This window comes from Macaca fascicularis, chromosome X (assembly GCF_037993035.2).
Source record: "Macaca fascicularis isolate 582-1 chromosome X, T2T-MFA8v1.1".
NCBI classification, from domain to species: Eukaryota; Metazoa; Chordata; class Mammalia; order Primates; family Cercopithecidae; genus Macaca; species Macaca fascicularis.
Genome location: NC_088395.1, coordinates 127,219,105 through 127,291,193, shown reverse-complemented (window position 1 = coordinate 127,291,193; position 72,089 = coordinate 127,219,105). Strand labels below are relative to the sequence as shown.

Here is a 72,089-nt window from a genome sequence, read left to right as displayed (position 1 = left end):
CTCTGTCCTGGTCAGAGGAAGAATCAAGGCCTGAGTGGAATATACAGAAAGCAATGATTTGGGATGTGTATAGCATTGGAGATTCTGCCTAGTACTTCTGGAGAATTAATACAGATACATGATAGATGATAATGATAGGTAATAGAGATAGAAGAAGAGAGGCAGACGGTAACAGACAGAGGAAGATACATTCTGTGTGGCAATTAACTTGAAGATATATCAAATTGCCACACAGGTTTCATCTTGGCCAGGTTGTGAATTTGAACTTAACTTTCTGCCTACAGATGTTTGGATATCTAACTATCATTATCCCCTCCAGTGCAGACTAGAGAAGCTCAGAGCATGTAGCTTCTGACAGAATGCAGGCACCCAAGAACAGACAGCTTTTCTCCTGCTCAGCTTTTCCCCTGCTCAGCTTTTCCCCTGCTTGATCTCTTTTTCTTAATACTCTATCAATATGAGTCATACCATTGTCCCATCAAACTTAATATTGATACTTAGGCTGGGATCTCCCAATATTTAAAAAAAAAAAAAAAAAAAAAAAAAAAAAGGATATGTAAGTAAACACCAAAACGCATGCAGTTCATTTACAATAATTCATGGTCCCAGGTTCTACCATCCTGACTTTAACAGGCACAGTTGTGAAACAGCTCCCTACCTGCCCCTATTCTGTTCTCTCTCGCTTAGGCAAGGCTGGGTCCATTGAGGGCAGAAGGTAAGTTCCTTTATATCCTAGACAACCTCATAGCTGTCACTCAACAAGAGTCACATTACCTCACAGTGGGAAGTATCTGTAGAAAGGTTATCAGCTGGGAATATTTGCTTAGTTATTTCTGATTGAAAGTTGAACTCAAATGTCCCTCTCCTCAGGAAAGCCTCTCATACTAAATCTCCCGTTAAATAACTTTAAACAGCTTAAGTCCGCTTTTTCACTCAACACATTTGTTATTGTGTGAGTACTGTCTAATAGAATTTCCTGTGATAAAGTTAATGTTCTATATCTGTGCTTCCCAGTAGAGTGGCCACTAGTCACAGGTGGCTATTGAGCACTTGAAATGTGGCATAAGGAAAGGTCACAGAACATCATATTTTCTGTACTCAAATAGCCCTTAGAAACCATTTTATCCAGCCTTTCTGTTTTATACATAAGGAGGTGAAACTCACAGAGTGAACATGAGTTTTTCAAGGATCACTAGTAATAGAACTTTGGATCTCAGACTCTAGATTCAGAGGCATGTGTCAGTATAGGGAAAATTACATAAAGTTGGAAGTCAAAGAAATCTCAATTTAAATACTAAGGTTTCTTTTTAGTAGCTGAAGTCACTTAAACTCTCTGGTCCTCATTTTTCTCATCTGTAATATGGAGCTAATAATGACACACCTCACATGGTTATTGTGAGCACTAAATAAAGCAACATATATAAAATACCTAGCTTTGTTCTGGATATACAGGTCAAGTTCAATAAAACAGTCTTCTTCTCTTCGCCATCTGGTATTACATTCTTTTCACTTAGTCATGCCATATTCACATCTGCTTTATGACAGTAACAGCAATAATCACATTTTTATGAAATGAGTTGGAGACAAATTTGGTCACTAGAATTTCTCTCAAGAATAGCATTGTCTTGGATTGGAAGACTGCTTCAGTAACTGTTTAAAGTAGAAGGATAGAAAATGACCTTTCTCAACCGCCCCCTCCAAAAATATCTAGGTAACCAGGTGGCACTAAGTCTTAAGATGGTGATATAGTTTGGATTTTTGTCCCCACCAAATCTCTTGTCAAATTGGAAGTGATTGGATCATGGGAGTGAATTTCTCATTAATGATTTAGCACCATCACCTTGGTACTGTCCTTGTGATAGCGAGTGAGGCCTCATGAAATCTAGTTGTTTAAAAGTGTCTGACACCTCCCTGCTCCCTTTCTGTCTTGCTCCTGCTCCTGCTATGTAAGAACCCTGTTCCCCCTTTGCCTTCTGTCATAATTGGAAGCTCCCTGAGATCTTCCTAGAAGATGTTGCTATGCTTCTTGTACATCCTTCAGAACTGTAAGCCAATTAAACCTCTTTTCTTTATAAATTACCCAGTCTCAGGTATTTTTATAGCAATACAAGAATTGACTAATACATAAAATTAGTACCAGGAGTGAACCATTGGTTTAAAGATACCTGAAAATGTGGAAGCAACTTTGGAACTGAGTAAGGGGCAGAGGGTGGGAGAGTTTGGAGGGCTCAGAAGAGGACAGGAAGATGAGGGAAAGTTTGTAACTTCCTAGAGACTGGTTGAATAATTGTTAGCAAAATGCTGATAGTGATATGGACAGTGAAGGCCAGGCTGATCAGGTCTCTAATTGAAATGAGAAATTTGGGGGGAACTGGAGCAAAGGTCACTTTTGTTATGCCTTAACAAGAAATTGGTTATATTGTGCCCCTGCCCTAGGAATCTGGAACTTTGAACTTGATAGTGATGATTTAGGGTATCTGGCAGAAGAAATTTGTAAGTAGTAAAGCATTCAAGATGTGGTCTGGCTGCTTCTAAAAACCTATGCTCATATACATGAGCAAATAAATGACCTAAAGCTGGAACCTATATTAAAGGGGAAGCAGAGCATAAAAGTTTGGCAAATTTGTAGCCTGGCCATACAGTAAAAAAGAAAAGTCCATTTTCAGGGGAGGAAATTGAGCAGGCTGTAGAAATTTCTGTAGGTAAAAAGGAGCCAAGTGTTAATAGCCATGAAAATGGGGAAGAGACCTCAAAAGCATTTCAGATGTATTCACAGCAGCCCCTCTCATCATAGGCTGGGAGGCTTAGAAAGGAAGAATGGTTTACTGGACGAGGACCAGGGCCTGGTTGCCCTGCACAGCCTCTGGACACTCCTCACTGCATCCCAGTGATTCTAGCTCTAGCTGTGGCTCAAAGGGGCTCAGGCTGCTGCTTCAGAGGGTACAGCCCTAAGCATTGGCAGCTTCCACAAGGTATTAAGCATGCTGGTATACAGAGGGCAAGAGTTGAGGCTTGGGAGTCTCAACCTAGATATAAGAAGATATATGGAAAAGCCTTAATGTCCAGGCAGAAACCTTCTGCAGGGGCAGAGCCCTCATGGAGGACCTCTACTAGGGTAATCAGAGGGGAAATGTGGGGTGGGAGCCCCCACACAGAATCCCCACTGGGCCATTGCCTAGTGGAGCTGTAAGAAGAGGGCCACTATCCTTCAGACACCAGAATACTAGATTCACCAGCAGCTTGCACTCTCAGCCCAGAAAAGTCACAGGCACTCAACATCAACCCAAAAAAGCGGTTGTGGGGCCTCAACCCTGAAAAGCCACAGGGGCAGAGCTGCTCAAGGCCTTGGGAGCTCACTCCTTGCACCAGTGTGCCCTGGATATGGGACATAGCATCAAAGGAGATTATTTTGGAGTTGTAAGATTTAATGATTCCCCTGCTGGGTTTCAAACCCGAATGGGGCCTCCAATCCCTTTCTTTTCACCAATTTCTCTCTTTGGAATGGGAATTTTACCTAATACCTGCATCTTTTTTACCTTGGAAATAACTAACTTGTTTTTTATTTTATCAGGCTCATAGGTAGAGAGGCCTTGCCTTTTCTCACATGAGACTTTGGACTTCTGAGTTAACGCTGGAATGAGTTAAGACTTGGAGAGACTGTTAGAAAGGCATGGTTGTACTTTGCAATGTGAGAAGAATATGAGATTTGGGAGGATCCAGGGGTGGAATGATATAGTTTGGATATTTATCCCTGTCCAAATCATATGTCGAGTTATAATCCCCAGTGTTAGAGATGCAGCCTGCTGGGAAGTGATTGGATCATGGGGGTGGATTTCTTATGAGTAGTTTAGCACCATCCCCTTAGTACTGACCTTGTGATAGTAAGTGAGTTCTCTTAAATGACAAGGGAGATCTTTTTGTTTAAAAGTGTGTGGCACCTCCCCCCTCTCTCTTGCTCCTCCTCCTGCCATGTAAGATGGCTGCTCCCTTTTTATGCCATGACTGGAAGCTTCCTGAGGTCTCCCTAGAAGCAGATGTTCCTATGCTTCCTGTACAGCCTGCAGAAACATGAGCCAATTAATACTCATTTCTTTATAAATCACCCAGTCTCAGATATTTATTTATAGCAATGCGATAATGGACTAATACAGATGGGCAGTGGTTGCTGCGAATGAGATGAGGAAAAAAATTACTGTTTTGATCTTAAAATAGAAATGTGAAAGAATCAGCAAGACAGAAACTGGGTTTTGATGACAGGCTAGTGAAACTCCACATGGTTGTGGTAGCTAATAGATGGTTAAGAATGGTGATGCCTATAGTACATGTTGAAGTCATCTACATTGCTGCAATGTAAATTGTACTCCATATCCTCTGCAAAATTTCAGTAAAATATTTTTGCTTAGAAATACTTTATGCAGCCAGGAGCTGTGGCTCACACCTGTAATCCCAGCACTTTGGGAGGCCAAGGTGGGCAGATCACCTGAGGTCAGGAGTTCGAGACCAGCCTGACCAACATGGAGAAATAACGTCTCTACTAAAAGTACAAAATTAAGCCAAGTGCAGTGGCTCACGCCTGTAATCTCAGCACTTTGGGAGGCCGAGGTGGGTGGATCATGAGGTCAGGAGATCGAGACCATCCTGGCTAACATGGTGAAACCCTGTTACTACTAAAAATACAAAAAATTAGCTGAGTGTGGTGGCATGTGCCTGTAGTCCCAGCTACTTGGGAGGCTGAGGCAGGAGAATGACATCTAGTTTGCACCTAACTTCTGAGGCATGAACATCTCAAGCTTTATAGAATAAGATGCTTATCAATTGAGTTCACATCTCTTAGCTTTCCTGTGCCTAATCTAGCTCTTTTGAGATGGGACTAAATATCTAGGGACTAAGTGCATCTGTATTAGAGGTAGAAGGGTTAAATGTGTGATCAAGGGTGCTTCTCACAGAGGTGAAGACCTGAAAGCCAAAGTTTCTTAAGTGTCTCAAGGATAGAGGCAAAGTATTATTTCTAAGTATTGCTAATTATCTCCAGGAAATGAAGAAGGTATGAGGTGAGCAATGGTTAAACCCAGCTCTAATGACTTTCCTGATGACCTTTTTAAAGGGCCAATTATAGGTTACTCTTGATCCTAACTTTCCCCTAAAATGATATATTCTTCTCCCTTTTGATTCATCATACATATAGTCTCTATAGCCTCTAAGCTTTCTGGAATGTTTTATGACAACTCTAGGTATACCAAAAATAAGCAGGAATTTAATATTTCTACCTAGGTAAAAAGTCCCTAAAGAGATAAAGAGAGGCCGGGTGTGGTGGCTCACACCTGTAATCCCAGCACTTTGGGAGGCCAAGGCGGGTGGATCACTTGGGGTCAGGAGTTTGAGACCAGCCTGACCAACATGGAGAAACCCTGTCTCTACTAAAAATACAAAATTAGCTGGGCATGGTGGCACATGCCTGTAATCCCAGCTACTTGGGGGGCTGAAGCAGGAGAATTGCTTGAACCCGGGAGGTGGAGGTTGCAGTGAGCAGAGATCACACCATTGCACTCCAGCCTTAACAACAAGAGTGACACTCCATCTCAAAAAAAAAAAAAAAAAAAAAAAACAGAGAACAAAGATTTCACATAATGAACACATGGATTTAAAAAAATTTTTAGTGCCAAGGCCCTGTTTCAGTGGTTCTCAAGTTTAGTGTGCCTGAGAAAAACATTTGCTTCCTTGAGCCCTACCAGAGAAATTCTGAGTAAGTCTGGGATAGGGATAGCATTCAGGAAACTGCATTTTTAACAAGGTCTCTAACTGCTTCCTATAAAGATGGTGTATTAGTCTGCAAGGGCTGCAACAGCAAATTAATGCAGACTGGGTGATTTTAACAACAGAAATGTATTTATCACAATTCTTGAGGTTGGAAGTCCAAGATCAAGGTATTGGCAGTTTTGGTTTCTCTTAAGTCCTCTCTCCTTGATTTGCAGATAGTGTCATCTTGCTTTGTCCTAATAAGCAAGATTAAATTCCTGCTTATTTTTGAGATACCTGGAGTTGTCATTGAAAATTCTAGAAAGCTTAGAGGCTATAGAAACTACATGGTATTATCTCTGTTCCTATACATCCCAGGTAATTCACTCTCTTCTTAAAAGGGCACCAGTCCTGTTGGATTCCAGTCACCCTTATTATTTCATTTAACCTTCATTGCCTCCTTAAAGGGCCTATCTCCAAATACAGTCATATTGCAGATTAGGGCTTCAACATATAAATTTGATGAGGTTGGGGAGGGACACAATTCAGTCCATAGGGGTGGTCCACAAATTTTACTTGGAAAAATAATGATGGTTGAAATGTGAAATATGGAGTTACTCAGTCAGTAGTAGCCACCCAGAGGCCATGGCATGCAGATTCTAGGCTACTTACAGAAGCAAAAACTATAAAAAGTAATTAAAATTCCCCTGTTTTCATGAAAGTCAAAAGTAGAAAGGAAGTTTCATAAATACACTGCAGGCATTGATAAAAAAGTACCAAATAAATAAAGTGACCATATGATGTATGACCCAAACCAGGATATTTGAGAGTAAAATAAGGCGACAGGCATAAACTGGGACTATCTTAGGTAAACCAGGTCCTCTGGTCATCCTACATATACTTTCTTCTTAAATCGTCAGGGATGAAGCCAGCTTTGAGAGGTAGGCAGCAGCCTACTACAATTACTTGCATTGCACACCTAATAAAATGATTTCCTCCCAGGTGAATTTGTCCTACTAAAATATAAATGCTACTTGAGAAGGTAGATGTGTGTGCAGGTGGGAGGAAACGGAGTGGTGATAGATGAAACCATTACCACTTATTAATATCTTAGCTTGAATTAGCATTTTTCCAAATTAACTTCAGATTTTAGTTGAGGCTTGCTAGAAAGAATATAGAACAAGTATGCTTTGATAGAGGAGAGAGGAAAGGGTCATGGGTAAGGAGGATGAGGCTCTAGGAGTTTAAACGATTTGCCCAAGGTCACACAGCTCATAAGTGTAGAGGCTATTTTCCAATCAACATCTTCTGCCTCCTAGTCTCATGTTACTATCTATCCATTATATTACAAGACTTTTGTCCCCCCAAGACGAAGTCTTGCTCTGTCGCCCAAATGGAGTACAGTGGCGCGATCTCGGCTCACTGCAACCTCCGCCTCCCAAGTTGAAGAATTCTGCCTCAGCCTCCCGAGTAGCTGAGATTATAGGCACCCACCACCACACCGAGATCATTTTTGTATTTTCAGTAGAGATGAGGTTTCACCATGTTGGCCAGGTTGGTCTCGAACTTCTGACCTTGTGATCTGCCTGCCTCGGCCCCCCAAAGTGCTGGGATTACAGGTGTGAGCCACGGCGCCCAGCCTATGTTACGAGATTTTTTAAAAGTAACAATCCTAGATTAGTGTCAGGAATTCTGGGCAGTCAATGAGCACAATAAAAGTCTGGAACACTTGATGTATGTGGCAGCTGCATAAGCCCCAAAAACATACGTCTACATCCTAAACCCCAGAACCCATGACTATGATAGGCTCTACAGCAAAACGAAATTAAAGCTGCAGGTTGAATTAAGTTTGCTAATCAGTTGACAATAATATAGAGAGATTATCCTGGATCGTCTAATGTAATCACAAGGGCCCTTAAAAGTGAAAGAGGGAGTCAGAAGAGGGGGTCAGAGTGACACAACATGAAAAAGACTTGGCAGATCATTGCTGGCCTTGAAGATGGAAAAAGGGGCCATAAGCCAAAGAATGTGGGTGGCTTGTAGAAACCAGAAAGATAAGGAAACAGATTTTCCCCTAGAACCTCCATTAAGGAATACAACTCTGTCAACACCTTGATTTTAGCCCAATGAGATTCACTTTGGACTTCAGAACTCTGACCTCCAGAACTATAAGATAATACATTTGTATGGTGTAAGCCTCTAAGTCTGAGGTAATTTATTACAGCAGCATTAGAAAATTAATATAATGTAGCAGGAAAAGTTATGAGGGGGAAACGGGGGAGAGAGAAAGAGAGAAAACCAACAGAATTGAGGTAATTTATATGCTAAGGCAAACTTTGTCTATTTCACCATTTTGCCCAATAGGTAAAATTAGTAGACACTAATTTAATATTAAATAAATAAATAAATAAATAAATTTAATATTAGAATAGAATATTAAATACTATCTTCTCTCCTTTTATACAATTAGCCTTGGGTGAGTTTTGTAATATTCAAGATCCGCCTAAGTAAATCACTCATTTGATAATGCTGCAATAGCTCATCTGATCCCTAGGTTTAAAGTTCCCTCCTTCCCAGTACATCTCTCTGCAAAGGAGCAGAATTTGAAAAACAAAACTTCAAACTGAGAGTAAGAGAAGAGAGCCTAAAATAAAATGTCTTCCTTCCAGGCAATTTTCCCTTCCTGCATGACCCAAAGATAATCTTGCCAGTGACTTGCACAAGCATGAAATTCTATTTACTCTGCATTTATTTCTCTATTACTTGATTCCATGGAGAAAGAAGAGTGTCAACCAATTACAGAAGAAGCTGACTCTAAAAATGCTTCTCCCAGTCAACAATCAGATTTTCAGGATCACTGCTTCAACTGTAAATACATATTGTGCTATCTCAGAGAGAAACCCTGAGCTGGGCTCTGACATAGAATAGATCCTGACAATATCATAATTCTAATAGTACTACAATTTTCAGAATTTCTTTATCACTGTAGTAAGAGCAACGTCTTATCAATCTGTAAATCGACAGCCAAAAAAGGGGTTTCTCCTCAACCAAATGTTAAACAATTGAATGTTAAACAAATCTTAAGTGTTAAACAAATCTTAAGCTAATGAGGCTTAAGATTTTCATTAAACACATTGTCTCTCACCAAAATGAATTCAGTTCCTCTCAAGATCTCAGCAGCTAATGTCTACAGCAGGGAAGAACAATTCACCAATTCATAAAGTAAGAATCAGTTGACACTTACAATGGAAAGGGAAAATGTGTGTTAGTTTATATAAGAATCTATAAGTTAACTTCATGTAAGACCAACCTTATACAGAGTGTTCACCCTTAGATAAACATTCCTTTTGTCTCAGGGCATTGTGGTTCTATGACTACTCCACCCAGTGCCAATAGCACCATCAAAACAAGATTAAATGTGCGAAGTACACTTCTGTAGTAGATTGTGAAATCATCTGCCCAGCATAATAACCTTTCCCTTTTATTCCTGTAATCAAACCCTCTTTCTTATGGAAAATTCGTTTCGTGAAGATTAAGTGAAACCAACACATACTCCTCACTTCTTAGACCACTCAAGTTGGCATGTGACCAGTCCTACCCCATCTTGTCTATTTTCCACAGCAATTTAAAAATATTCCTTAAATGGGTGAACTCTTTCCTTCTGAAAAGTCTAAACATTGCTATTTCTTAAAAGCAGTATTTTCTACATTGTCTTGGAGAATGCCTTATTAAAAATTAAATGTTTACTTTCAGTTTTGCTGTGAACCTAAAACCACCTCAAAAAATAAAGTCTATTAAATTGTTTTTTAATAAAAAAGCAAACACCCTTGAGGGAAGGCATTAATAACTGAATGAAGGGGAGTTTGAAAGTAAATCGAACCACTTTTCAAAATTACAGCTAGCTGAAATCTGAGTCTCAAAGGCAGGAGACTCACAGTAGATACATTTTGACAGGAGGGTAAGTACAGGGAATGATCTAGACTCAAGAGCATAGAGGAGTAGGTCTCAAATCTGGCTGTACTAAAGTATCACCAAGTGCCAGGTGCCTACTAAACACACATATTTCTGAGCCCTACCACCAGAGATTGCAAATCAGTGGTTCTCAGATGAAACCCAAGTAACTGCATTGTTGAAAAAAAAAATTCTTGACAGGGCGCAGTGGCTCACGCCTGTAATCCAAGCACTTTGGGAGGCTGAGGCGGGTGGATCATGAGGTCAGGAGTTCCAGACCAGCCTGGCCAACATGCTGAAACCCCGTCTCTACTTACAATACAAAAAATTAGCTGGGTGTGACGGTGCATGCCTGTAATCCCAGCTACTCGGGAGGCTGGGGCAGGAGAATTGCTTGAACCCAGGAGGTAGAGGTTGCAGTGAGCCAAGATCGTGCCACTGCACTCCAGCTTTGGCAACAGGGAGAGACTCTATCTCAAAAAAAAGGAAAAAAAAGAGAAAAAACAATTCTCCCAGATGAAACAGAGACATAGCCATGTTTGAAGCCTCTGTCAAAGGACATCACCTAGAGAAGGTAGGAAGAAGTAGTGCCACATGCATTTAGGGGACAAAATGAAGATTCTGCTTGCAGGCTGTCCAAAAAGAGAGAGCAGGGTCTTCACAGACCCAAAGACAAATTATATATTTGGAATTTCACTGAACTCAGACCAGATTGCAGATGTCAGTGAATTAAAGTACGATGATTTATTCTTATGCACTAAATAAGTTCCCTGATTTAGCCAACTTCAATTCAATAGAAATTCATTTGGCACATACTATCTATAAGGCCTTGAGATAGATGCTATGATGAATATAAAGAGAAATAAGGCCTGCCTTCCGGGGAGTCACAATTCACTAAAGGAGATAGACATTTACTCGAGTAAATCAAAGCAGAGTTTGCTAAGTGCTTTAATACAAGTATAACCAATTTGCTATGATAAAATAAGGAGCAAAGGGATTTATTCCAATTGGAGACTTCCAATTGAATCATTATGAGAAGCAAAAATGATATAGAAAGAAAGAAAGCTGGTTTCTTTCTTTTTCTGTCATTCACATTAAGGTCAGACTGGCTTTCAAAAAACAAAAACAAAACTGATCTGGTGGTGGGGTTTATAATAATCCAGACCAAAGGCCAGCCTGAAGTATGGCACTAAGAAAGAGAAAATTATAAGAGACATCAATAAGGAAAACGTCAGAAAATTTGTCTACTAAATTAATTGTGGTATTGGGGAAGAGTGGCTGATGGTAAAAATATGACCCTAGCCATTTTTTCTCATGACTTCTATTTCTTTGTAGGTTACAATAATTATTAGAGTAGAAGAGGGGAGGGTGGAGGGAGGCCACTGAAATTCATCTTTAAAAATTATAATGCTAGGCCGAGTGCATTGGCTCATGCCTGTAATCCCAGCACTTTGGGAGGCCAAGGAGGGTGGATTACTTGAGGTCAGGAGTTGGAGACCAGCGTGGCCAAAATGGTGAAACCCCATCTCTCCTAAAAATTAAAAAAAAAAAAAAATTAGCCAGGCATGATGGCGGGTGCTTGTAATCCCAGCTACTCAGGAGGCCGAGACAGGAGAATCACTTGAACCTGAGAGGCAGAGGTTGCAGCGAGCCGAGATCGCGCCACTGCACTCCAGCCTGGGTGACAGAGTGAGACCCTGTCTCAAATAAATAAATAAATAAATATTATAATTCTAAGCCACAGAAATTTGAAACCACGGGAAAAAGTAGGTTGGTTACTTTGCTACCACATTGTTTTGGGGGAAAGGGAGTATGAGACATTAACCAGCTTGATGGCCAACATTATTAATTTGAGTTACCCCTTTCCACAGGTTGTTTCCAAATATGAAATCCACTTTCAAAAGACAGATTCAACTTCTACTTCTGGCAAAGACGGAGTAACAGGGACCAAATTCTCTTTTCACCTAAAAGTATTCCAAAAATAGACACAATAACAGAGCTTTCAAGACACAGGTCATCAAGCATCAAAGAATAGCGATCCTTGAAACAAATTATCGTGCTAGCTTACTGCCTGAAAAGAGTTTTCAGAATGTAATACAGGGAGATAGAATAGGTGAGAGGCCTCTAGGATTCCCTGAGTCAAGGAGAAGGAGCTGAGAGTGTAGGGAGAACAAGGAGACTTGAGTTCGCAGGACAGAGTACTGAAAAAAAAAAAAAAAAAAGAGCAACACAGAGAACTCTGGAGGGCTGCAAAAGGTTCCCCTAGAGTAGCCAGACTCACACAGGGCTAGGAATAGAGGCTTTTCCCACTGAAGAACCTTAGGTACGGTATTTGTCAAGAACTGTGAAGGGTCTGGGATTTGCCCTACTTGCAAACTAAAAAGATAGATCATGCTGTTTCATGGATGCCAACAGAAGACGAGAGATTCCTGAGTCAGAAAAAAAGGACTTTAGTGCTCACAGCACAGCAAGCAGCATACAAAAATCATATTTGTTTGCATTGGTTCGCCTTGTCCAAAAATTCTAGGAAGGTGATTTGATATGGGCAAACATAATTGTTGGATATACAGTGGATTTTCATCATAGTTGAGGAAAAACAAGCTTCAGTAAGTCCATAAATTTATAGTGAGCAGTAAGCCTGTGGGTCTCTTAAGAAAGTGCTAACAAGCTGGAAAGGTAACACAGGAAATCATTAGCACCCATCAAGCATGTAGCAAGATGATGGAATCACCTGAAACATAGGTCTGGGAAGTTATAATGAGAATAGGGAAGGAAGGGAAAAAGCATAGCTCAAAGGTGCCCAGGCCAGGAGCAATAGGTGACTCTAAGAACAAGGAGAGTCAGTATAGCAAAATGGAAAATTATCTCATCTGTAAAACCAGGATACTAATATTTATCTTTCAGGGCCATTGTGAGTTTTAATGAAAATATATGGCAAGCACAGTACCTGGATATAGAAAATGTTCAAACAATAGCCACTTGAGGAAGAGAAACAGAAAAAGGAAGCATATATAATATCACTAAGAAACCAAAATCCATGAAAATGATTGAGGCACAGTGGAAAGACAGAATTCTGCATTCAGAGAGACCTGGATTTGAACCATTTGCTATGTAACCTGAGACAAATATCTCCATTCTCTGTGTCTCGGTTTCCTTATATAGAGAGTAGAGACAATAATATTAATGTTACAAAATTTAGGAATAATCAATACAATATTAACTGTCACCTAGTATGAACTGATAACTAATACCCTATTATTTTTATTATTAATACCATTGTTCCATTTGTCTTGAATTCGCCTCAGGCAAAATGCCACAGTGTGGAAGATAGCTCTATAAACTCTTCAGCTTTTTGGCTGAAAGCACAAAAACAGCATTAATGCTGATATCCATTTGTCTTCCATATGTATCAGGAGTAACAAGAGGCCAGCAAGCTCCATCAAGAGTTGCAAGGCATTTAAATGAATTACAAGAAAGAAGTGTCACTAGCCCCATTAATAATGAAATAGAACATTCTACTGTAAGGCTTTTTCTCAGCCTTCATAGTAAATATTAGCAGAATGCCTATACTCATACATACTCCAAGTTCCTAACAATGGTTACCCGAGCCTTCTTTCTTCTCTTGTTATTTACTTTCTCATCAAAATATATATATATATGCAAATCAGGGCCAGGCATGGTAGATGACACCTGTAATCCCAGCACTTTGGGAGACCAAGGCAGGTGGACAGGAGTTCAAGACAAACCTAACCAACATGGTGAAACTGTATCTCTACTAAAAATAAAAAAATTAGCCGGGCATGGTGGTGCATGCCTGTAATCCCAGCTACTCAGGAGGCTGAGGCAGGAGACCTGCTTGAACCTGGGAGGCAGAGGTTACAGTGAGCCAAGATCGCGCCACTGCACTCTAGCCTAGGGAACAGAGTGAGACTCCGCCTCAAAAAAAAAAAAAATGCCAATCAGTTCTTCATTAAAAGCACCAACAAAATGCAATCTCTCTCTCTGTCTCTCTCTCTCTCTCTCTCTCTCTCTCTCTCTCTCACACACACACACACACACACACACACACAAACTTATCAGAGGCCATATATAATTTATCTTCTTTCCATTAAAGTTAAGTTGAATACTCCTAGCAAAATTTCCCGATAAATCAAACAAATCAATAACAAGGAAAAGCACAGTGAACACCAGCTCTCATCAAAGGTCCATGAGAAAAATAAATTGATTCAGAAAGTCCCACCTGACTCATTCACCAAGGTGATCCATAGGTACCATATTTTTCTAAACTGAAAGTCAGGACATACAGTCTGGGAAATATGAAAATACTTACTGGGGCAAAAGCTAAAATACCTAAAGTCATTGCTATCGATTCACTTTTCTGTCCAGACACTGGACAAATCACAAACCACAGACTAAGAAAGACTACTTGATTATCTCTGGTTACTGATTTGGCACACTATGTAATTGCCTGGGCTAACAGGAAGTAAATAAAATGTGTCTTCTACTCACAGAAAAAAAAAATGAGCCAGAAGAGATTCATGGAGAGAACTCTAGGTAGAGTAATGCATCAGGAGAGGATAGGAAACAGTGTCCAAGATCAAAATGAATGCCTGCACATTCTCATCCCTCACTGAGAAAAAAAAAAGTGTACTTTATAAAGCAACAACTCAGAGGAGAAGGTGGGAGGCAAAGAGCATTTTGCAACAGAGACAACCAAATGGACTGACTTCATGACAAGTATGGAAAGTATCCTCATATCCTCAAGCCATGTGTTGTGAGAATGAGGGTGAGTAGAGTGACACCAGCAAAATGACCAACTAGAAGAACTTGGCACTTAGCCCCTCCCCAACAAAAAAGGACCCAAACAACAAACAACTACATTTCAACTGGAATAACCGAGGAAGTATACATAGGCACACCAGAAGAACAGCAAAATCCCTATGGAGCAAAAAAGCCCAGGATAGCACCATAGAGAGGGGAGTGAGGCATCCTGCCTTTACCACACCATCTCTGCCACTGGGATCAGCTCAGAGCCAGAAGGAACTTCTTAAAGGGAAAACATAAAATGAAGACCTTTGGCAGTCTCTATCTTTGCCACAGATGCCAACAGTCATTGCTACAGAAGGGTCTGTCAGTCCTCAAAGTTACTATGGAGAGTTGCTGAGAATTCACACTACTACATGGCCCCAGAGCAGGAACTCCCTTGGCATCCCAAACCCCAACAACCTAAGCTGCTATAACATGGTGCCATCCTGAAACTAGACCCACAGCTAGAGTGCATCTTGCCCTGGGGACCAATAACCACTAACCCCTTCCGTCCCTGAGGCTCCATCATCATTCCACTATGTTCACATGGGTGCCTGCAACACCAGTACCCTGGCTTCCCAGAGCCTGGGACTGGTGAAATGAACAAGACTCCAACATCTGAATTCATGAGATGCTCTGCTCCCCAGGAAAACAGGTGGACCTACACAGCTGAGAAGCCCTGCATAACCACTCAGCTCACATACTATCACACCCAATCAGGAAGTATCCCCATTTCACTGAAGAGAGCCTTATACAGCCCCCTGGCCCACCTTTTGCCAAATAGCTTGCCCAGAGGTTTGTCTTTAAGAAATCGGTCCATATTTCCAGTGTGGATTTCTGGTACCAAAGGGAGCCGAGTGAATCATGTTCTCAAAAAATTGTGTTCTCAAGAGAACACTTCGATAAGAAACAGGTGACTGAAAGCTGAAAAGAAAGCTTTGTGACAGTTTAAATTATCCCTGCCCCATCCCTGACTCATAAGCTTAGTGAGGGTCTTGAAGACATCAGTCCATGTTCCCATTGTGGATTCCTTGTGCCAGGGTAGTAGCATAGACCATGTTTTTAAAAGTTTTTACCTAGCTAGTGGCTCCCTGAAGTACTAACATAAATAGCTAGCATTTGTTTGCCTAACCTACAGCTCTCTGAGGGTACAGAAATAAGTACGTGGAGGATGGGCATTCATCAAAAACATTTAAAGGTAAACTAACTAACAGCTTCTGCCTGAGACAATGTACATCAGTTGGGCGAACAATAGACACAATGGAAAGTCAGGAGTAAGATGCTTTTGGGGAATAAAGGCTTTGAAAAGTTCCCACACATTCCTGGAAATTTAGAAGTCCATGCATATATCCAGGGTTGCAAGCACACCCAGATGACCTGAGAGTCTGTAAGCTCTCACTTGTGGGTGACATTCAATCTCTGCATAGGCAGGATGGGAAGGTAAAGGAAAAGTTGTAAACTGTTGATTTGATTGCTAAAAGCTTACTCCAACACACACAAAAAGCCCAGCTGCAAACACTAAAAGATTGCTTTTGGCTCTAATAATTTAAGAAAACATCTGTCAAATCACTAAACATTAAGCTAACATAACAGAGAGTTCAGTGACCACATATGACAAATATACTTTTTTTACAAAGATACATTGGAAAAGTCACTAAACAAAAACTATAACTTATGATAAAGAGAAACAACAAACCCCAGGAAGAGGAAATGTTGCAGGAATCAAAGGGACAGGAGAGACCAATGGGTGGGACAGGAGGATTTTATTAGGTGTGCACCAGCCCAGTGGATTAACATCCAAAGGCTGAGCCCTGAACAAAGACAGGGCTTGACTTTTATACATGCATCAGAAAGAGGGTTGACCAGTGTGATGGTGAGAAATCTGTAGGGTGGGCAAGCAAGCTTACAGAAGCAGAACAAAGGCAGTTTGTCAAACAGTGACAGGTTTTACAACTTAAACATATCTTGTGACATTGCTGTGCTGCACAGAAGGAAAAACAGGAACTTACAAAAGTTGTAAACATAATTATGAGACTAGGAAGGGAGAAGGGGGGAGGGGGAAGCTGAAAGAGGAAAAACATGTTTTTCTCATCCCTGCTCCAAGATGGGAGGCAGAGGCTCTGGAGCCCATCCCTTCTGGGCCCTGGCTCTGCACATAGTGCTATCAAAGGCCCTGACAGAGCCCTGCCCATCGCTGGGCCTTAGAGTGAGTCAGTCTAGTACAGGAAAACTTGTTTTTCTTTGTTATATCTTCTGCTTCAGGAGGAATTTGATATTCAGCTAACACATTATAATGTTCAAAATGTCCAGTTTTTAACAACAAAATTACAAGACAGGCAAATGCATAGAATGTATGGACAATTAACAGGAAAAAAAGATATTAAATCATCTTTGAGGAAGCCTAAACATTGGACTTGCTAGACAAATACTTTAAATCAACTGTCTTGGTGACATAAGCAAGATAGCAGAATAGGAGGCTCCTGACTTTCACCCCCACTCCACCATGGACACACTGAATAAATATCTACACATGAATCAATTCCCTCTGAGAGAAAGCCAGAACCTAGTTGAGAGACTCCTACACACTGGATAACTTAAAACATATCCACATCAAAATGGATAGAAAAAGCTGAAGCACACTTGTTCACAAACCTCACCCTAGACACCAATACTGAGGCAGGAAAATAGGGTCTGGAGGCAGGGAACATAAGGCCAATTCAAATTTCAGCTATGACAGGAAATATCCTTTCCGTAAGGCGTATGCCATAAATTGAGGTATTGCTCCTCACACTTGAGGGCATTAGCTGCGGGGCTCTGCCCACAGACCCTGACCCAAACGACGGATGAATAAAACATACACTGACATGCAGATATTCTGTTTTGCCAGTCCAGCTGAGTGTCCAACCACCTGCACACCAAGAGAGGTTTGTCACTGCGGCTGGCCCTGAGCAGCTTGCACTCCAGGCATTTATTTGGTATACAATTAACAACAGAAGCTTTGAGTAAACACACTTGTGGATAATTAAGATGGTTAAGAGAGTAAGTAGATCTAGGAATGATTAAAGCTCAGGCACCCAGGTCTAAGGTAAATACCATTAGGGGCAATATCCCTAGTTGACCTCCCCCCAAGAGGGCCATCTGGCTCAAAGGTTAGTTAAGGGAGGTAGGGTAAACAGACTTAACTGGGGAAGCCTCTATTGTCCTTAATATTTGCCCTATGACCTAATGCTCTAAGGGAAGAACTGGCTGCCTTCAGCCTGTTCAGTTATTACAAGCTATGTAACCTTTCGGCCTTCTAAAAGGTTTGTGACTATTTCCTATAACTTTCCCTAATATTTCCCTTTAATATTTCTGCCACCATCCTGAGTGAATCCCAACAGCAAATGAGTTTGTAACTTTACTTAGTTTACATAGGGCATACTCGATGTAACCGATGGAATCCTTTAGGGGGTATTTAAACTCCCAAAGATTCTATAACGGGGCCCTTGAGTACCTATGCTCAGGCCCACTCCCACACTGTGGAGTGTACTTTCATTTTCAATAAATCCCTTCATTCCTTCCTTGCTTTGTTTGTGCATTTTGTCCAATTCTTTATTTAAGATGCCAAGAACCCGGACACTCTCCACCAGCATATTTTTGGTGACCCAGCCAGGAGGAAGAGATAACCCTGAAGTTTGGGATTCATTTTTCTCCCTCTTCTTTCTGCTCCACACAGGGGCTTTCCCTCTCTTTTCTTTTCCAACCTGGGACCCTTAGTGTGCAGCATCTAAACATGGAAACAACTGCAGGTTTCTGGCCATAGACAGTGAAACTAAGAGGTTTCCATGCAGGGAAGCCTTACCACCACTGCCTGGCTGGCTTAAGGGAGCAGGGTCTTTTTCTTTTTTTTTTTCCTCTCTTTCCTTTTCAGTCTGTCAGTGGCCGTTTCCCAGTAGATCCTTGGAAATTGACAGCAATTGGCTGAGATCACTCAGTGCTGCCTGAAGGCCTAGGAATGAATGGGAATAATTGTTCTGCCTCGAAGGGGGAAGGAATTTTATTTTTTTGTCTTTTCTGCACATGGTTCCTGATCCCTACCAGCAGTGAAGCTTGGAGCACACTTGCACATGTTTCAGGGGACTTAAACCCTCTTCTCTTATGCTGAATTCTTCCCTTATCATACTCAACTGGCTAAGGGACAAAAAGGCCCACCCAGCATCTAGATCTTATTACAGTTCATGGCTTTTCTTATAAAGCTCACGGTATGCTCTGGAGGGAAAAACCTGCATGTGACACCCACCTAAGGCTAGAAACATCTGGAACACTAAGATTGGACTCCACAGGAAGATACTCCATAGGTTCTGCAGACCCCAACCACTCCAAAGAGGATGCTCTTGGCAGAGGTTCTGAGGTCTAGTAGTAAAAGCCCTCCTTAGAATTTTCTCTCACAGTTGCAATGCTGTTTGGCCACAACATTGTTTGGAATCTCAAGTTTACTGTTGAATGGGAAAGTAGAATAGCATTGAATGTAACCAGGCTTTTGTGCTTCGGTCCTAAGCCTGGTTAACATGTGACACCCTCCTTTGGTACAGTTTTGCCCCAGTACCCTTTGGAATCTGGGGAGGTTTGGCCTTTAAAAATCAAACTGCCATGGAGACTACTTTACCCCAAATTTTGGTTCATAGCCTTCACTGAATTATCTATTGGGGCAAAGTAAAACTGGCAAGCTTATGTTACTATCTCATGGATAAGGTTCCAGGTTATTGGATCTTCATTTACTTGTGTGTATACAGGTCTAGATGTGTTTATTTGTATGTACACTTACTGTTATAGGTTGTGTCTACCAAAATTGGCTTACAAGTAAAAGAGCCTCATAAGTAAATAAGTCTAAGCAATTTTCAAGTTCACGTGACTTAAAGTATAACTTTACTAAACATGCTAGCTTTAAAATTATTTGGTGGAATAAAAATAGAAATGCCTTCAGAATTGTCAGCCTACATTTTGTCTGAATTTTATGTTTGTCTTTGTTAGATATTTTTAAATGTCACTGTTAATTCGAGCTGGGAGCTGCTTGGGGCGAGCCTGCCTCCCATTTTATTCAAAGTCTCACTGAGATAAATGCATATCTGATTGCTTCCTTTGGAAAGGCTAATCAGAAACTCAAAAGAATGCAACCGTTTGTCTCCCACCTGTGATCTGAAAACCTCCAAACGCCCTACCTACTTACAGTTGTCCTGCCTTTCCAGACCAAACCAACGTTCATTTTAAATATGTTTATTGATGTCTCATGTCCCCTGTGTTAAAAGTAAAAAGTATGTACAGTGAATGAGATAAATGTTTTAGGTAACCTTTTCGTGTAAATTAAAATATTAAAGCTGTTTGTTTTTTTTGTTTTTTTTTTTTTTTTTTTTGAGACGGAGTCTTGCTCGTCGCCCAGGCTGGAGTGCAGTGGCGTGATCTCGGCTCACTGCAAGCTCCGCCTCCCAGGTTGACGCCATTCTCCTGCCTCAGCCTCCCGAATAGCTGGGACTACAGGCGCCCGCCACCACGCCCGGCTAATTTTTTGTATTTTTATAGAGACGGGGTTTCACCGTGTTAGCCAGGATGGTCTGGATCTCCTGACCTTGTGATCCGCCCGCCTCGGCCTCCCAGAGTGCTGGGATTACAGGCGTGAGCCACCGCACCCGGCCTTAAAGCTATTTTTGATGCTCATTTAATATCTGAATCATTTCCAATTAAGAAGGGGTTGTGATATGGGGCAATATGTTTCTAAAATTGTGGAACTGTTCTTATCTATAAATGCCTATATCTGATAGTTCAGGATTTCTTGCTTTTTAGGGCTTCACTGAAGTTTTAGGTTACTAAGGATAAAATTCTAGTTAACACATAATTCGGTATATGAAATGTGCCAAAAAGGTTATGTTACTAGTGAAAAATAGTAATTTTGTCTAATTCAGAAGTTATCTAAAAGGTAGTTCAAATTACAGATTTGAAAAGGTTATTTATGAAACAGTGTAGTAAGGAACCATTAAGTAGGGGGAAAGATGTGGAAAAAGTTTAAATAATAAAATATTCTTTAAAAGCTGATACAGAACTGGCACATTTGACTAACATTTTCGTAGTTAAAGCTCATAGTCTTGAGTAAAATAAGAAATATTGTAAAGAAATGCATTGGCAGTTTGGCAATTTTTTTTTGCAATATAGTTAAGCATGAAACTGGATTTAGTGTGGAGCCAAATTTCACATACATGCTTGCACTGCTTCACACTATGTTTACTGTTTTGCATGGATATTGTTAGAGTACTTATTGGTGATGTGCCTAAAGTGAATTTCTTAATTGCACAGGAGGTATAATATTGATGACCTTAAGGACATTGAATTGTATATCAGGAATAAAATATTCATTATGTGGGTTTTTGGAGCCCTAGGCAACACTGTAGCCTGCAGGGTAAATTGATTAGGAAAATTTAAGGTTGGTTTCCTGTTTATTTGTTTTTGCTTCTAGTTTTCACTTTTTGCTGTTTATTCTCTTCTGGCTTTGCTGTGTATCCATATATATAGAACCATGCTAGCAGAAGCCTTTTATTTGGTTCTGTGAATAGTTACTTTGTTTCGTATGCATTTCTTGCCACTCACCATTTGTTCCATTTATCTGGAATTCCTAAGCTACCTTTGTCAGGCTGCAGGAATTATTGGAGCACACCAACTTTTTATCCTTAAACTAACTTTTTGGATTTTAGGCTTCCTGATACTTTAAGTGTGTCGAGTATACTCTCACAAATAGAATTTGGGTCATATTTCTCTCTCTGCCCAGGTTCTCCAAAATTTGTCAACTATTACGAATATTCTTAACTCATGGCAATGTGTTTGTGAACAGTCAAGCAGGGTCCCCAGGGCCACTCAGGGAGAGAGAAACCAGAAACCTGGCCGGTCACCAAAAGGGTAAGAATTTCTTACCAGTCTTTCGCCTCTTTCTCTCTGCAAACTGGTTAATCACCTCCGTTAAGTTCTAAATTAATTAGTTTAATGATAAGAAGAACTTAAATATTTTGTCAGAAAAGTAGAAAGTGTAATGCCCTTTAGTTCATGGGACTTTAGCAATCTTTGGGAAATAAAGATGGTTTTAAAGATTATTGGTAAAATATAATTGTCTTCAAAATGTAAACATGTGGTCTAAATTATGTTCAAATATTAGGTTTGCTAAATGCTTTAAGGTCATAAACTGCTTCTTTGGCTTTTGAAAATTGTTTAACTTGCCTGCTTTCCAGCTAGGCAGGGCCTGGGGATATGTGCAGTTGACCACACCCCTAGCTGTGCTGAAAACAGTCAAACCTTATCAGAACATAACTTACCAGATTTTATATTAAAGTTAAAATTGCTAAGAGTCACCATTGTAACATGCAATTAAAACTACTGGAAACAGTTTTACATGCAAGGTGTTTAAAGGCAGTAGAATGTGGGGTTTTTTTTTCTTTTTTTTGGTAAAAGGTTTTTGCTTCTTTAAAATTTCTGAAACATCATTTTAGCAAAATAAATAATTTATGGTAATATAGAACTCCAAAATCACACTTCAGTTTCAAAATTGTCTTTCCTAATGCCTGGCTTTCTGGATGGATCAAAGGGCCCTTGGAAGCATCCAGAAAGAGGTAAACAGGATTATTTGACGTGTTTACGTACATGGGATTGCCAAAATGATGTTCAATCTTCTTTAGGTTATACTTTTGTGAATAATACTAATATATGTTCCAAAATTGTATGGGATTTCTAAAATACTATATGCTATCAATTGTAATTATGGTTATTATGTTAAGTTATTGTAAACCACAGAAATAACCAAATTTCCTTGTATAAAGCTACTAACCCATGTAGAACAAAAATTAATTGAATATCAAGAAAATGCTTTGTCATGTTTTCATGTTAAACCTGCTGATACTGAAATTGTTTAAAATAGTTAATAACCAATGCTTGGTCCCATATTCCTGGGAAGACAATTAAAGCTTCATGTACATTTGTGTCAGGCCTCTGAGCCTAAGCCAAGCCATTGCATCCCCTGTGACTTGCAGGTATATACACCCAGATGGCCTGAAGTAACTGAAGAATCACAAAAGAAGTGAAAACGCCCTGCCCCGCCTTAACTGATGACATTCCACCACAAAAGAAGTGAAAATGGCTGGTCCTTGCCTTAAGTGATGACATTACCTTGTGAAAGTCCTTTTCCTGGCTCATCCTGGCTCAAAAACTCCCCCACTGAGCACCTTGTGACCCCCACTACTGCCCGCCAGAGAACACCCCCCCTTTGACTGTAATTTTCCTTTACCTACCCAAATCTATAAAACGGCCCCACCCTTATCTCCCTTCCCTGACTCTCTTTTCAGACTCAGCCTGCCTGCACCCAGGTGATTAAAAAGCTTTATTGCTCACACAAAGCCTGTTTGGTGGTCTCTTCACATGGACGCGCATGACATTTTGGTGCCATGACTCGGATCGGGGGACCTCCCTTAGGAGATCAATCCCCTGTCCTCCTGCTCTTTGCTCCGTGAGAAAGATCCACCTACGACCTCTGGTCCTCAGACCCACCAGCCCAAGTAACATCTGGCGAACATCCCACCAATTTTAAATCGGGTAAGTGGCCTCTTTTTACTCTCTTCTCCAACCTCTCTCACTATCCCTCAACCTCTTTCTCCTTTCAATCTTGGTGCCACCCTTCAATCTCTCCCTTCTCTTAATTTTAATTCCTTTCATTTTCTGGTAGAGATAAGGAGACACATTTTATCCATGGACCCAAAACTCCGGTGCCGGTCATGGACTCAGGAAGGCAGCCTTCCCTTGGTGTTTGATCATTGCAGGGATGCCTCTCTGATTATTCACCCACGTTTCAGAGGTGTCTGACCACGCCACAAGGACGCCTGCCTTGGTCCTTCACCCTTAGCAGCAAGTCCCGCTTTTCTAGGGGAGGGGCAAGAACCCTGACTCCTTCTCTCCCTGTCTCTGCCCCTTCTCTGCTTTTCTGGAGGAGGGGCAAGAACCCCAACCCCTTCTCTCCCTGTCTCTACCCCTTCTCTGCTTTTCTGGGGGGCAAGAACCTCCCAACCCCTTATTTCCACACCCCAACCTCTTATTTTTGTGCCCCAACCCCTTATTTCTGTGCCACAACCTCTTATTATTGTGCTCCAACCCCTTATTTCCATGCCCCCACCTCTTATTTTTGCACCCCAACCCCTTATTTCTGCACCCCAATCTCTTATCTTTGCATCCCAACCCCTTATTTCCACACCCCAACCTCTTATCTCTGCGCCCCAACCCCTTATTTCACTCCCTGACCCCTTTCCCACTTTTCTGGAAAGTAAGAACCCCCGAACTCCTTCTCTCCGTGTCTCTACTCTCTCTTTTCTCTGGCTTGCCTCCTTCACTATAGGCACATTCCACCCTCTATTCCTCCTTCTCCCTTAGCCTGTGTTCTCAAGAACTTAAAACCTCTTCAACTCACACCTGACGTAAAACCTAAACACCTTATCTTCTTCTGCAACACCACTTGGCCCCAATACAAACTTGACAATGGCTCTAAATGGCCAGAAAACAGCACTGTCAATTTTTCCATCCTACAAGATCTAAATAATTCTTGTCATAAAATAGGCAAACGGTCTGAAGGACCTGATGTCCAGGCATTCTTTTACACATCGGTCCCTCCCTAGTGTCTGTTCCCAATGCAACTCATCCCAAATCTTCCTTCTTTCCCTCCTGCCTGTCCCCTCAGTCCCAATCCCAAGCGTCACTAAGTCTTTCCAATCTTCCTGTTCTACAGACCTATCTGACCTGTCCCCTCCTTGCCAGGCTGAGCTAGGTCCCAATTTTCCTCAGTCTCTGCTCCCCCACCATATAATCCTTTTAATACCTCCCCTCCTCACACCTGGTCTGGCTTACAGTTTCATTCTGTGACTAGCCCTCCCCCACCTGCCCAGCAATTTCCTCTTAAAAAAGTGGCTAGAGCTAAAGGCATAGTCAAGGTTAATGCTACTTTTTCTTTATCCGACCTCTTCCAAATCAGTTAGCGTTTAGGCTCTTTTTCATCAAATATGAAAAGCCCAGCCCAATTCATGGCCCGTTTAGCAGCAACCCTGAGACGCTTTACAGCCCTAGACCCTAAAAGATCAAAAGGTTGTCTTATTCTCAGTATATATTTTATTACCCAATCTGCTCCTGACATTAAATAAAACCCCAAAAATGAAATTCCAGCCCTCAAACCCCACAACAGGACTTAATGAACCTCGCCTTCAAGGTGTACAATAATAGAGTAGCGGCAGCCAAGTAGCAACTTATTTCTGAGTTGCAATTCCTTACCTCCACTGTGAGACAAACCCCAGCCACATCTCCAGCACACAGCTCCAAACGCCTGAACCGCAGCTGCCAAAGGTTCCTCCAGAACCTCCTCCCCCAGGAGCTTGCTACAAGTGCCGGAAATCTGGCCACTAGGCCAAGGAATGCCCACAGCCCAGGATTCCTCCTAAGCCATGTCCCATCTGTGCAGGACCCCACTAGAAATCGTACTGTCCAACTTGCCTGGCAGTCACTCCCAGAGCCCCTGGAGCTTTGGCCCAAGGCTCTCTGACACTCCTTTCCAGACCTTCTCAGCTTAGCGGCTGAAGATTGACGCTGCCCCCATCGCCTCAGAAGCCTCATGGACCATCACAGATGCTTTAATCTTAATCAATACGGAGGCTACCCACTCCACATTACCTTCTTTTCAAAGGCTTGTTTCCCTTGCCTCCATAACTGTTGTAGGTATTGATGGCCAGGCTTCTAAACCTCTTAAAACTCCCCAACTCTGGTGCCAACTTAGACAAGATTCTTTTATGCACTCTTTTTTAGTTATCCCCAACTGCCCAGTTCCCTTATTAGGCCAAGACATTTTAACTAAATTATCTGCTTCCCTGACTATTCCTAGGCTACAGTCACACCTCATTGCTGCCTTTTCCCCCAGTTCAAAGCCTCCTTCACATCCCCCCTTGTATCACCCAACCTTAACCCACAAGTATAAGATACCTCTATTCCCTCCTTGGCGACTGATCATGCACCCCTTACCATCTCATTAAACCTAATCACCCTTACCCCACTCAACGCCAATATCCCATCCCACAGCATGCTTTAAAAGAATTAAGGCCTGTTATCACTCGCCTGCTACAGCATGAGCTCCTAAAACCTACAAACTCTCCTTACAATTCCCCCATTTTACCTGTCCTAAAACCAGACAAGGTTTGCAAGTTAGTTCAGGATCTGCGCCTTATCAACCAAATTGTCTTGCCTCTCCACCCCGTGGTGCCAAAGCCATATACTCTCCTATCCTCAATACCTCCCTCCACAACCCATTATTCTGTTCTAGATTTCAAACATACTCTCTTTACTATTCCTTTGCACCCTTCATCCCAGCCTCTCTTTGCTTCCACTTGGACTGACCCTGACACCCATCAGGCTCAGCAAATTACCTAGGTTGTACTGCTGCAAGGCTTCACGGGCAGCCCCCATTACTTCAGTCAAGCCCAAATTTCTTCCTCATCTATTACCTATCTCAACATAATTCTCATAAATACACACTTACTCTCCCTGCTGATAGTGTCTGGCTAATCTCCCAAACCCCAATCTCTTCTACAAAACAACAACTCCTTTCCTTCCTAGGTATGGTTAGTGTGGTCAGAATTCTTACACAAGAGCCAGGACCACGTCCTGTAGCCTTTCTGTCCAAACAACCTGACCTTACTGTTTTAGCCTGGCCCTCATTTCTGCATGCAGCAGCTGCCACTGCTTTAATACTGTTAGAGGCCCTAAAAATCACAAACTATGCTCAACTCACTCTACAGTTCTCATAACTTCCAAAATCTATTTTCTTCCCCCCACCATCGCTCAAGACAATGCTTATGCCGATAAGTTAGCTAAAAAAGCAGCTAGCATTCCAACTTCTATCCCTCATGGCAGTTTTCCTCCTTCACATCGGTCACTCCCACCTACTCCCCCGCTGAAACTTCCACTTATCAATCTCTTCCCACAGAAGGCAAATAGTTCTTAGACCAAGGAAAATATCTCCTTCCAACCTCACAGGCCCATTCTATTCTGTTGTCATTTCATAACCTCTTCCATCTATGTTACAAGCCATTAGCCTATCTCTTAGAACCTCTCATTTCCTTTCCATCCTAGACATCTGTCCTCAAGAAAATCACTTCTCAGTGTTCCGTCTGCTATTCTACTACTCCTCAGGAATTTCTCAGGCCCCCTCCCTTCCCTACACATCAAGCTCAAAGATTTGCCCCTGCCCAGGACTGGCAAATTGACTTTACTCACATGCCCCGAGTCAGAAAACTAAAATATCTCTTAGTCTAGGTAGACACTTTCACTGGATAAGTACAGAGGCCTTTCCCAGAGGGTCTGAGAAGGCCACCGCGGTCATTTCTTCCCTTCTGTCAGACATAATTCCTCAGTTTGGCCTTCACACCTCTATACAGTCTGATAACGGACCAGCCTTTAATAGTCAAATCACCCAAACAGTTTCTCAGGCTCTTGGTATTCAGTGAAACCTTTATATCCTTTACTGTCCTCAATCTTCAGGAAGGGTAGAACAGACTAATGGTCGTTTAAAAACACACCTCACCAGCTCAGTCACCAACTTAAAATAGACTAGACAATACTTTTACCACTTTCCCTTCTCAGAATTCAGGCCTGTCCTCAGAATGCTAGAGGGTACAGTCCATTTAAACCCCTGTATAGGCACTCCTTTTTATTAGGTCCCAGTTTCATTGCAGACACCAGCCCACCTTGAACTGCACCCCAAAAACTTAGAGCCTAAAAATTCACCAACCAAGTAATTATGCTGAACCCCCTTAGGCACTCTCTAATTAGATGTCCTAGGTCCTCCCAATTCTTAGTCCTTTAATACCTCGTTTTTTCTCCTTCTCTTATACAGACCTTGTGTCTTCCATTTAGTTTCTCAATTCATACAAAACCGCATCCAGGCCATCACCAATCATTCTATGCAACAAATGCTCCTTCTAACAACCCCACAATATCACCTCCTACCACAAGATCTCCCTTCAGCTTAATCTCTCCCACTCTAGGTTCCCATGCTGCCCCTAATCCCGCTTAAAGCAGCCCTGAGAAACATCGCCCATTCTCTCTCTCCATACCACCCCCCAAAAATTTTTGCCACCCCAACACTTCGACACTATTTTGTTTTATTTTTCTTATTAATATAAGAAGGCAGGAATGTCAGGCCTCTGAGCCCAAGCCAAGCCATCGCATCCCCTGTGACTTGCACATATATATGCCCAGATGGCCTGAAGTAACTGAAGAATCACAAAAGAAGTGAAAATGCCCTGCCCTGCCTTAACTGATAACATTCCACCACAAAAGAAGTGAAAATTGCTGGTCCTTGCCTTAAGTGATGACATTACCTTGTGAAAGTCCTTTTCCTGGCTCATTCTAGCTCAAAAAGCTCCCCCACTGAGCACCTTGTGACCCCCACTCCTGCCCACCAGAGAACAACCGCCCTTTGACTGTAATTTTCCTTTACCTACCCAAATCTATAAAACGGCCCCACCCTTATCTCCCTTCACTGACTCTCTTTTGAGACTCAGCCCGCCTGCACCCAGGTGATTAAACAGCTTTATTGCTCACACAAAGCCTGTTTGGTGCTCTCTTCACACGGACGCGCATGACAATTTGGTCACCTGATGGGCCATGTAAACCTTTTAAAAAGGGATTTCATTTGATTTTCTTTTTTTTTTTCTTTTTTTTTTTTTTTTTAGTTTTTTGAGGTGGAGTCTCTCTCTGTTGCCCAGTGTGGAGTGCAGTGGCACAATCTCAGCTCACTGCAACCTCTGTCTCCCAGGTTTAAGCAATTCTCTTGCCTCAGCCTCCCAAGTAGCTGGGATTATAGGTGTCCACCACCATGCCCAGCTCATTTTTGTACTTTTTAGTAGAGATGAGGTTTCACCATGTTGGCCATGCTGGTCTCAAAAATCTGACCTCAGGCGATCCACCCGCCTCAGCTTCCCAAAGTGCTGGGATTATGTCATGAGCCACCGCGCCTGGCCCATTTGTTATTTTCAATGCATGTTTCCTGGTTGTATAGAAGCTTTCCCATGCAAGAGGACTGATGTTATAACACTAGATTATTAGTCTACAGTGTATTTTCACCAGGTAAAAATGCTTTTTATGGTTTGGATCTTCTGAGAACATCAGAGCAAAACTGTCCTTGCCATCTACACTACAACAAAACCTCAGGACCTTGGGCTTTGGGTTTGTAATCTCACAACTGAGAAGGATTCCTCCACACTCTTGGAGGTATGCACCCATTGGAACCCTCAAGGTAAAACTAACCAGAGAAATTTCTCCCAAGAAGAAGATGGCATCCTTGATGTGAACAGCTCTTCCCAAGTTCACAGACTAAGACTTCTATTACATGAAACTCTTATCTTTGAATATTTTTTCTTGCTTATGCCTCTACAAAAAATAGAAGTGGAAAGGGGGTCTGTTATGTGCACTTATGGGGTATTCTTTTATTTGTGCAGAAGTTTAAAGCCAGCCTTATACATGGATAACCTTATACTTTGATAAATAAAAGATGAAGGCACAATGTAGGTAAGAAACTTTAATGCTGCATATGTTGCTTCATAATCAATCAAAAACAAAACATTGGTTCACTCCTCTTAACCCACATCATGGGTTAAAGAGAACATTGCAAAAAGGCCTTCACTCTTCTAAAAGTGCATCATTTGTTAGGTCCTTTCTCCATGGTTTAAAGTAAAAGAAGCAATGATTAGAAATGTATCCCTCATGATAGGTTCTATAGCAAATTCTACTGTAAAGGCTACAGTTACATAACAGACTTTAGACTATCTTGTGAAAGTTATGCTAAATAATAGAATTAGCTAAACAGAAAAGTACCTGTGCAGCTGCTAGCACTTGTGACTATGGGGAAATACATCAAATGAAGATTATAGAAATTCAGTAGTAGGGGACTGATGAAGAAGTTGCTTAGTCAAGTGAGTAAACTATTCATCTAGCTCATTCTTTGATCTATTCAGTTTCAAGAGGTTTGGTTTATGGGGACCTTGGGTAGACAGTATACTCCAAACTCTTGGTATCATCCTTCCAATAGTCATAATAATAGTCTCCTTGGTGCACTGTAGTCTCTCAAAGGTTTTAAATGCTTGCATCCAGCCATCTCCAGAATGCCATATGGTCTCTCTTCAACTGGAATAACAGGAGCTGAAAGAAATATGCAACCATGAGGACACTGTAACCTATAAATGATGCACTGAGACCAGAAACCCAAAATGATAGTAACTAAGAGTGGTGCTAAGTAAGGTCCTAAGTTTTGGTCATACTCTCGCCTAAGTGAGAACCTGACCAAAAAGGGGGAGTTTTTTAAACAAAATTCTGGGAGGCCATTGTTTTGGACTGAGCTCATGCACTAGGCCCCAGCGCACCAAACCAAACCAAACCAAAATGGAGTCATTTGTGCTAAGACTTTAAGGAAACACATAGATTCTAGAACAGATCAGGTTTTGTTTTTTCTCCTGCAAATCTCTGTAGCAAACATTTTTGACAGTATAGCTATCTACCCCCTGAAGTTCCCATTAAATATTTTAACCAAATTCATTTCCTCTTGCTTAGGAACCATCAAGCTTCAGATGATCATGCAAAAAAGGTTCCAGCCAGTTCTAGGTGAAGACACCACTCCTGGCCATCAAGAAGCTACCCTGCCTTCACTAGAGCAGGGTGAGCTTCATAATCCCCAACAGATAGGAACTACACCCCAAGCCAGAATGAAGCAGTTACAGAAAGATCTTTGGTTCTTCTGCCTCCCATAAAGATTTATGGGGATCACATCTCTTGGAGGGGGAGATGAGGCAGGAAAATATGCTGTGGAGGCAGGGAACATAAAGCCAATCAACACTTCAGCTATAACAGGAAATATCCTCTCCATAGAGCGTTGGCCAAGTAAATGACTTTGTTACTTTACTTCATCCTCTCCATTTACATAGGGCAGACTTGAAGTAACCAACGGAATCCTCCAGAGGATATTTAAACGCCCAAAAATTCTGTAACACGGTCTTTGAGCCCCTATGCTCAAGCCTACTCCCGCACTGTGGAGTGTACTTTCATTTTCAATAAATCCCTTCATTCCTTCCTTGTTTTGTTTGTGTGTTTTGTCCAATTCTTTGTTCAAGATGCCAAGAACCTGGACACCCTCCACCAGTGACAATACCATATAAACAGGAAGGAATCTCCAATACCCCACTTCTCACTGAGGAGTAAAGGGTTTGAACCACATATATAGTGCCCTAACTTTTATGGTTTCCCCAGAGGCTTTTGCTCTCAAATCAGCCCTGAAAATGAAAGGGACTCAGCATTCTCAAGTTTCCCTAGGCCGCACACAACAATGAGGTGGTTTTGAATGAGTACAAAGGAATGTCCAGTAGCTGTAGTGCCTAAGTCCACAGGGAATGAGCTAAAATGTCCAGCTCCCTATATCTCCCTGGAAGTGGGCTGTCTGCACACTTTTACATCTTTTGCCACAGAGTCAGCCTTCTGGCTAGCCTATATCTGGGAGCAGATGAGGCAAATAAACTACAGACTTCCATGAGCCTGAAGGGAAGTATAGGTACTTCCCAGGCTTATTTCTCAGACAGTGGCAGACATAAATCCATGTGTATAGATTCTTTCCAGAAGCAGTTTATGCATGCATCAAACACCCTATATTAGTCCTTTCTCATGCTGCTATAAAAGAACTGCCCAGGACTGGGTAATTTATGAAGGAAAGAGGTTTAATTGACTCACAGTTCTGTATGGCTGGGGAGGCCTCAGGAAACTTATGATCATGGTAGAAGGGGAAGCAAATATGTCCTCCTTCACATGGCAGCAGGAAGGAGAGGTGCTAAGCAAAGGGGGAAAAGCCCCTTATAGAACCATCAGATCTCCTAAGAACTTACTATCATGAGAACAGCATAAAGGTAACCACTCCCATGTTTAAATTACCTCCCACTGGGTCCCTCCCATGACATGTGGGGATTATGGGAACTACAATTAAAGGTGAGATTTGGGTGGGGACACAGAGCCAAACACCCCTACTTTTGCAGCTCCCACCTCAGAGTCTGGCTCCTAAATCACCTAGCTCTGAGAATTGGCAAGGCTCTGAATTTATGAGACTCCCTAGACCACAAAGAACAAAAAGGTAGTTTATTAAGAGAGTGTTAAACTCTAGCTTTTAGTTTCTCCCTGAGGATAGAATGAACTGGAATACTCATCTAACACCCCCAATCTTTTCAGCTGCATCTTGAGGAAATGGTTTCTATTTCACCTATCTGAAGGCAATAACAGGACTTGGCACACCCTAATCTGCTTGGGGCCATTATGAACACAGACTGTGGTTCAGACAAGCAAGAGGATTTGAGAGGGACCTGGAATCTCTGACCAGGCTGATTGGTGAGATTCATCTCTTACACAAAGCCAGCCTGACAAGACGAGGTGCAGCAGTTATCTAATGCACAATAACTATCAGAGTCAAAGAAGAAATAAAAAAGAATTTAAAAATACTTTGAGATGAATGAAAACTAAAACACAGCATAACAAAACTTATGGTCTGCAGTAAAAGCAGTAATAAGAGAAAAAGCTTATAACAACAAACATCTACATTAAGAAATAAGAAAAATTTCAAATAAATAACCTAACCACATACCTCAAGAAACTAGAAAAAGAAAAACTGACTAAACACAAAGTTAGCGGAATAAAGGATATAACAAGGATCAGAGCAAAAATAAATCAAATACAAAATAATCAATACTAAGAATTGGTTTTTGGAAAAACTAAGATCAACAAATCCTTAGCTAGACTAAGAAAAAAAGAGAGAAGACTCAAATAAAATACAAATGAAAGAGGAGATATTACAACGGATGCCTCAGAAAAAAAAAGGAACATTAAGGGACTATTATGAACAGTTATATGCCAGCAAATTGGAAAAATGGGAAAATTCCTAGAAATATACAACCTGCTAAGACTTAATCAAGAAGAAATATAAAGTCTGAATAGGCCAATTACAAACAAAGCGATTGGAGGTAATAATCAAAAACCTCCTAACAAAGAAAAGTTCAGGACCATATGGTTTCACTAGTGAATGCTACCAACACTTAAGTAAAAATTACATAAATCCATTTCAATCTCTTCCAAATATCTGCAAAAGTAGGGACACTTCCCAACTCATTCTATGAGACAGCATTTACCTAAAATTGAAGCCACAGAAAGACATCACACAAAAAGAGAAAACTACAGCCCAATATCTTTTATGAATATACATAAAAAATCTTCAACAAAATATTACCAAATTGAATTAAGCAGGATATTAAAAAGATTATATACCAAGACAAAGTGAAATTTATCCCAGGTATGGAAGGGTGGTTCAACTTACAAAAAGTAATCATCGTAATATATTATAATATAGGAATTAAGGACAAAACTCACATATCATCATCTCAAATATATTCAGAAAAAGCATTTGACATAATTCACCATACTTTCATGATAAAGACTGTCATCAAATTAAGTATAGAAAAAATGTGCCTCAACATAATAAAGGCCATATATGATAAGCTAACAGCTAAAATGATAATACTGGAAAAAGCAGAAAGCTTTCCCTCTAAGATCAGGAAGAAGACAAGAAATGCTAACTTTACCTCTTCTATTGAATATAATACCAGAAGTTCTAACCAGAGTAATTAAGAAGAAATTAAAAGTATCCAAATTGGAAATAAAGAAATAAAATTCACAGATGATGTGATCTTATGTGTAGAATTCCCTAAATGTTCCAAAGAAAACTATTAGAGCTAATAAATAAATTTACTGAAGTTTCTATATACAATTTCAACATGCAAAAAATCGGTTGCATTTCTATACAATATTGATAAATATTCTGAAAGGGAAATTAACAATTCAACTTATGAAAAAGAATATAATATTTAGGAATAAACTTAAGAAGGAACAAGATTTGTAGGCTTAAAACTACGAAATATTGCTGAAAGAAATTAAAGAGACTAAAGTAAATGAAAAGATACCCTATGTTTATGGATATAAAGATTTAATATTGTTAAGATGGCAATATCCCATAGCACATGGATAATTCTTAAGGATAGACCATATGATAAGTAACAAAAAAGCCTTAAAACATTCAAAAAATTTAAATAACATCAAGCATCTCCTCTGACCACAATGGAATAAAACTAGAAATTAATAAAAAGAGGAATTTTGGAAACTGTTATACATGGAAAAAATGCTTGGAAATTAAATAATATGCTCCTAAATGACCAGTGGATTAATAAAGAAATTAAGAAAGAAATTAAAAATTTTCTTGAGATAAATGATAATGAAAACACAACATACCAAAACCTATGGGATACAGCAAAAGCAGTACTAAGAGTGAAGTTTATAGTTATAAGTGCCTACATTAAAAAAAAATCTTCAAATAAACAATCTAAGGATGCATCTTAAAGAGCTAGAAAAGCAAGACCAAATGAAACCAAAACTAGTAGAAGAAAATAAATAATAAATATCAGAGCAGAAATCAATCAAATTGAAATTTTAAAATAAAACAAAAGATCAATAAAACAAAAAATTGGTTTTCTGAAAAGTTAAACAAAATTGACAAACCTTCAGCCAGGCTAACTAAAAAAGAAAAAAGACCCAAATAAATAAAATCATAAATGAAATGGGAGAGATTAAAACTAACACCACAGAAATTCAAAGAATCATGAGTGCCTACTATGAGCAACTATACACCAATAAATTGGAAGATCTAGAGGAAACTGACAAATTCCTAGATACATACAACCTACCAAGAGTGAACTAGGAAGAAATCCAAAACCTGAACAGACTAATAACAAGCAATGAGATCAAAGCCATAATAAAATGTCTCCCAGTAATAAAAAGCCTGGGACCTGAATAATTCATTGTTAAATTCTAGCAAACATTTAAAGAGCTAATACCAATCCTACTCAAGTATTCCAAAAAATAGAGGATGAGGGAATACTTCCAAACTCACTGTATGACGCCAGTGTTACCCTGATAACAAAACAAGGCAAAGACACACCAAAAAAAGAAAACTACAGGCCAATATCTCTGATGAATATTGACGCAAAATCCCTCAACAAAATACTAGCAAACCAACTTCAACAATACATTAGAAAGATTTATTCATCATGACTAAGTGGGACTTATCTCTGGGATGCAAGAGATGGTTCAACATATACAAATTAATCAATATGATACATCATATCAACAGAATGAAGAATAAAAACAATAATTTCAATTGATGCTGAAAACAAATTTGATAAAATTCAACATCCCATCATGATAAAACCTCTCAAAAACTGGGAATAGAAGGAACATACCTCAACATAATAAAAGCCATAAATGACAGACCCACAGTTAGTATCATACTGAATGGGGAAAAACTGAAAGCCTTTCCTCTAAGATCTGGCACATGACAAGGATGCCCACTGACACTACTGTTATTCAACATAGTACTGAAAGTCCTAGCTAAAGCAATCAAACAAGACATAGATATTAAGGCATCCAAATTGGAAAGGAAGAAGTCACATTATCTTTGCTTGCAGATGATATAATCTTATATTTGGAAAAACCTAAAGACTCCACAAGAAAAATATCAGAACTGATCAACAAATTCAGTGAAGTTGTAGGATACAAAATCAACATACAAAAATCAGGAGCATTTCTATATGCCAACAGAAAACAATGTAAATAAGAAATTTAAAAAGTAATACCATTTACAACAGACACACATTAAATTAAATACCTAAGAATTAACCAAAGAAGTAAAATATTTCTATAAGGAAAACTATAAAACACTGATGAAAGAAATTGAAGAGGACACCAAAACAGGAAAAGATATTCCATGTTCATGGATTAAAAGAATCAATATTGTTAAAAATGTCCACATTACACAAAGCAATCTACAGATTCAATGTAATCCTTATGAAAATACCAATGACATTCTTCATAGAAATAGAAAAAAAAATCCTAAAACATAGATGCAACCACAAAATACCCCATATAGCAAAAGCTATCCTAAGCAAAAAGAATATAACTGGAGAAATCACATTGCCTGACTTCAAATTATACTACAGAGCTATAGTAACCAAAACAGCATGATATTGACATAAAAATAGACACATAGTCCAATGGAACAGAATAGAGAACTGAGAAACAAATCCACACACCTACAGTGAACTCATTTTTGACAAAGGTGCCAAGAACATACACTGGGGAAAAGACAGTCTCTTCAACAAACGGTGCTGGAAAAACTGGATATCCATATGCAGAAGAATGAAACTTGACCCCTATTTTCCCCCATATACAAAAATCATATCAAAATGGATTAAAGACAAATCTAGCACCTCACACTATGAAACTACTACAAGAAAACATTGGGAAAAATCTCCAGGACATTGGTCTAGGCAAAAATTTCTGGAGTGGGCTGGGCACGGTGGCTCAAGCCTGTAATCCAGCACTTTGGGAGGCCGAGACGGGCGGATCACGAGGTCAGGAGATAGAGACCATCCTGGCTAACACGGTGAAACCACGTCTCTATTAAAAAAATACAAAAAAATAGCCGGGCGAGGTGGCGGCGCCTGTAGTCCCAGCTACTCGGGAGGCTGAGGCAGGAGAATGGCGGGAAGCCGGGAGGCGGAGCTTGCAGTGAGCTGAGATCCGGCCACTGCACTCCAGCCCGGGCGGCAGAGCGAGACTCCGTCTCAAAAAAAAAAAAAAAAAAAAAAAAATTTCTGGAGTGATACCCCACAAGCACAGGCAACCAAAGCAAAAATGGACAAACGTTATCACATCAAGTTAAAAAGCTAATGCACTGCAAAGAAAACAATCAATACAATGAAGAACAACCCACAGAATGGGAGAAAATATTTGCAAAGTACTCATCTGACAAGAGATTAATAACCAGAATATATAAGGAGCTTTAACAACTGTATTTTAAAAATCTAATAATCTGATCAAAAGTTGGGCAAAATATTTGAATAGACATTTCTCAAAAAGAAAACCTATAAGTGACAAACAGGCATATGAAAAGGTGTTCAACTGATCATCAGAGAAATTCAAATAAAAAATACAATATCATCTCACCCCAGTTAAAATGGCTTATATCCAAATATCAGGGGAAACCCCACCCCCAATATTCAACGTGAGTTCTTTTCTATTTCCCTAAGTGTTGGCTGGTCTGAGAAATAAAGGGAAAGAGTATAAAAGAGAATTTTTAAAGCTGGGTGTCTGGGCGAGACATCACATGTCGGCAGGTTCTGTGATGCCCCTGAGCCGTAAAACCAGCAAGTTTTTATTAGCGATTTTCAAAAGGGGAGGGAGTGTACGAATAGGGTGTGGGTCACAGAAATCACCTGCTTCACAAGGTAATAAAATATCACAAAGCAAATGGAGGCAGGGTGAGATCACAGGACCACAGGACAGGGTGAGATTAAAATTGCTAATGAAGTTTTGGGCACACATTGTAATTGATAGCATCTTATCAGGAGACAGGGTTTGAGAGCAGACAACCAGTCTGACCAAAATTTATTAGGCAGGAATTTCCTCACCCTAACAAGCCTGGGAGTGCTACAGGAGACTGGAGCTTATTTCATCCCTTCGTCTTCGACCATAAAAGACAGCAGCCCCCAAAGCAGCCATTTCAGAGGCCTACCCTCAGGGGTGCATTCTCTTTCTCAGGGATGTTCCTTGCTGAGAAAAAGAATTCAGCAATATTTCTCCTATTTGCTTTTGAAAGAAGAGAAATACGACTCTGTTCCACTTGGCTCACCAGCAGTCAGAGTTTAAGGTTATCTCCCTTGTTCCCTGAACATTGCTGTTATCCTGTTCTTTTTTCAAGGTGCCCAAATTTCATATCATTCAAACACACATGCTCTACAAACAATTTGTGCAGTTAATGCAATCATCACAGGGTCCTGAGGCCACATACATCCTCCTCAGCTTATGAAGATGATGGGATTAAGAGATTAAAGTAAAGACAGGCATAGGAAATCACAAGGGTATTGACTGGGGAAGTGATAAGTGTCCATGAAATCTTCATAATTTATGTTCAGCAATTGCAGTAAAGACAGACATAAGAAATTATAAATGTATTAATTTGGGGAACTAATAAATGTCCATGAAATCTTCACAGTTTATGTTCTTCTGCCATGGCTTCAGCTGGTCCCTCCATTCAGGGTCCCTGACTTCCCACAACATCCAAAATGCCATGTATATGTGTGTATATATGTATATACATTACAATACATTGTGTATATATATACATCCCACATATATACATACAATGAAATATTATTCAGCTTTAAAAAGGAAGAAAATTCTGACACAGGCTACAACATGGATTAATCTTGAAATCATTATGCTAAGTAAAATAGCCAGTCACAGAAAGACAAATACTGTAAGATTTCACTTATATGAGGTACTCAGAGTAGTCAAATTCATAGAGACAGAAAGTAGAAAAGTTTTCAGAGTTTCAGTAGCTGTACATTTTTAAATAACTTAAAGAGTGTAATTGGATTATTTGTAACTCAATGGATAAATGCTTGAGGGGATGGATATCCCATTTTTCGTGATGTGCTTATTTCACATTACCTCAAAACATCTCATGTATCCCAAAAATATATACGCCTACTATGTACCATCAAAAATTAAAAATAAAAAAAATGGCAATACTACCCAAATCAATCCGCAGATTCAATGCAATTCCCATGAAAATTTTGATGATTTTTTTTACAGAAATGGAAAGACCTACCCTAAAATTTATATGAAATTTCAAGAGACCCAGAGTAGCCAAAACAATATTGAAAAAGAACATTAGAAAACTCATACTTTCTGATTTTGAAACTTACTACAAAGCTACAGTAATCAAAATAGCGCTGTCATATGTACAGACATATAAACCAGTGGAAGTGATTAAAAACTTTTCAACCGGAGTTCTGAGATAATTTAGTGGGGAAAGAACAATCTCTTCAATAAATGATGCTGGGAAAACTGGATAACCACATGCAAAAGAATGAAGTTTAACCTTTACATTATATCATATACTAAAATTAATACACATGAATCAAAGGCCTAAATCTAAGAGCTAAAATTAAAAAACCCTTTGGAGGAAATATATGGGCAAGCTTTTATTACCTTGGGTTTTGCAATGGTTTTATAAATATGACACCAAAAGCACAGACAAAAAATTTTAAAAATACTTCATTAATATGAAGAACTCTTGTGCATCAAAGAATCAAAAGAGTGAAAAGACAATCCACAGGATGAGAAAAGATATTTGCATATCATAATCTTATAGGACTTAACATCTAAACCATATAAACGTCTTCTATAACTCAGCAACCATTTAAAACCCCATTTTAAAAATAGGCAAATTACAAGAGTATAGTTTTTTGGTAAGAAGATAAACACAGCATCATCATTAGTCATTAGGAAAATTCAAATCAAAGACAACTCATTGGAGACACAACTTCATGTTTCCTAGAATAGCTATAATAAAAAACGTAAAGGAAAACAGCAAGTTTTGTTGAGGTGAGGACGTGGAGAAATTAGAATCCTTGTACATTGCTGGTGGGAATGCAAAATGGTACAGCCACTATGGAAAACAGTTTGGATGTTTCTTAAAAGGTTAAACATAGGATTATTGTATGACCCAACAATTTTACTCCTAGGTATATACCCAGAAGAATTGAAAACAGGGATTCAAACAGATACTTGTATACCAATGTTTATAGCAGCATCATTCACATTACCCAAAAGGTAGAAACAATCCATGTGTCCAGCAATAGCAGAATGAGTAAGCAGAATGCAGTACAGTCTATGCTCATTATTCATGGCATTTATGTTCTTTTTTTTTTTTTTTTTTTTGAGACAGAGTCTCACTCTGTTGCCCAGGCTGGAGTGCAGTGGCGTGATCTCGGCTTACTGCAAGCTCCGCCACCCGGGTTCACGCCATTCTCTTGCCTCAGCCTCCCGAGTAGCTGGCCACCACCACGCCTGGCTGATTTTTTTGTATTTTTAGTAGAGATGGGGTTTCACCATGTTAGCCAGGATAGTCTCGATCTCCTGACCTTGTGATCCACCCACCTCGGCCTCCCAAAGTGCTAGGATTACAGGCATGAGCCACCGCACCTGGCCTATTCATGGTATTCATGTTCTATAGCATTGTCATTAGCACCAAATTAGTAAATACTGAACTACGGTTCCTAGGGAAAATTCAGGTTAGGTGTGTTTGAGCCTCTCAGGTCATATTTCTATCATCTCATCAATACATAAACTTGTTTTATGTGTGTCTCCTATTTAATATATAGTTGATTTATTTCTACTAAACTCACAGCCAACAGCACTATAACTCATACCTGAACAAAGCTTATATTACACATTACTTTTTCTCTAAGACACATCACAGCCTTCTTGTGCTTAGAAACACCAGAAAGCACTTCGGCACTATGCTTGTGGGCCATTCTAAACAGCAAAATCACCCATAAAAAAAAGCAGAAAAATACAAAAACCATGGCACTAAATAGATAGCAAAGAGGACACTTGTTTAAAATATGACAGCTGAAACAAAAAGGCAGACTATCACTTTGTTCAACCTCAACTAGGAATATGTGCATAAAGAGACTCAAATTCTTTTCTGCTCTGAAAAAAAATAAAATTGCTGTGTGAATGACTGCATAAGTGTTGATTCTGATTTTAGGGTTACAAATCTAGAGGTGATTTAAAGTGCATGGGAGAATGTACCTAGATTATATGCAAATACTATGCCATTTTATATAAGGGACTTGGGCATCTGTGGATTTTGATATCCTCAAGTGTCCTGAAATCCCCTGTAGATACCAAGGGAAAAATGTATTCAGGTGGTGGCTTGGCTGGTGTGCAGGATCCAAGATGCATCACTCATATTCCTGGTTCCTTGACAAGAGCAACTCAATGGTACTCCTCCTCCTCCTCCCTCTGGAGTCTCAGAGCTTCTCCACATGGTCCTTTCAGCAGGGTTTTGAGACATGGTGGCTCAGGGCTCCATGAAACCAAGGAAGAAGCTTCTAGTACTTTTACCAGCTAGGCCCAGCAATGGCACAGCATCAATTCCACCATACTCCATTAGCCAGAGCAGGGACTAGCCAGCCCAGATTCAGATGTAGGGGAAATAAACACCAACACTTGATGGAATAAATGTCACAGAATTTGAAGCCATCCTTAATCTACCACAAATACTTAACCAAAATGGCTAAGAAGTTATCTATTCCAGTTCTGAACATCTCCTGCCCCACACCGTTTATTCCCACACAATTTTGTCCCTACAACAGTGGCTTTATACTCTAAGATATTTTGACTAATAGAAATGAAGTATATGACATGAAACTCAGGCCTTAAGATCTTTTTTGAAATATCTGATGAATAGGTGGGATGGACAGAAGTTTGTCACTTCAAGGTCTGCAAGAAGTTCTGTCTCTTTAGAGATGAAGATTTCAGTCAGCTTTGGGGTACAGTATTCCTTCATCTTATTTTGGGCAAAATTGTTAAGCTATATGCAAAGACTATAGACTTAAGTTTCAACTGTACTGTTTAATAAATTAGGTATATCTTTAGCTGAACTATGAGGAGTTAGGAATATTTTAATATGGATTTTTATTTGATTGTCTCAGAAAATTATCTTTAAAAATTCTAAGTAGGTCTTTTTGTCCAAATATTTGCTCCCAAGAAATTGGAAGAACAAAACCATGCTATGGAGAATATATAGATTTCATAATTTCTTCCCTTCATACTACAGTAAAGACTGTAACAATCAAATGAATGTGTAGGTTAAGTGTTCTGGTTTTTAAGTACAAATGATGTTTACGGTTGAGCAAGGACTCTATTTCTGAAGCTTTGTGTAACATAAGGGTGATTTTAAAATTTTGCTATACTGTGTATGAACTGAGATAATATTATGACTGAAACATTACTTGTGATTGTAGAAATGAGCATGGATCTTTTTGTTTAGTTTTAGTTTGTTTTTGTTTTGTTAAGAGATATTAAGATATATTACATTCAGGCAATATAGCCTTGGTGCCTAGGGGACAGACATTCTCCCTATCTCCACAAAGAGCCCAGCACCCTCTAATGCCCCAAAGACGTGTAACTTAGAAAAATAACACCCTAAGCATAGATACTGACAATTTTCTGAAGGATAACCCCAATGCAAGCTACAGTGAGGCTCCACTAAACTGCTTCAAAAGCAGTGGATATTGGCTGAAGGAATAGGAGAAAAATATCATGGCAGTTGTAATGTGGTAATTATAGTGGGCAACAGGTTTGTGAACACATTTACTGTACACTGTTGAAAAATTCCAGATATATATGTATATATTCCAGAAGGGAAGGGTTGCTAAGTTCAAGATATCAGGCCAATGAAAGTTCAAGCTATGGTAATTTGAACATCAAATGTTAGGGTATCTGGGAAGTAGTTCTTAAACAAGACTCAAAAAGTACAAACCATAAAAGATTAATAAATATGAACACATTTAAAAGAATTCTGATGATCAAAAGTCACCATAGAAAAGTGAAAAGATAAGCCACAAATTAAAGAAAGGTATCCTTAACACATATAACACATGTATTAGTACCAAGATGACATTAGCAATTAATAAAAATAAATTTAAAACACTGTCCAATAGAAAAATGGACAAAAGATACAAAACTACATTTCACAAGTAAGAAAATAAGAACAGCCAATAAAGATAATTTAAAATGTTCAAACTCATTAGTAACCAAAGAGATTAAAAATAATACCACAATAAGCTCTCACAATAAACTCACCAAGGTAAAATTGAAGATATGTATACTCTATTATACAGCAATTCTACTCATAAGTATTTGCCCCAGAGAACTTCTCACACTTCTAACAACATATGCAGTGTATTAGTCAGTTTTCACGCTGCTGATAAAGACATACCCCAGATGGGACAATTTACAAAAGAAAGAGGTTTAATGAACTCACAGTTCCACGTGGCTGGGGAGGCCTCACAATCATGGCAGAAGGTAAAAGGCAAATGTCACATGACGGCAGACAAAAGAAGAGAATGAGTGCCAAGCGAAAGGGGTTTCCCCTTATAAACCATCAGATCTAATGAGACTTACTCACCACCATGAGAACAGTACGGGGGAAACTGCCCCACGATTCAGTTAGCTACAACTGGGTCCCTCCCACAATACAAGGGAATTATGGGAGCTACAATTCAAGATGAGATTTGGGTGGGAACACAACTAAACCATATCACAGAGCAACATTTTAAATATTCATCAACAGAAAAATGAACAAATTATAACACAATCATATAAAAAATTATTATAGAACAATAAAAATGAATGAAAAGGAAGACAAATTTTGAGAGGTTAGCAAAATGGCAGATAGGAGGCAGGACTAAATTATAGCTCCCACTCAGACAGACAGAGCAGCATGTGGAGACTCACATTGTAAACTTTTGCTCCAAGAACTACCACAGGAACATATCAGGAAAGCTGAGAGAATCCATAGACCCTCTGAAAGAAGTCAATTGCTCCTGCAGGCCCTGGGAGACAGTCCAAACATTGTGAGTGCCCAAAGTGTGAAAGAGGGATCATCTGTCCCCAAACACACATCCTCACTGGGGAACCTGAAGTTCCAGATCATGGGAGAAGGATTTGACTTTACCTGGAACGGAAACAATTTTAGAGAGCTGAGCCAAACACAGAGGTAGATGGAGCATAGGGAAGAGCCCTGTGGGTATCTTGATCACCAGGAAAGCCATTTCTGACTTTGTCTCAGAGAGGTCCTTGGGGAGGGCTGCCAGAGGAACTGGCATTTTTTCACAGGGAGAAGGAAACTTCCAGTTGAACAGAATTTGAGGGAGGGGGTGAATGCAGTGTGCAGACACAGCACAGAAGCTGCGGCAGGTTGGGGGTATGAAACCTGAAAGCCTTGCTTACTTTCACATCAGGGAGGCTGGCAGAGTGGGGCAAATTCTCAGCCCTGCTCACCCACTGCCTGGAAACAAACTTGGTGCTGTTGCAGGGAACATGGTGGGAGTGAGACTGGCCTTTTGGGCTGTGTGGAAGCTGAGCAAGGCCTGTAACTGCGAGATTATTTTAGTTTAATTAAGTCTCATCTATTTATCTTTGTTTTTGTTGCATTTGCTTTTGGGTTCTTGGTCATGAAGTCTTCGCCTAAGCCAATGTCTAGAAGGGTTTTTTTTTTTAATATATTATCTTTGCTTTGCTGAAGATCAGGTGGCTGTAAGTATTTGGCTTTATTTCTGGGTTCTCTATTCCATTGGTCTATGAGTCTATTTTTTTTTTTTTTTTTTTTTGAGATGGAGTCTTGCTCTGTTGCCAGGCTGGAGTGCAGTGGCGCAATCTCCGCTCACTGCAAGCTTGGCCCCCGGGTTCATGCCATTCTCCTGCCTCAGCCTCGCGTGTAGCTGGGTCTACAGGCACCCGCCACCATGCCTGGCTAATTTTTTGAATTTTCAGTAGAAACGGGGTTTCACCATGTTAGCCAGGATGGTCTCGATCTCCTGACCTTCTGATCCACCCACTTCAGTCTCCCAAAGTGCTGGGATTACAGGCGTGAGCCACTGCACCTGGTCTATTTTTTTGACTTATTAATAGTCATTCCCACTGTTGGGAGATGGTATTTCATTGTGGTTTTGATTTTTATTTCTCTAATAATTACTGATGTTGAGCATTTTTTCATATGCTTGCCAGCCACGTGTGTATCTTTTGAAATGTCTGTTCATATCCTTTGCCCACTTTTTAATGAGGTGGTTTGCTTTTTGCTTGTAGATTTGTTTATGTTTCATATAGATTTTGGATGTTAGACCTTTGTCAGATGCATAGCTCGCAAATAATTTCTCTGATTTTGTAGATTGTCTGTTTACTCTGTTGGTTGTTTCTTTTGCTGTGCAGAAGCTCTTTAGTTTAATTAGGTTCCATTTGTCAATTTTTTATTTTCTTGCGATTGCTTTGATGTCTTCCTCATGAAATATTTTTCAGTTCCTACATCCAGAATGGCATTGCGTAGGTTATCTTCCAGGGTTTTTATAGTTTGGGATTTTACATTTAAGTCTTTAATCCATCTTGAGTTTCCAAGGGGATTTTTGTATATTCCATAAGAAAGGGGCCCAGTTTCAGTCTTCTTCATATTGCAAGCCAGTTATCTCAATACAACTTATTGAATAGGGAGTCCTTTCCCCATCGCTTGTTTTTGTCAGCTTTGTCGAAGATCGGATGGTTGTAGGTGTGCAGCATTGTTTCTGGGTTTTCTATTCTGTTCCATTGGTCTATGTGTCTATTTTTGTACCAGTACCATGCTGTTTTGGTTGCTTTAGCCTTGTAGTATAGTTTGAAGTCAGGGAATATGATGCTTCTAGCCTTGTTCTTTTTGCTTACAATTGCCCTTGCTATTTGGGCTCTTTTTTGGTTTCGTGTGAATTGTAAAATAGTTTTCTTCCAGTTCTATGAAGAAAGTAACTGGTAGTTTGACAGAAATAGCATTGAATTTATAGATGACTTTGGGCAATGTGGCCATTTAAACAATATTGCTTCTTTCTATCCATAAGCATGGAATGTTTTCCCATTCATTTGCTTCATTTCTGTCTTTGAGCATTGTTTTGTAATTCTCATTGTAGAGATGTTTCATTTCTATTGTTAGCTGAATTCCTAGGTATTTTATTCTTTTTGTGGCTATCGTGAATGGGACTGCATTTTTTATTTATCTCTCAGCTTGGACATTGTTGTTGTATAGGAATGCTACTGATTCTTGTACATCGATTTTTGTATCCTGCAACTATGATAAATTGGTTATCAGATCAAGGAGCTTTTGGACAGAGACTATGGGATTTTCTAGGTATGGAATCATATCATCTGCAAACAGTGATAGTTTGACTTTCTCTCTTCAGATATGGATGCCTTTTATTTCTTGCTCTTGCCTGATTGCTCTGGCCAGGAATTCCAGTATTATATTAAATAGGAGTGGTAAGAGTGAGCATCCTTGTTTGGTTCAGGTTTTCAAGGGGAATACTTCTAGCTTTTGTCCATTCAGTATAATGTTTGCTGTGGGTTTGTCATAGATAGCTCTTATTATTTTGAGGTATATTCCTACAATGCCTAGTTTTTTGAGGTTATTTCACATGAAGGGGTGTTGAATTTTACAAAAGCATTTTCTATGTCTGTTGAGATAATCATGAAGTTTTGGTTTTAGTTCTGTTTATGTGGTTAATCCTATTTATTGATTTGTTTATGTTGAATGAACCTTACATCCCAGTGATAAAGCCTAATTGATTGATTGTGCTGGATTAGCTTTCTGATGTGCTGCTAGATTTGGTTTGCTAGTATTTTATTGAGGATTTTTTGCATCAATGTTCATCAAGGATATTGGCCAGAAGTTTTTTTGTTGTTGTTGATTTGGTTTTTTGTTTGTTTGTTTTGTTTTTGTTTTTCTTGTTGTGTCTCTGCCAGGCTTTGGTGTCAGGATGATGCTGGCCTCATAGAATGAGTTAGGGAGAGCCTTCCTCCTCAAGTTTTTTTGAATGGTTTCTGTTGAAATTGTATCAGTTCTTCTTTAAACATCTGGTAGAGGTTGGCTGTGAATCTATCCAGTTCTGGGCTTTTTCTGGTTGGTAGGCTCTTTATTACTGATTCAGTGTCAGAACTCATTATTAGTTTCTTCAGGGATTCTATGTCTTCCTGGTTCAATCTCTGGACATTGTATGCGTCCAGAAATTTACCGATTTTTTTCTAGGTTTTCTAATTTATGTGCATAGAGCTGTTTGTAATAGTCTCGAAGGGTTTCTTTTATTTCTTTGGGGTTGGTGGTAATGTCCTCTTTCTCATATCTGAATATGTTTATTTCAATTTTTTCTCATTTTTCTTTATTATTCTAGTTAGCAGTCTACCAATCTTATCCTTTCAAATAAAAAACTCCTGGTTTCCTTTATCTCTTGAATTTTTTTTTTTAACATGTCAATTTCATTCAGTTCATCTCTGATTTTGGCTATATCTTGTTACTGCTAGCTTTGGGGTTAGTTTGCTCTTGTTTCCCTAGGATTTCTTTTTTATTTCTTTCTTTGTTTCTTTTTTTTTTTTTTTTTTTTTTTTTTTTTTTTGAGACAGAGTCTCACTCTGTCACACAGGCTGGAGTGCAAAAGCACAATCTCGGCTCACTGCAACCTCTGCCTCCTGGATTCAAGTGATTCTCCTGCCTCAGCCTCCCAAGTAGCTGGGACTACAGGTGCACGCCACCAGCCCAGCTAATTTTTTATTTCTAGTAGAGATGGGGTTTCACCATGTTGACCAGGCTAGTCTCGAACTCCTGACCTCAGGTGATCTGCCCGCCTCAGCCTCCCAAAGTTCTGGGATTACAGGAGTGAGCCACCACATCCAGCCTGTTTCTCTAGGTGTGTTTTGTTTTGTTTTGTTTTGTTTTGTTTGAGACGGAGTCTCACTCTGTCACCCAGGCTGGAGTGCAGTGGCGCAATCTCGGCTCACTGCAAGCTCCGCCTCCTGGGTTCACGTCATTCTCCTGCCTCAGCCTCCCGAGTAGCTGGGACTACAGGCGCCCGCCACCACGCCCGGCTAGTTTTTTGTATTTTTAGTAGAGACGGGGTTTCACCATGTTAGCCAGGATAGTCTCGATCTCCTGACCTCGTGATCCGCCCGCCTTGGCCTCCCAAAGTGCTGGGATTACAGGCTTGAGCCACCGCGCCCGGCCCTCTCTAGGTTTTTTAAGGTGCAATGTTAGATTATCAATTTGAGATCTTTCTTAATTTTTTTTTTTAATTTCAATAGGTTTTTGGGGAATAGGTGTTTGGTTACATGAATAAGTTCTTTAGCAGTGATTTTGGATATATTGGTGCACCCATCACCCAAGCAGTGTACACTGTACCCAACATGTAGTCTTTTATCCCTCACCCTCCCGTCCTTTCCCCTGAGTCCCAAAAGTCTGTTTTATCATTTTTGTGCCTTTGCATCCTCATAACTTAGCTCCCAGTTATGAGTGAGGACATACAATGTATGGTTTTCCATTCCTGAGTTACTTCACTTAGAATAATAATCTCCAATTCCATCCAGGTTTCTGTGAAAGCCATTATTTTGTTCCTTTTAATGGCTGAGAAATATTCCATGGTGTATATACACACCACATTTTTTGTATCCACTAGTCGATTGATGGCCATTTGGACTGGTTCCATATTTTTGCAATTGTAAATTGTGCTGCTATAAACATGTGTGTGCAAGTATCTTTTTTGCATAATTACTTCTTTTCCTCTGGGTAGCTACCTAGTAGTGAGATTGTTGGATCAAATGGTAGATCTACTTTTAGTTCTTTAAGCAATCTCCACACCATTTTCCATAATGGTTGTGCTATGTCATTTTCACGATATTGATTCTACCCATCCATGAACATGGTATGTATTTTCTTTTGTTTGTGTCGTCTATGATTTTTTTCAAACTGTACTATAAGGCCATAGTCTCCAAAACAGCATGGTACAAGTATAAAAATAGGCACATAGGGTCAGACACAGTGGCTCACGCCTGTAATCCCAACACTTTGGGAGGCTGAGGTGGGCGGAGCACAAGGTCAGGAGATCAAAACCATCCTGGCTAACATGGTGAAACCCTATCTCTACTAAAACATACAAAAAATTAGCCAGGCATGGTGGCGGGTGCCCATAGTCCCAGCTCCTCGGGAGGCTGAGGCAGGAGAATGGTGTGAACTCAGGAGGTGGAGCTTGCAGTGAGCTGAGATTGCACCACTGCATTACAGCCTGGGTGACAGAGTGAGAATTCATTAAAAAAAATAAAAGTCAAAAAACAAAAGATGCCAGCAAGATTGTGGAGAAAAAGGAATGCTTATACACTGCTGGTAGGAATGTAAATTGGTTCAGCCTTTGTGAAAAGCAGTGTGATGATTCCTGAAAGAACTTAAAATAGAATTACCATTTGACCCAGCAATTCCATTATTGGGTATCTACCCAAAGGAATATAAATCATTCTACCAAAAAGACACACATATATGTATGCTTATTGCAGCACTATTCACAATAGTAAAGATGTGAAATCAACATAAATGCCCATCAATGAAAGACTGGATAAAGAAAATGTGGCACAGGTCTTTGTGGGGTGTGAAACAAATAAACAAAAAAATGTGGTACAAATACACCATGGAATACTATACAACTGTAGGAGAAAATGAGATCATGTACTTTGCAGCAACATGGATGAAGCTGGAGGTGATTATCCTAAGCAAACTAATGCAGGAACAGAAAATCAAATACCACATGTTCTCATTTGTAAGTGAGAGCTAAACAATGAGAATACATGGATGCAAAGAGAGGAACTACAGACAGCAGGGCCTAGTTGAGGATGGAACTACAGACATCAGGGCCTAGTTGAGGATGGAGGGTGGGAGGAGGGAGAGGATACAAAAACTACCTTTGCATATATACATACTATGTACCCACAAAAATTTTTTAAAAATTTAGAAATGCTGTTCTTGAAAAAAAAAAAAAAACCACTACATATTGGGTGGTATGCCTATTACCTAGGTGATAAAAAAATCTGTAAACGGAATCCCTGTGACACTTATTTTATCTATATTACAAACCCATCCTTTCACCCATGAACCTAAAATACTGGTTAAAAAAAAGAAATCATCTGAAGGTAGAAAACTCACTGGTAACAGTAAGTACACAGACAAATATAAAATGCTCTAACTCTGTAATTGTGGTGTGTAAACCACTCATATCCTGAGTGGGAAACTTGAAAAGTATATCAACACACAAAAATTAAACGATATGCTCCTGAATGACCAGTAAATCAATGAAGAAACTAAGAAGTAAATTTAAAAATTTATTGAAACTAATGAAAATGGAAATACAACCTACCAAATTCTATGGGATATAGCAAAAACAGTACTAAGGTGAAAGTTTATAGCAATGAGCACCCACATCAAAAAAGTAGAAATACTTCAAAAAACAACCTACTATTGCATCCTAAAAAACTAGAAAAGCAAGAGTAAACCAAACCCAAAATTTGTAGACTAAAAGAAATAATAAAGGTCAGAACAGAAATGCATAAAATTGAAACCAAAGAAACAATACTAAAAAACAAAATGAAAAGTATGTTTTGAAAAGATAAACAAAAGTGACAAATTGTTAACCACACTAATTTAAAAAAAAAGAGAGAGAGAGAGAGAAGACCCAAATAAATACAATCAGAAATGAAAAAGGAAACATTATAACTGATACCACAAAAAGTCAAAGGATCATTAGAGGCTACTGTGAGCAACTATATGCCAATAAATTGGAAAACCTAGAAGAAATGAATAATTTCCTAGACACAAACAACCTACCAAGATTAAACCATGAATCCAAAACCCGAATAGACCAATAACCAGTAATTATATCAAAGCCATAATAGGTATCCCATTGGAGGTGGGGTGGAAAAGGTGGCTGAATAGAATGCTCTACTGATCATTCCCCCAACAGGAACACCAAATTTAACATCTACCCAAAAAAGCATTTTCATAAGAACCAAAAATGAGTTAACCACTCAGTACATGATTTTAACTTCATACTGGGGACAGAAACACTGAAAAGGTTAGGAAAGACGGTCTTGAATCACTGATGCCACTCTTCCTCTATCCCCCCAGCAGTGGCCACATGGCATGGAGACACAATCTGCACACTTGAGAAAGGAAAAGCACAGTGACTGTGAGACTTTGTAATAAACTCAGTGCTGCCCTGGCAGAGCGGAAGGCAAAATTGGGCTCAACTCAGCCAACATCCACCCATAGGGAAACCATTTAAATGAGTCCTAGCTTGAGAAGCATAGCTCATTCCAGCAGTTGGAACATTAGTTGTGGCAAGACTCAACACCACAGGCTACAGGGCTCTGGGGCTCTAAGTATACTTGAAAGGCAGTCTAGGCCACAAGTACTGCAACACCTAGCCAAGTCCTAGTGCTGGCCTGGTCTGAGAGCCAGTGGACTTGGCAGGCACGAGACCTGCTGAGACACTAGCAAGGGTGGCTAAAGGAGTGCCTGTGCCACCCCTTCTCCAACCCCAGGCTGCACAGCTCATGGCTTCAAAAGGGATCCCTTCCTTCAGCTTGAGGAGAGTAGAGGAAAGAGTAAAGAGGACATTGTCTTGCATCTTGAATACTAGCTCAGCCTGCCACAGTAGGATAGGACACCAGTCTGAGTCACAAGGCCCCCATTCCAGGATCTAGCTCCCACATAACATGTCTAGACACACCATGGGTCTGAAGGGAACCCTATGCCTTAAAGGGAAAGATGCAGTCCAGGCAGGACCCATCACCTTCTGGCTAAAGAGCACTTGGGCCCTGAATAAACAGCAATGACACCCAGGTAGTATGCCGTAGGCCTTGGGTGAGACTCTGAGACATGCTGACTTCAGGTGAGACCCAGCACATTCCCAACTGTGGTGGCTACCATGAGAATCCAAAAAGTAAGGAAGAGGGAAAAGTAAAGGGGACTTTGTCTTTCACCTTAGGTACCAGTTTGCCCACAGGGCAACATGAAGAACTCTCTTAGGGTCCCGAATTCTAGGACCTTGGCTCTTAAATGGCACTTCTGGACACTCCCTGGGCCAGAGAGGAGCCCACTGCCCTGAAGAGCGAGTCCCAGACATGACAGCATTCATGACAAGCTCATGAAAGAGTCCTTGGGCTTTAAGCAAATATCAGCATTAGCTTGGAAGTACTCCTTGTAGGCCTGTGGCGGTGGTGACCAAGGAGTGAGGTTCCTATGACTGTGGAAAGGGAAAAGAAAAGTGGAAAATACTGCATCTCAAGGTTTGAGTGCCAGCTCAGCTGCAGAACTTCAGAACAGCAGGTAGATTTCCAAGGACTTTTACTCCAACCTGACTCCCAGATGGCATCTATGACCCATCCCCCCACAAGGGCCTGAGGAAACATAAGCCTGGCTGGCTTTACCACATGCTGACTGTAGAGCCCTAGGGCATTGAGAGAACACAGGAGGTAGCCAGTTAGTGGTTACAGCAGGCCTCTGATAAAAATGAGAGCAAAAATAAATGACATTGAAATGAGAAAAACAATACAAAAAAATCAACAAAATTAAATAGTTGGTCCTTTAAAAGATAAGTAAAATTGACACATCTTTGGCAAGACTAAGAAAAAAAGAAAAACCCTAACAAATAAAATCAGAGATGATAAAGGAGACATTACAACTAATACTTCAGAAATTCAAAGGATCATTACTGGCTACCATAAAAAACTATATGCCAATAAATTGGAAAATCTAGAAGAAATTGATAAATTCCTAGACACATACAACCTGCCAAGATTGAACCATAAAAAAGTCCAAACCTTGAACAGACCAGTAATAAGTAACAATATCAAAGCCATAATAAAAAGTCTCCAGGTAAAGAAAAGCCCAGGATCTGATGGCTTCATTGCTGAAATTTGCCAACCATTCAAAGAAGAATTAAGACTAATCCTACTCAAACAATTCCAATAAATACAAAAGAAGGGAATACTTTCAAATTCTGAGACCACTATTACCCTGATACCAAAATCAGACAGACACAAAAAAAACTACAGTTCATATCCCTGATTAATATTGATGCAAAAACCCTCAACTAAATACTAGCTAACAAAATTAAACTACACATTAAAAAGATCACTCATCAGGACAAAGTGGGATTTATCCTAGGGATGCACGGATGGTTCAACATATGCAAAAGTCAATGTGATACAGCATATCAATTCAATGCAGGACAAAAATTATATGACCATTTCAACTGATGTTGAAAATGCATTTGATAAAAATCAACATCTCTTCATGATAGGAACCCTTAAAAAAATGGGTAGAGAAGGTACGTACCTCAATGAAATAAATGTAATATACCACAGACCCACAGCTAGTGTCATATTCAACGGTAAAAACTGAAAGTTTTTTTCCAAGATCTAGAACCTGACAAGGATGTCCACTTTCACCACTTTTATTCAACATAGTACTGGAAGCCCTAGCTAAAGCAATCAGACAAGAGAAAAATATAAAGGGTATTCAAATTAGAAAGGAAGAAGTCAAATTATCCTTATTATAAGATCGTATCGGTCTTATAATCGGAAAAACCTAAAGACTCCAACAAAAAACCATTAGAACTCATAAATTCAGTAATATTGCAGGATACAAAATCAACATACAAAAATCAGTAGCATTTCTGTATACCAACAGATTCACTGCAAAAAGGACATCGCTAAGGTATATAGTAATCAGGATATCTAAAGTCAACATGAAGGAAAGAATTCTAAGACCAGTGAGACAAAAGTATCAAATAACATATAAAGTAAAACCTATCAGATTAAGGGCATACTTCTCAGCAGAAACTTTACAAGTCATAAGGGATTAGGGTCTTATCTTTAGTCTCCTAAAAGAGAATAACTGCCAGCCAAGAATTTTATATTCTGCTAAACTAAGTTTCATAAATGAAGAAGAAATAAACTTTTTCTCCGGCAATCAAACATTTAGGAAATTTGCTGCCACTAGAACAGCACTACAAGAAATACTCAAAGGAATTTCAAATATCAAAATAAAAGGTCTATATACATCAATATAAAAACACTTGAAAGTATAAAACTCACAAGACTTGTAGAACAGTAACAGAATGGAAAAACAAGCAACTAGGTAACAATCAGCTTGGTGACGGGAACAGTATTTCAAATACCAATAGTAACTTTGAATGTAAATGGTCTAAGTGTCCCACTGAAAGGATGTATATTGGCAGAATGTCTTACAAAAACACAATCCAAATATCTGCTACCTTCAAGAGACCCACTTAACTCATAAAGATCCTTATAGACTCATGGCAAAAAGATGGGGAAAATATTTCACACAAATGGAAACCAAAAATGAGCAGAAGTAGCTTTTCTTCTATCAGATAAAATAGATTTTAAATCAATAACAGTAAAAAAAAAAAAAAAGAAAAAGAATGTCATTGTATAATAATAAAGGGTTCAATTCAATAAAAAGATACAACAATCCTTAATATATGTGCACCCAACACAAGAGCGTCCAGATTAATAAAAGATCTACTACTAGACCCAAGAAAAGAGACTGACAGCAATATAATAATAGTTCTGGACCTCAACACTCCACTGGCAGCACTAGACAGATCACTGAGGCAGAAAGTCAACAAATAAACACTGGACCGAAACTGGATTCTAACAGATATTTACAGAATATCCTATAAAAAATTCAAAATATACATTCTTCTCATCAGCACATGGAATCTTTCCAAGATAGACCATATGAGAGGCTACAAAATAAGCCTACATAAATCCAAAAAAATCCAAATCATACAAGTACCTTCTCAGACCACAGGAAAATAAAACTAGAAACCAATGCCAAGGGAAACTCTCAAACCTATAAAAATACATGGAAATTAATCTGATACTGAATAATCTTTGGATAAATGATGGAATCAAGAAGAAAATTAAAAATTTTTTCAAACAAATGATAACAGTAACCCAAGTTATAAAAATCTCTGGGATACAGAGAAAGCAGTGCTAAGATGATAGTTTATATTGCCAAATGTCTACATCAGAAAGAAAAATCACAAACCAACAACCTAACATAATACCTCAGGCAACTGGAAAACCAAGGACAAACCAAACCCAAAGGCAGCAGCAGAAAAGAAATAACAAAGATCTGAGCAAACCTAAATGAAATTGAACCCCTGACAAATACGAATGATCAATAAAAGGAAAAATTTGTTTTCGAAAAGATAAACAAAATTGATAGTTAGCTAGATTAACCAAGAAAAGAGAGAAGATTCAAATAAACTCAATCAGAAATGAAAAGGGAAACATTACTACTGATAACATAGAAATACAAAAGATCATCTGAGACTACTATGAACACCTCTATGTGCACAAACCAGAAAATCTAGAGGAAATGGATAAACTCTTGGAAACCTACAATGCTTCAAGCCTGAATCAGGAAGAAATAAAAATTCTGAACAGACTAATTATAAGTAGTGAGATTGAATCAGTGATAAAAATATCCAAACAAAAAAATATGCCCAGGACCAGACAGATTCACAGCCAACTTCTACTAAATATTTGAAGAACTGGTAGCAATTCTACTGAAACTATTACTAAAGCTTGAGAAGTAGGTAATCCTCCCTAAGTCATTCTATGAAGCCAATAACACCCTGATACCAAAGCTAGAAAAGGACATAACAACAGCAAAAATAACTACAGACCAATATCCCTCATGAACACAAAAATCTAGCCAACCAAATCTAACAGTACATCAATAATTCACCAAGATCAAGGGGGTTTTATCCCAGGGATCCAAGGATGGTTCACCATAGAGAAATCAATAAATGGGATTAACCACATAAATATTTTTTTTAAAATATGATCATTTCAATAGATGCAGAAAAAGCACCTTATCAAATGCAGCATCCTTTCATGATAAACATCCTTAACAAACTAGGCATCAAAGGAACATACTTAAAAATAATAAAAGCCATATATGACAAGCCCACAGTAAATATCATACTAAATGGGGAAAAGTTGAAAACACTGCCCCTGAGAACTAGAACAACACAAGGATGCCCACTTTCACTACTTTTATTCAACATAGTACTGGAAGTCCTAGCCAGAATATCAGGCAAAAGAAAGAAATGAAGGGCATCCAAATTGGAAAAAATAATGTCAAAGTATCTGTTTGCTGATATCATCTTCTATCTTAAAAATCCTGAAGACTCCTCGAAAAGCCTCCTAGATTTGACAAATGAATTCACTAAAGTCTCAGATTACAAAATTAACATACACAAATCAGTAGCTCTGCTATACACAAATAATGACCAAGGTGAAAATCAGATCAAATCAATTCCATTTACAATAGCTGCAAAAAAAACTAGGAATATATTTAACCAAGGAGGTAAAAAATCTCTACAAGGAGAACAAAAAAACACTGATGAAAGAAATCATAGATGACACAAACAAGTGGAAAAACATTCCATGCTCATGGATTGGAAAAATCAATACTGTGAAAATGACCATACCGCCCAAAGCAATCTACATATTCAATGCAATTCCTATCAAATTACCAATATTATCATGCACAGAATTAGAAAAAAATCTTAAAATTCATGTGGAACCGAAAAAGAGCCTAAATAGCCAAAGCAATCCTAAGCAAAAAGAACCAAGCCAGAGACATCACATTACCTAACTTCAAATTATACTACAAGGCTATAGTAGCCAAAACAGCATGGTACTGGTATAAAAGTAGACACACAGACCAATAGAACAGAATAGAGAACACAGAAATAAAGCCAAATACTTACAAACAGTTGATCTTTGACAAAGCAGACAAAAGCATGCACTGGAGAAAGGACACTCTTTTCAATAAATGATGCTGAGAATACTGCACAGCCATGTGCAGAAGAATGAAACTGGACCCTTATCTCTTACCATATACAAAAATTAACTCAGGATGGATTAAAGACTTAAATATAAGACCTGAAACTATAAAAATTCTAGAAGAAAACCTAGGGAAAACTTTTCTGGACATTGGCCTAGAAAAGTAATTTATCAGTAAGGCCTCAAAAGCAAATGCAGCAAAAACAAAAATAAATAAATGGGACTCCATTAAACTAAAGAAGCTTCTACACAGCTAAAGAAATAATCAACAGAGTAAACAGAAAACCTACAGAATAGGGGAAAATATTTGCAAGCTATACATCCAACAAAAGGCTAATACCCAGAATATGCAAGGAAATCAAATCAGCAAGAAAAAGACAAATAATCCCATTAAAAAGTAGGGAAACAACATAAATAAACATTTCTCAAAAGAAAATATACAAATGGCCAAACATATAAAAAATGCTCAACATCACTAATCGTCAAGGGAATGCAAATTAAAACACAAAATGAGATACCACCTTACTCCAGTCAGAATGGCCATTTTAAAAACATAATAAACAGTAGATATTGGTATATATGCAGTAAAAAGGGAATGCTTGTACACTGTTGGTAAGAATGTAAATTAGTACAACCTTTATGGAAAACAGTATGGAGATTTCTCAAAGAACCAAAGTAAGTCTACCATTTGATCTAGGAATCCCACTACTAGGTATCCACCCAAAGGAAAATAAGTCATTATATTAAAAAGATACCTGCACTCATGTTTATCATAGCACAATTCACAATTATAAAGACATGGAATCAACCCAATTGCCAATCAACAGATGAGTGGATAATGAAAATATGGCATATCTACACTATGGAATACTACCCAGTATAAAGAATGAAATAATGTCTTGTGCAGCAACTGGGATGAAACTGGAGACCATTACACTAAGTGACGTAATGCAGGAATGGAAAACCAAATACCACATGTCCTCACTTATAAGTAGGAGCTAAGCTATGGGTATGCAAAGGCACACAGAGTGGTATAATGGATATTGGAGACTCAGAAGCGGGAAGGATGAGGAGAGAGATTTAAAAATCACCTACTGGGCATACTGCACACTATTTGGACGATGAGTGCACTAAAAGCTCAGACTTTACCATTATACAATTTATTCATGTAACAAAAAACCACTTGTACCCTCCTAAAACTATTGAAATAAAAATAAATTTTAAAAAATTTGCCAGGGTGTGGGCACTATTTAATCTAGTTCAGGCTATAATAGAAGTTTAGCAAGTTTTAGAAAAATAATGTCACTTGCCTTAAAAAATGATCTGAAAAGAATTTCTCAAAAGAAGACAAAAATGGAGAACAGGTATATGAAAAATGCTTATCATCATTAATCAAAGAAATGCAAATCAAAACAACAATGAGATATCATCTCACCCCAGTTAAAATGACTTTTATCCAAAAGACAGGCAATAATGACATCCTGGAGAGGATGTAGAGAAAAGGGAACCCTTGTATACTGTCTGTGAGAATGAGAATTAGTATAGTCACTATGGAGAACAGTTTGGAGGCTCCTCAAAAAACTAAAAATAGAACTATCATATAATGCAGCAATGTCACTACTAGGTATACATCCGAAAGAAAGGAAATCAGTATATTCAAAGAGTTTATATGCACTCTCATGTTTACTGCAGCACTATTCACAATAGCCAAGATTTGGGATCAACCTAAGTGTCCATCAACAGATAAACAGATAAAGAAAATGTGGTACATATACACAATGGAATATTATTTAGCCATAAAAGAAGGAAATCCTGTCTTTTGTAACAACATGGATAGAATTAAACGACATTATGTTAAGTGAAATAAGCCAGGCATAGAAAGACAAATTCCACATGTTCTCTCTCATATGTGGGATCTAAAAATTAAAACAATTCATTTCATGGAGATAGAGAGTAGAATGATGGGTTACCAGTGTCTGTGAAGGGTAGAGGAGAGTGGTAGAAATTGGAAATGGTTAATGGCTGAAAATATATAGTTAGATAGAATGAACAAGATCTAGTATTTAATAGCACAACTTGATGACTGTAGTCAATAATAACTTATAGTATATTTTTAAATAAGAAAAAGAATGGAATCGGAATGTTCCTAACACAAAGAGATCACAACTTGATGACTATAGTCAATAATAACTTATAGTATATTTTTAAATAAGAAAAAGAATGAAATTGGAATGTTCCTAACACAAAGAAATGATAAATACTTGAGGTGATGGATACTGCAATAACCTTAATGTAATTAATATATCATATTTTATGTCTATATAAAAACATCACATGAACCCCACAAATATATACACCTATCATGTACCCATACAATTAAAAAATTAAAAGCTTTTTAAAAGAGAGGAAATGAATAACCTATAGATATGTGCAACAACACAAAATGCTCTTGGAACATAATTCAGAGTGAGCAAAACATCTCCCAGAAAAATATATGCAGTATGATACAACTTTTATGAAGTTTGAAAATAAGCAAAAAATAACTAGTACATCATTTAGGGATATCTACATATATGTAAAGCTAGAAATCGTGAATGTAGAATTCAGGACAGTAGTTGCCTTTGAGACACAGCATTGGTATGAATCAGGGAAGAACACAGGAATTTCCATGGTATTAGTAACTTGCCAGTTCTAAGGTTCAGAGTTGTTTATTATTGCAATTAATAACTTCTATTTGTGTTACATATATTTTTGTGTGTGTGAATCAAATATTCCACAGGGAAAAAATGGAAAGAAGTTAATATGACCACATTTCATCACAGATTTGTGATGAACCCTAAACACATCCTAGGTAGACACAGCTTGGTTAATAGACTATTAGAAACTCTATTATTTTATACATTTAAAAACATGTTTATTTTCAGGTACATAGCATGCCACTAGGGGGGAAAGTCTACACAAAGTCTCCTAAGAGGTCTCACAGGAAGGTGCTTATTACTTATAGTGATTTTACCATAGTTCTGGGTTCTGCCCGCTGACTCACAACCTGTGAAAACAGATATTGTTAGCTCACCAAGAGCAAATCTACCTCTCAGCAATGCATGCACACTAATTAAGCTCCACAGGCTAAGACAGACACCAAAATGCCAACTCATTTACTGAAAAAGCAAAATATAATCCTCACATGGATGAAATAATCAAATCAATATGATGAGAGAATTCTCTCCCAGCAAGGTTGCAAGAACTATCTGTGGGACTTTTTAAATATTTAGATATATTTATTTTACAAGAATATCTTGTGCTCTTGTAGAAGAATACAAGAAACATAGTTCTTCATTAACATTCTAGATACTCAAAAGATTACTCAAAATAGCTTACTTGGGGAGAGGACAGTATTTAGGGGGCTTTTTGATAGAAGTTATCTGTGAGACTTTGGAAGACAAATTACCTAACTGGTCCCCACAAAGATAAAAATATTAGCCATGGCTTCATTAGACCCAAGGTGAGCAAACCACTGGCTGGCCATTAACTCACCTAAGCTCTACAGCAGTGAATCTCAGTTGAATACACCACCCAAGCGGACTCCACAGTTTTTAGGAGCCCACAGACAGTGAAGGTTTAGAAAAGCTCAGAGTTAGATGTAATGCACACTATTCGAGTGATGGGTACAGTAAAAGCCCAGACGTCACCACTACACAATACATACCATGTGGGGGACCAAATCAAAAAGTTAAAAAAAATACACTGAAAATTAACTCAGGCACAAAATTATTCACGGTTTAAATGAACAGTGTATTGTTTTCCCCTGCAGTCATGGTGCATGGAAAGTCACATCATATACAGAAGGTGACATAGTTTGACTATGGGTCCCCACCCAAATCTCATATTGAATTGTAAACCCCAGTAATGAAGGTGGGGCCTGGTGGGAGTGATCGGATCATGGGGGTAATTTCTCATGAATGGATGGGTACTATCCCCTTTGTACTGTCCTGGAGATAGTGAGTGAGTTTTCACAAGATATGCTTGTTTAAATGTGTGTGGCGCCATCTGATCTTTGACAAACCTGAGAGAAACAAGAAATGGGGAAAGGATTCCCTATTTAATAAATGGTGCTGGGAAAATTGGCTAGCCATAAGTAAAAAGCTGAAACTGGATCCTTTCCTTACTCCTTATACGAAAATTAATTCAAGATGGATTAGAGACTTAAATGTTAGACCTAATACCATAAAAACCCTAGAAGAAAACCTAGGTAGTACCATTCAGGACATAGGCATGGGCAAAGACTTCATGTCTAAAACACCAAAAGCAACGGCAGCAAAAGCCAAAATTGACAAATGGGATCTCATTAAACTAAAGAGCTTCTGCACAGCAAAAGAAACTACCATCAGAGTGAACAGGCAACCTACAGAATGGGAGAAAATTTTTGCAATCTACTCATCTGACAAAGGGCTAATATCCAGAACCTACAAAGAACTCAAACAAATTTACAAGAAAAAAACAAACAACCCCATCAAAAAGTGGGCAAAGGATATGAACAGACATTTCTCAAAAGAAGACATTCATACAGCCAACAGACACATGAAAAAATGCTCATCATCACTGGCCATCAGAGAAATGCAAATCAAAACCACAATGAGATACCATCTCACACCAGAAATTCTCTGCCCTTCACATCCTCTCCAACCCCAGGACTGTCTCTACCCATGTGACCACAGCCTTCTTTCCTCCTATTGCTTTGCAGAGAGACGATTGTGTCAGACACAAAGTTGGAGGTGAGGGATAATGTGGCCACTGAGATTCCTTAAGTTGCAAGTGACAAAAGACCTGCTCAAAATGCAACTTTATTGGTTCACGTAAAAGGTAAAGTCTAAATTTTATTTTAGGAATGATTAGAGCTATGGGTTCAAATTATGTCATGAGGGCTTGATCTCAGTCTATAGTTCTGATCATTGTTCATCTTCTCATTGTCTCTATTCTCAGGCAGATCTCCCTTTGGAGTGCCAAGACAGCTACAAGCAGCTGCAAGTTACTCCCTGTCATCAGCATACCTACCAGAAACAGCACACTTTTATGCCCAGTAGATCAAGAAAAGTCCAAAAATTGAGACTCTAGCTATTTTGGCCTGGCTTGGGTTATATATCTATCACTAAACCAATTAGTTACTGAGGCCATGATAATGTGATGCTATGATTGATTGTAACTGGTTCACAAATTCTCCCCTAGGGCTGTTCTGCTGTTATCAGAAGAAGAAGGGATAGATACTGAGCAGTCAAAAAATTGTAAGATATATAATAAAAGAAGAAGGAGAGGAGGATTAATAAGATCTCAGGCTTTTGAAGTCACTACATCTTGTTCAAAGCAGAAATGCTTTATTCTGCCACCCAAATAGGTAGACTCCCAGCAATCTCTCTAAAATTACAATAAGAAGGTTTTCTATAACTCGTGGTGCTCCCTTTTACTTGAAATTATAAAATCGTTTCTTATGTTGAGCCAATATGCACCCTCATGACACATCCACACATTGGTCACATTCCCATCAGGAACAAAACAAACTTAATTTTTCCACATATCAGACCTTAACATTTTCAAAGATAATTATCACATGTGTCCAGAAATCTTTATTCCTTAAAATATATCTGGTTCCTTCACTTTTTGGCTCATCTCACATATTTTCCAGACTCATCAGTAAATTAAAAATTATATAGCAATATACATTTGATAAAGTTAATTCTTATTTATTTTCAATCCTCAAAATCCTGTTAGATATTGATATTATTACCCCCATTGTACAGATAAGGAAGCTGTGTCTCAAAGAAACTAATTGTCTAAGGTCATATAGGTGCTAAATAGCAGGGGCAAAACTTGAATTAAAGTCCTCTGATTTCAAATTTCACTTGCTCTGTGAAACACTGAAACCTGGAAATCCTACTCTGGATGAGTCTCAGGTTTTCTATGTCCTGCTTAAAGTACAGTTCCCAGAAGCTAATACAGTATTCTAATATGTGACTTATTTAATTTTCCCAAAAGTGTTCTTAGTATGTTCTACTTCCCAGGTAATATGCATTTCAAAGGAGTCTTCAATGCTTTAGCGGAATGTTTTCCAAATTGTGATTTGTGGAGATGCTTCAGCCAGAGAAGCTGTGTTTTCATCTGTTTTCTACATTGGGTTTCCATACAAGATTTCATCTGACAAATCAAACCATTTATCTGGTTAAAAATAAGTTTTAAAAGTACTGCCTAGACCAAAGGAATGATTAACAATTGGTGTTTCTTATGCTAGGAAAGACCAATTAAAAAAAATATTTCAGGATCTTTCTATGCCCCTTAAATCCCAGATTTCTTCCCTTTTCTCATTGGTCTGTTGCTGCTTCAGCATGCCTGGTGACTCACTCTTTAAGGGGTATGACTGTGACTTAGAGCAAGCAACTCTGAGATGAGTCCATTTACAGAGCAAACATGGTCCTTACTGAAATCTCTCATTGAAATCTCCCAATTTCTCAGAGAAGTTGACTGTGCTAAAACCTGAGTGAATAAACCAGTTTTATGATGTCTTTATACTTGTACACTACTTTTTTGGAACATATACTTCTGTTTACTGATTCTTTCTTTCTTTCTTTCTTTTTTTTTTTTTTTTTTTTTTTTTTGAGACAGAGTTCCACCTCCCGGGTTTAAGCAATTCTCTGCCTCAGCCTCCCAAGTAGCTGGGATTACAGGCGCCCACCACCACACCTGGCTAATTTTATTTATTTATTTATTTATTTATTTATTTATTTATTTATTTTTATTATTATTTTTTTTTTAGTAGAGATGGGGTTTCACCATCTTAACCAGGTTGATCTTGAACTTCTGACCTCGTGATCCACCCACCTCGGCCTCCCAAAGTGCTGGGATTACAGGCATGAGCCACTGTGCCCAGCCTGTTTACTGATTATTTCTATATGAAAGAGTCCCTACCTATCCAGCTTTGAGAATTGCTGTGTTACTTTCTCACTTTGGGCTTCAAACTGCTTTTTCCTGGTTTCCCTTTTTTTAAAAAAAAAAAAATACCATTTACTTTTCTATTCCACTGAAGAATAGTTGATATGGTTTGCTCTTAAAATTCTGGCTGGCCAGGCATGGTGGCTCACGCCTGTAATCCCAGCACTTTGGGAGGCCGAGGCAGGTGGATCACGAGGTCAGAAGTTCGAGACCAGCCTGACCACATGGTGAAACCCCGTCTCTACTAAAAATACAAAAATTAGCCAGGCATGGTGGTGTGCACCTTTAATCCCAGCTACTCAGGAGGCTGAGGCAGGAGAATTGCTTGAACCCGGGAGGCGGAGGTTGCAGTGAGCCAAGATCGTGCCATTGCACTCCAGCCTAGGTGACAGAGCAAGACTACGTCTCAAAGAAAAAAAAAAAATCTCTGCCCAAGGTGGAGACCAAAAGGTAGTTGTTACCAAGCTAGGAGGGAGGTCAGGTTTCAGGAAAAGAACTAGAATAAACTTCTTGAAAGCTCTAACCATGATCCGCACCCTTCACTGCTTGTACACTAAAAAAAGAACAGAAGAGTGGGAGAAATAAAGCGAAGAAAGCCTGAGAAGAAGAGCAGAAGGAACTGGGATTCTAAGGGATAATAAACCTGAAATCCAGCACCCAGACCAATTTATAATGTATAATATATTTATATTGACAAAGCACTATAACCAAAGGTTTACACACATGAATGAGCATGTGTAACATATTGGGACATTTTTCTCAAATATGCCAAGATTTATGAAGTCTGGCAACAATCCCTTTGCTTTTTCTTATAACAACAGCTGCTAATTCCCTCTGTGACTTCTAACTGCCCAATTTTGTGAAAGTTGGATCAGTTTAAATTTAGAAGACACTCTTTTCCAAGAAATAAAGTTCAAAAATGGAGTCATCTTTAAGTTAAATATGCCCAGGCCAAAATGTTGTCTTTCTGCTTCTGTTTCTTCTGCATTTCCTTCAGAAATGAAGAATTACCAGTTCACTCTAGGTTTTAGCACCAGCTTTGAAGTAAGTTGCTGTTTGAACTACAGCAAGCTACTGCTCCCTTCTCTCAGTCTTCTCCTGTGTAAAATAGGTAAATAAAACTAGATAATTTGCAAAGGTCAACCCAATGCTCCCATTATTTGTTCTATACTTCTAATGTTTAATAATTACCCAGAGCTTTGGATATATGCAATTCTGCAAAACAAATCAAAAGGAGTCAGAAGGCAATTTTATTTCCTAATAGACCCTTAGTTAGAATTTAACTTAAAAGCCATTTTTAACAGATGTAAACAATATCTCCCCTCCCCTCCATCAAAGTCTGACTGTGACAAATGAAAAGATTTTTTAGAAGAATAAAACTATATCAAGACAAAAAAAGAAAAACTAAGAAAAGGTACCATCAACAATCTTTACAGAACTTCTGGAAAGTAAAAAGCAAATGGTATTGGCCTGGGGAATAATCAAAGAAAATGAAACCTCCACCCAGGAGGCAAAGGTAAATGCACTTCTTCCAAAGACAGCCCTGAGTGAAATTTTAAACAGGAGTGAACAAAACAAAACGCAGAGATTGGGCCCTAGAGTACTCATGGCCTTATTTCATTTAATAAATTGCATCCACAACAACTGGACCAGGGGGATCCTGCCCCCTCTCAGATAAAAAAGAGCAACTGCCAATGACAGCTTTTCCCCCTTGGACAATGGTTCTCAAACTTGAGCATGCAACAGAATCACCTGAAGCACTTATTAAAACACAGATTTCTGAGATTCACTTGCAAAATTCCTTATTCAGCAGTCATGGAATGATTCACCTAACAACATGAAAGCATCTTAGAAGCTTTGAGTTAAACTATCAAATTATTTGCAAGAAAAACAACAAAGCTACCAAAACATGCAACATAATGCATATTAAAAATCACAGGATCTCTTATTATGAAGAACAAGGCAAAGATGTCTACTTTTACCATTTTTATTCAACATAGTATTAGAAGTTCTAGTCAGAGGAATTATGCAAGAAATAAAAAAAAACAGAAAAAAAGTAAAATTACCTCTGTTCACATATGGCATGACCTTATGTGTAGCAAACTCCAAATATTATACAGAGAGAGAGAGAGAGAGAGACAAACACACACACAGAGGTAATAAACAAATTTAACAAAGTTGCTGAACACAAAATAAACACAAAAATATCAGCTACATTCCTATATGCTATGAATTAAATATCTAAAAAGTGAGCTAATAAAACAATTCAATTTATAATACTATCAAGAAAAGTACTTAGGAATAAATTTAACCAGTGAGGCAAAAGACTTGTACATTGAAAACTACAAAACATTGCTGAATGAAATTGAAGGAGGCATAAATAATGAGGAGACATTCCATGTTCATGAATTAGAAGACTTACAATTATTAAAATGGATAATACTTCATAAAAGTGATCTATAGATTTAAAGCAATCCTGATAGGGATCCCAATGATGTTTTTGGTTTAATAAAAAAGTCTATTCTAAAATATATATGGAATTTCAAGGGGCTCAGAGTACTCGAAATAATTTTGAAAAAGAACAATGTTGGATGATCCAAATTTCCTGATTTCAAAACTTACAACAAACCTGAAGTAATCAAAATAGCTTGGCACCAGTGTAAGGACAGACATAAACAAATGAAATAGAATAGCCCAAAAATAAATATTAAACATATAATCAATTAAATTTTTTAAAACTTTTATTTATGTTCAGGGGTACATGTGTAAGTTTGTTATATAGGTAAACTCATGACATGGAAATTTGTTGTACAGATTTTTTAGACACCCAGGTACTAAGCCTAGTCCAATTGTTATATTTTCTGATCTTCTTCCTCCCACCCTCCCCACTCTGGTAGGTCCCAGTGTCTTTTGCTCCCTTCTTTGTGTCCATGAGTTCTCATCATTTAGTGCCCACTTATAAGTGAGAACATGCAGTATTTGGTTTTCTGTTCCTGCATAAATATGCTAAGAATAGTGGCCTGCAGCTCCACCCATGTTCCTGCAAATAATACAGTCTCAGTCTTTTTTATGGCTGCATACTATTTCAGGGTGTATATGTATCACATTTTCTTTGGACAATCTGTCATTGATGAGCATTTAGGTTGACTCCATGTCTTTGCTATTCTGAATAGTGCTGCAATGAACATTCGTGTGCATGTGGTTTTTGTTTTTGTTTTTGTTTTAATTTCAATAGGTTTTGGGAAAACGGGTGGTGTTTGGTTACATGAATAAGTTACCTAGTCATGATTTCTGAGATTTTGGTGCACCCATTACCTGAGCAGTATATCCTGTTCCCAATATGTAGTCTTTTAGTCCTTGCCACCACCCACCAGTTCCCCCATGTCCCCAAAGTCCAGTGTATCATTCTTATGCCTTTGCATCCTCATAGCTTAGATCCCAATTACGAGTGAGAACATACAGCGTTTGACTTTCCATTTCCGAGTTAGGTCACTTAGAATAATAGTTTCCAATTCCATCCAGGTTGCTGTGAATGCCACTATTTTGTTCCTTGGTATGGCTAAGTAATATTCTATGGGATATATATATATCTCACAATTTCTTTATCCACTCATTGATTGATGGGCATTTGGGCTGGTTCTATATTTTTGCAATTCTTTGAACTGTGTGATACAATAATTGTGACACAACCTATCAAAACCTCTGGGATACAGCAAAAACTGTGCTAAGACGAAAGTTCATAGCATTAAATACCTACATCAAAAAGTCTGAAAGAGCACAAATAGACAATCCAAGGTCACACCTCATGGAACTGGAGAAAGAAGAACAATCCAAACCCAAACTTAGCAGAATAAAAGATATAATAAAAATCAGAGAAGAACTAAATGAAATTGAAGCAAACAAAAAATACAAAAGATAAGTGAAACAAAAAGCTTGTTCTTGGTAAAGATAAATAAAATTGACAGATCATTAGTGAGATTAACCAAGAAAAAAAGAGAGAAGATCCAAATAAGCTCAATTAGAAATAAAACAGGAGATTACAACTGATACCACAGAAATAGCAAAGATCATTTAAGGCTACTATGAAAACACCTTTATGAGTATAAACTAGAAAACCTTGAAAAGATGGATGCATTCCTGGAAATACACAACTCTCCTACATTAAACTAGCAAGATATAGAATCTCTGAACAGATCAGTAACAAGCAGTAAGATTGAGATGGTAATCAAAAAATTGCCAACAAAAAAAGGGACCTGAGGACAGGCCTACTCAGCCTGATTCCACCCACTAGTGCTGAACATGCCATCAGGTGGTCTGGGAATCGTCCTGCCCCATAAACCACCATTAACACCAGAGCACTCTTTCCAGGGTCCTGGAAATGAGTCCACCCAACCTGATGCTAATACCACAGCAGGCATCCACTCACACATGCCACATGCAGGCCTGGGTACTAGCCCACCCAACCCACTGCAGTCACTGCCAACACTAGTGAGGGCCAATTGCAAGGCAGAGGACTGTCCTGCCACTGTTACTGCCATCACCATGTCACACCCACTGCCAAGAGGACTGAGGATATGGCCACCCATTCAGCCCACTTCTGCCACTGCCAACACCTGAGCAAGCTACCTGAAGCCCCAGGAATCAGCCCACCTGGACCAACTAATGCCAATGCCAGCTTATGCCACCCAGAGGCCCAGTGACAGGCATGCTCAGCCTGATGTTTTCACCAATAAAGCCTGAGCACTGGCCAACCTGGTATACCTGTGACCAGGAAAATGTCACAGCCTGCACTAACAGCTGCACCCTATGCCACTGAGAAAATCACAGGCACCACTGACACTGCTTACAGCCAAAAAAAAAAATCATATGGAGACTGCAATACTGCACATACACAAAATCAAAGTACCCAACCAATATCATAATATATCTTCAGGAAAAAGTTCTTTCCTACCAAAGCAAATTCAAAAAATTGGAAGAAGCAACTGTTACACCAGATGCACAGACATTGGTGAATGAGCACAAGAAACATGGAAAAGCAAGGGAAAATGACACTTCCAAAGGAGTATAATAATTCACCAGCAACAGATCCAATCAGAAAGAAATTAACAAAATGCTGAATAAATAATGGAAAATACAGACTTTTAAGAAGCTCAGTAAGACACATGAGAACTCTGAAGAACTATACAAAAAAATCAGAAAAACAACTTAGGATGTAAATGAGAAATTTACCAAACAGACAGATAACACTTTAAAAAAGAAGCAAATAAAGTCTAGAAGTGAAGAATTTATTGAATGAAATATAAAATACATTTGAAAGCATAAATAGGCTAAATCAAGCAAAAGAAAGAATTTCAGAACTTGAAGACTGCGTTTTTGAAATAAACCAGTGAGACAAAAATAAAGAAAAAAATAATAAAAAGAATGAGCAAAGCCCATGTGAAATATGGGACACCATACAGCAACCAAATATTTTGGATTTTTAGTGTCCCAGAAAATAGAAAGAAAATAAAAGGGATAGAAAACCTATTTAATAAAATAATAGCTGAAAACATCCCAAGTCTAAAAGGAGATTTAGACATGCGGATACAGGAAGCTCAGAGATCCTCAAATAGATATAATTCAAAAGGTTTTGTCTTTTTCCCCAAAATGAATGACTAGGGACATTGGATGCCAATTCTCCTCAGAAAGATCAGAGTTACTGGTGAATGCATGTTCCAAATAGAAAACTGTGGGAAGAGAGCCAGAGCCTGTCAAAAACTCCCAGAGGAAGAAGCTGGAGTGCAGAAACAGAAAGCAGCAAGATTCGGACAGAGATTGACCCCCAAGGAACTCAGATCCCTGCAGAAAGGGTAGGTAGGAGTGCTTCTCTGCTTCCCCCTCCCCTGTAACAATCTGCTGACTGCCAAACCATTAGAAAGCCCCTCTGCCCTTATGGCCCTGGGCAATACTGTTGGTGGTGATTTGGGAGCTTCCTAGGGACAGAGAACTGAAAGGTCATCTCATGTAAGCATGATTGCATACTGCTCAGACACAAACTGAGACAGTAGGTGCCATACCAGTTGTAGCTGTGGTGCGCCACTGCCCTGCCCAAGGAATCTCTGCCTTGAGTCACACCACCAGTTTCCCTTCAAACATACCCCACAACCCACTCTGATTTTGGCAAACACAGAAGACTGGTGCGTCACCAGGGAGTTATATAGGACTCCTAGAGATCTAACCCTCAGCGTGGGCCACCTCTAACGGAGGCGAGAGTGCCGCCTGCCCCAGAAGCCCTTGGGATAAAGAATACACAGGCACAGCACCAATTTCTGAAGGGAGTAGCACCAGTAGCCAGGGATGGATGCAGAGTCTGTCATCTCTTACCCTACTCCATCCACTGTTGCTGACAGAGCAGTTTCTCCCCTGCTGGGGGCCAGCACACATTCAATTGGAGAAAGCATTCTTTTTTAAAAATACTTTGATCTTTTTTAAAAAATGTTCTGGGATACATGTGCAGGTTTGTTACATAGGTATACATGTGCCATGGTGGTTTGCTGCATGTATCAACCCGTCATCTAGGTTTTAAGACCCACATGCATTAGGTGCTTGTCCTTATGCTCTCCCTCACTTTGTCCCCCACCCCCCGACAGGTCCCAGTGTGTGATGTTCCCCCGCCCGTGTCCATGTGTTAACACTGTTCAACTCTCACTTGAGTGGGAACATGCGGTGTTTGGTTTTCTGTTCCTGTGCTAGTTCGCTCAGAATGATGGTTTCCAGTTTCATCCATAACCCTGCAAAGGACATGAACCCATTCTTTTTTATGGTTCCATAGTATTCCATGGTGTATATATGCCACATTTTCTTTATCCAGTTTGGGTTGGTTCCAAGTCTTTGCTATTGTAAACAGTGGTCCAATAAACATACATGTGTATGTGTCTTCATACTAGAATGATTTATAATCCTCTGGGTATATACCCAGTAATGGGATTGCTGGGTCAAATGGTATTTCTGGTTCTAGATCCTTGAGGAATCGCCACACTGTCTTCCACAATGGTTGAACTAATTTACACTCCCACCAACAGTGTAGAAGCATTCCTATTTCTCCATAGACTTGCCAGCATCTGTTGTTTCCTGACTTTTTAATGATCGCCATTCTAACTGGCATTAGATAGCATCTCACTGTGGTTTTGATTTGTATTTCTCTAATGACCACTGATGATGAGTTTGTTTTTTTTTTCATGTTTCTTGGCCAAATAAACGTCTTCTTTTGAGAAATGTCTGCTCATATCCTTCACCCACTTTTTGATGGAGTTGTTTTTTTTTTCTTGTAAATTTGTTTAACTTCCTTGTAGATTCTGGATATTAGACATTTGTCAGAGATAGATTGCAAAAAAAAATTTCTTCCATTCTGTAGGCTGCCTGTTCACTCTGATGATAGTTTCTTTTGCTGTGCAGAAGCTCTTTAGTTTAATTAGATCCCATTTGTCAATCTTGGCTTTTGTTGCAATTGCTTTTGGTGTTTTAGTCATGAAGCCTTTGCCCATGCCTATGTCCTGAATGGTACTGCCTAAGTTTTCTTCTAGGGTTTTCATGGTTTTAGGTTTTATGTTTAAGTCTTTAACCTATCTTGAGTTAATTTTTGTATAAGGTGTAAGGAAGGGGTCCAGTTTCTGTTTTCTGCATATGGCTATCCAGTTTTCCCAGCACCATTTGTTAAATAGGGAATCCTTTCCCTGTTGCTTGTTTTTGTCAGGTTTGTCAAAGATCAGATGGTTGTAGATGTATGGCATTATTTCTGAGGGCTCTGTTCTGTTCCATTGGTCTATATATCTGTTTTGGTATCAGTACCATGCTGTTTTGGTTACCGTAGCCTTGTAGTGTACTGTAGTATAGTTTGAAGTCAGGTAGCGTGGTGTTCCCCAGCTTTGTTCTTTTCACTTAGGATTGTCTTGGCTATACAAGCTCTTTTTTGGTACCATATGAAGTTTAAAGTTTTTTTTCTAATTTTGCAAATAAAGTCAATGAGAACTTGATGGGAATAGCATTGAATCTATAAATTACTTTTAGCAGTATGGCCATTTTCACGATATTGATTCTTCCTATCCATGAGCATGGAATGTTTTTCCATTTGTTTGTGTCCTCTCTTATTTCCTTGAGAAGTGGTTTATATTTATCCTTGAAGAGGTCTTTCACGTCCCTTGTACCTTGTATTCCTAGCTATTTTATTCTCTTTGTAGCAATTGTGAATGGGAGTTCACTCATGATTTGACTCTCTGCTTGTCTACTATTGGTATATAGGAATGCTTGTGATTGTTGCACATTGATTTTGTATCCTGAGACTTTGCTGAAGTTGCTTATCAGCTTAAGGAATTTTGGGCTGAGACAATGGGGTTTTCTAAATATACAATCATGTCATCTGCAAAGAGAGACAATTTGACTTCCTGAGGATTGTTCTGAATGGAAAGTTTACTGTACTGAATAGTGCACATTATGTATGCAAGTAACAAGTGACAATTCAAAGGTCCCTTATGAGATTGTTTCACCCCAGCACATTCACAAATCTCCATACAAAAATGTGTTTAGTTATTCTCCATGGTCTGGATTTGCACATGGATGTATTTTAGCTCCTGACCCAAACTCTGTATGGTAAAATTAATCCTTGGAGCTACTGAATTATAAAGCTGGAAGTTTCCAACAGAGGTCCCAGTGTTGGTCACGGCTTCAGATTTATGAACTCATAAAAATGTTAACTGCATTTCTCTGTGATTTGTGTCTCATTCTGTTTTTCACATATGATGTATAAGTGAAGTACGCTATCCCCAGATGACATCAGTGCCCTGATAAACTTATAAAATGCTCTTGTGTTTAACTGTCTTCATACCCTAGCAACATAAAAATTTAATGATATGAAGATGAATAGAACATCTATAGATTTCTTAAAGCTACTGATTTTACTGTCCTAAGCTGAAAAAGTATTAAGTGGGTCAAAGCCCAACATGAGCTAACTGGGCTCTATCAGCAGAAGTTCTGGTAGGATGATTGGGCTTCCTGGGTGATCTGCAAAAACTTTTATTTTCTCACATTTCTTTCAGGGACAGTGGTACACACTAAATTTC

At 39.0% G+C, this 72,089-nt stretch overlaps 1 long non-coding RNA gene across 1 annotated transcript; it reads left to right on the top strand.

The window, feature by feature from the left end:
* The first annotated feature begins 21,257 nt into the window (after nt 1-21,257).
* LOC123571310 (uncharacterized) lies at nt 21,258-30,609 on the top strand. The gene is made up of 4 exons (XR_006695471.2): nt 21,258-21,414; nt 22,848-23,094; nt 29,028-29,097; nt 30,136-30,609. It is a non-coding gene; the product is annotated as an uncharacterized lncRNA (long non-coding RNA).
* Nucleotides 30,610-72,089: the final 41,480 nt, after the last annotated feature.